At 53.2% G+C, this 69046-nt stretch overlaps 3 protein-coding genes and 1 pseudogene across 16 annotated transcripts in view; 1 reads left to right on the forward strand and 3 right to left on the reverse strand.

Annotated features, from left to right (window-relative positions):
* TNNT2 (troponin T2, cardiac type) overlaps window positions 1-15350 on the reverse strand; it is an 18711-nt gene extending 3361 nt beyond the window's left edge. For 2 of the 14 annotated variants that reach the window (XM_030929954.1, XM_030929939.1), the window contains exons 1-12: window positions 10844-10894; window positions 9732-9742; window positions 9614-9628; window positions 7399-7428; window positions 5744-5821; window positions 5358-5393; window positions 4420-4453; window positions 3208-3268; window positions 2790-2906; window positions 1891-1968; window positions 906-1016; window positions 5-10 (exon numbers count right to left, since the gene is read on the reverse strand). In XM_030929954.1, the coding sequence (XP_030785814.1) occupies window positions 5-10; window positions 906-1016; window positions 1891-1968; window positions 2790-2906; window positions 3208-3268; window positions 4420-4453; window positions 5358-5393; window positions 5744-5821; window positions 7399-7428; window positions 9614-9628; window positions 9732-9742; window positions 10844-10884 (618 nt within the window). In that variant the 5' untranslated portion in view covers window positions 10885-10894. Of the gene's footprint in view, window positions 1-4; window positions 14-905; window positions 1017-1890; window positions 1969-2789; window positions 2907-3207; window positions 3269-4419; window positions 4454-5357; window positions 5394-5743; window positions 5822-7398; window positions 7429-9613; window positions 9629-9731; window positions 9743-10843; window positions 10899-13347; window positions 13651-15234 lie in introns of those variants that run through there. The other 12 variants (XM_030929967.1, XM_030929960.1, XM_030929947.1 and 9 more) reach the window with 12 other exon arrangements.
* A 3489-nt stretch (window positions 15351-18839) lies between these two features.
* LAD1 (ladinin 1) lies at window positions 18840-37267 on the reverse strand. The gene is made up of 10 exons (XM_010378872.2): window positions 36939-37267; window positions 26841-26984; window positions 23937-24777; window positions 23303-23407; window positions 22391-22434; window positions 20893-20965; window positions 20652-20789; window positions 20228-20314; window positions 19868-19942; window positions 18840-19513 (listed from the first exon to the last, which is right to left on the reverse strand). Exons 1-10 carry the CDS (start codon window positions 36974-36976, stop codon window positions 19508-19510), a joined length of 1551 nt encoding a protein of 516 aa, XP_010377174.1. The 5' UTR covers window positions 36977-37267; the 3' UTR covers window positions 18840-19507.
* Window positions 37268-47096: 9829 nt separating this feature from the next.
* Window positions 47097-60040, reverse strand: TNNI1 (troponin I1, slow skeletal type). The gene is made up of 9 exons (XM_010378871.1): window positions 59936-60040; window positions 56043-56072; window positions 55376-55379; window positions 53464-53505; window positions 52765-52896; window positions 51255-51344; window positions 49584-49760; window positions 48557-48666; window positions 47097-47486 (listed from the first exon to the last, which is right to left on the reverse strand). Exons 2-8 carry the CDS (start codon window positions 56051-56053, stop codon window positions 48559-48561), a joined length of 564 nt encoding a protein of 187 aa, XP_010377173.1. The 5' UTR covers window positions 56054-56072; window positions 59936-60040; the 3' UTR covers window positions 47097-47486; window positions 48557-48558.
* A 6768-nt stretch (window positions 60041-66808) lies between these two features.
* LOC115900497 lies at window positions 66809-67213 on the forward strand (annotated as a pseudogene).
* The last annotated feature ends 1833 nt before the right edge of the window (window positions 67214-69046 follow it).

Consider the following 69046-nt stretch of genomic DNA (forward strand, 5'->3'; position numbering starts at 1 on the left):
CCACCTGGGCCTGCTAAACCGGGAAACCATGAGAGAGAGGCCCAGAGAAAAAGACCAAGACGGCAACAGAGACACAGAGAAGGCGGGAAGACAAAGGCAAGGAGAGACACGGAAGAGAAGATTCAGACACTCGCTGTAGGCAGCCGGGTTTACTAGGACGTGGGTCTGGGCGTTACAGCAGGGGCTGTTTGATAGACTTTGATGCCAAAGTCTTGGCTGGTGTGGTCACCATGGGAGCAGAGGCAGGGGGTGGCCTAGTTCTGAGCTGGGGACTAAGCTGGAAATCTAAGAAAATGTTTTGATTCCTTCCCTACCTGGAGAAAATAAATTTCACATACCCCTCCTCCCTTGAGAATGGAGGATCTAGGAGGAATGGGGCACAAAAGTTAGGGATTGAGAGTCAGTTTCCAGGAACAAACAACCTCACATCTGTGTGGCACATAGACACTTTCCATGGTAGCTCATCTGAGCTTCTCAAAGCATCAAGGCAGGCAATATGAGTGCCAGTTAAGGAAACCGAGGCTCAGAGGTTGCAAAAGCTCACACAACTGTATGTGGCAGAGTTGGGTCTCCAACTAGAGCTCTGACTGTAGGCACAAGCCTCTTCCAGCTGCACCCAGCCTCCTTGAGGGCTCCTGAGCACTGCTGGGGCCAGGCATGGGGAGCACCATTGGTGCCCCAGGCTCTGCCTGTAGCCCCTATCCCAGCAGGCCCCTCCTAGTGCAAACCACGGTCAGGCTGAAAACCAGCTCAGGGGCTGGGCATGAGGAGACCTCAGTCTCCCACCCACAACAGCTGGGAATCTCTTCCTGGGATCTGACCTAAAGTCTACCTGCTGCAGTGGACACCTCATTCCTCAGGGCTATACCAGGACCTCCTGGCGACCCCTGCTGCTCCCCACCTACCTTCTGGATGTAACCCCCAAAATGCATCATGTTGGACAAAGCCTTCTTCTTCCGGGCCTCATCCTCAGCCTTCCTCCGGTTCTCCTCCTCCTCTCGTCGAGCCCTCTCTTCCTGATTTACAGCCGGGGGAAGAAAGCAAATTAGGGGAAAGGATGGGAAACCCTGATTCTGGGCTGAAGCTTATGGTCTTTATGGGTGAGTTCAGCTTTCTGTCCGCTGGGCAAGGAGCTTTCTGAGGGGGTAGCTCCCAGCACAGGGCTGGCCCACAGGAGTCCACTGACTGAGAAATGACTGCATGAATGAATAAGGTCCTGATCCCCAAATGTGAGGTCTTGTCACCCCCTCAAGCTGGGAGTGCCTCTGGAAGACCTGTTGCTCCGGAAATGCCTTCAGCAGCTGCATGGAAGAAAGCTATGGGGCCTTCAGTTCCCACGAAGTCTGCACAGGGGAAGGGATGAGGGCTGGAGAGTGTTTTAAAATAACACGTTCATAAGGACCCAGGTGTTTCTCTCTTGTTTGCTGATATATTGTCAGGACCAAGACAATGTCCAGCACTTCCTAGGTTGATACTGATTTTTTTTTTTTTTTTCTGAGATGGAGTTTCACTCTTGTTGCCCAGGCTGGAGTGCAGTGGCATGACCTCGGCTCACCGCAACCCCTGCCTCCTGGGTTCAAGTGATTCTCGTGCCTCAGCCTCCCAGGTAGTTGGGAGTACAGGCATGTGCCACCACGGTCAGTAAGTTTGTATTTTTAGTAGAGACGGGGTTTCTCCATTTGGTCAGGCCAGCATCAAACTCCCAACCTCAGGTGATCCACCCACCTTGGCTTCCCCAAGTGCTGGGATTGCAGGCGTGAGCCACCGCACCTGGCCAATATTGTCTCTTGACTGATTTCATTCATGTTGATGAATAGAGAGGGGTCTGGGGGCCCAGGAGGAGCTGGGAGCATGGGGGGACTCCATGAGCCTGGGCTGGGGGTCACTCACAGCCAGGCGGTTCTGCCGCTCCTTCTCCCGCTCATTCCGGATGCGCTGCTGCTCGGCCCGCTCTGCCCGACGTCTCTCCTAAGGTGAAGAGGCAAAGCCCACCCAGGTGTGCATAGGGAGAAGGTGACATTGCAGGTACAGAAACCTGCATGGTGTGGCAAGGGAATTCCTGGTTGCGGGGGGGTTCCTCCCAGAGTCTTGAAGCAGTGGTGCCTGGCCTCCAAGGGCCTCCACTTTCAACCAGCTCCACGGACATGCACAGCAGGGTACCTGCGGTGACCCATTTCCAACATTCCTCATGGTGAGACTGCCCTCCACAATTGGGAAACATCAGGCAGGCTCCTCCTGAGCTCTGCCCCCACCTGCATCCCACCCTGCCCTGGCAGCTGCTCTGTGCCATATGCTTGGATAGATGGCCAAGTCATTGCTCCAGCCAGAGCAGCATGTCTGTGGGAAGGCAAGTTTGATGGGGAGAAACAAAAGCAATCAAAGCAGCCTCCATGATCTGCAGGAGAAGGATGTGGGATTCTGCAGGTCACACTCAAGTTCCCTTCATCTGTGGGGGAAGAGGAGGCAAGGGCAGGGGTGGGGCAGCAGGCCTGTGACCAACCAGTCCACAGCCTGGGCCTGAATTAGGCCCTGGGGAGGCCTGAAACAGATCAGACTCAGCTCTGGCGGTCAAGGAGCATCCAGTCGGGTGGGGAGAGCAGGCAGGGACCAAGACACCAGTTAGGGCTGCAGGAGCTGTGCAGAGTGCCAGAGAGCCCCTGAAGGAGAGCTCACACCTAGCTGGGTTTGAGGCACCAGGGAAGGCTGTCTGGAGGAGGTGGGGCCTCACGAAAAGGAAGGAGGACAGACTGGCCATCAGAGAACATTAGGTGAGCAGACTGGACACCTACGATCCTGTCCTTCAGAGAAACGAGCTCCTCCTCCTCCTTCTTCCTGTTCTCAAAGTGAGCCTCGATCAGCGCCTGCAACTCATTCAGGTCCTTCTCCATGCGCTTCCGGTGGATGTCCTGTGGGTGGACCACTGCGGTTCAGAGGCTGCCCCTCCAAAGAGGCCAGGGGAGAGATGGGTGGGCTAGACACACCCCACCACAATGCAGAAGACCTCTGGCAGGGTCTGGCGCCTGGCCAGGGAAGGGGCAACTGTGGCCTGAACCCAGGACCACACTCATGGACGGGCACCCACCCTGGCCGGTGCTGCACCCATCCCACCTGTGCTCTACCCCAGCCCAAGGTCACAAAATCTCTGTCACTGGGGGCCCTTGGGACTATCCCCAGCCCAGGCCTGCTCAACCCACAGCCACCACTCACATCAAAGTCCACTCTCTCTCCATCGGGGATCTTGGGAGGCACCAAGTTGGGCATGAATGACCTGTTGGAGAGAGGAATAGTCAGTGAGCATCAGCCCCATTCTGGACCCAGGGACTAAGAGTGTCCAGGACAGGGTCCTACTCCTTCCTAGAGAATCTTCCAGCACTGCCCCGACCAACCACAGCAATGACATTAACACTGATGTCAACAATGGCAGTCCTCAGCCTTGCTCAGCACCTGGGAAAGCACAAAGCTCTTTCACATATGCCATTTCACTTCATGCTCATGATATGCCCATGAAGTAGGTATTGTTAATCTCACTTCGGAGAACTGAGGCTCAGGGACGTTGAGTGACTTGCTCAAAGCTACACAACTTGGAATCAAAGAATCTGTGACAAGATGGCATGCTGTCGGCTCCAAATCCCCTGGTGGACCCCGCAGAAACTCGCATGGACCTGGGAGTCTTGCAGTTTGGTCCTGGTCCCAACACATACTGAGACCCAGGGGGTTCTCTGATTCTTCGTATCTCCACCTTCCCCCAGCTGTGTGGAGCTGAAATGAGATACCGCAGTGCACAAGAGGCCAGGAAAGGGAAAGGCACTGGACAAATGAACGGATCTAGGATGTCTTGGGCTGGTTTCAGAAGCCCCCACTGAAATGGGAAGAGCCTGTGAGTGGGGAGAGGTGCCGTCTGCTGGTAGGGTTGGCATCATCAAAAGGGAAATGTTCCCTATATCCCAGCCCCCCAGCAGACACCACCTTCAGGTGGGCTTCACGTGTGTGGCACCAAGCCACCCTGCCCTGCCCCCTCTCAGCTCTCTGAAGCCACCATGCCTAGGCTGACATGGTTTCATTGTTTAGCTCCCCACAATTTGCTTCCCTTTATCCCCAGGTCCCACCTCGGCCATGGAGGAAGGTGTTCTGGCCATACTGTGAGAGAGGAGAGTGTCTGTTCAGGGCTCTTCGTCTAGAAGAACATAGCGTCATCCCTGCCAGGGTGCACGATCAGTGATGGAGTGTTGGGTGGAATTCAGCCCTCACTCCCTTAGGAAGAGATCCTTGTGCAGTACACAACTTGTACAACTGTATGTGGTGGTCTGTGCCCACCAAACCCCCAGCCCATGCCCACTGCCCCTACTGCACCCCTGTTCCATCATTATCCTCTCTCCCTGAGCCTCTGCTCCTGGCTCTACCCAGGTGCAACCCACTCACCTGGGCTTGGGTTTGGACTCCTCCATTGGGCCATCTGGAGGAGACAGAAGCACACAGCCATGGGTCAGGGGGCCCCAGATGTGGTCCCAACTCCACCCTCGATGAGCTAGACCCCTGTGGATTTCCATTGCCCCAGCTGCACAGAGAGTCCCTCCTGGCACGGGGAGCCCTGCTTCCAGGAGCATCCAGGAGAATAAAGGCAGCAGGGGCTGCAGATGCCACACTCCCTCTCCCATAGAGTTCTGCAGAGCACACACTCACGCAGTGTGGAATTTCACACAAAGCCTTCTCTCACTCACCAGTTTTGGGCAAAGCAATTTTGCTTATTTTGGGCTTCACAGTGGGGAGGATTCCTTTGGAAAGGTCCCCAGGGGTCCTGGCCTTAGAATCCCTTCCCAGGTCTTTGCCTCCTTTGTTACCCCCTGGACTTCCTGGTAGCCACAGGGCAGAAGCTGATGACATGATTCCAAGCCCCAGCTGGTTGTCCCCTCCTCTCTGGAGAAGTGACTGGGACCACCTAGAACCCTGGTGAAGGCTGCAGCATGACGATGACTGCAGCAATGGCCCACCATGACCATCTATGCTTTGGGATTTCATCCTACGGATGCCACATCCTACAAGTGACTTCACCTAAGCTCTAGGAGCTTCATATGTAGATATGACTTCTGGGTCCCATTGCTCTGTCCAGACCAGGGGGCTGGACAATGGTCCCCTCTCCCACTGGGTGCCACCAAGGCAGCTTCTCTGGGAGGAGAAGGGGCAAAGTTTAAAGCTCAACATCTAAAACTTTGGAAGTGCCACCAAGTTCTGTCCTCTCCTCTCCCAAACCCTCTCAGTGCACACCCACTTCCCTGGAAGGAGCACGGTGGGCATTCTCCTCCAAAGCTGCGGTGAGGGGTTCCTTTGCCTCCCTTGTACCTCTCTCCTGATATCCTTACCTTCAGCTTCCTTTGCTTCCTCTTCTTCTCCATCTTCTAAATGAAACACGAGAAATCAATCAAGGTCCTTGTTCTGAGCTCAAGTCCCCCCATCCCACCAAGAGCCTCCCCCACAAATAAGTCCTAGCCAAGATGCACTCTGTTGGTTTTTGGGGTCACAGAGCTCTGTCTTGCATGCACATTCCCCTGGACCCAAGACTCTGCCCGACACAAGAGAAGGACTGGGTCAACGTTTGTTGATTGGGCAATCAATGGTTGAATCTTAGCCAATAGGAGAATCAGGTGCACATGGGAGAGCCTGTTCTGGGGTTTCTTACTGCTTCAGGAATGGCTCCGGGGGCTCTCACCACCCCCTGAGGTCCCTGCACCCTCATCCAGAGACTTACCTTCTGCCCTGGTCTCCTCGGTCTCAGCCTCTGCTTCAGCCCCATCCTCAGCATCCTCTTCTGCTGCCTCCTCCTGCTCTAGAGAAGTGAAGCAGACAGAGTGAAGAAGCAGGCCCCACTCGTGCTATCAGGCAGAACCCAGAGGAGAGAACAGGCAGTGGGGAGTGGGGATGGGGGTCAAGACATCTAGGTCCAGACGAATTTGGGGACAACCAACGTGAATGCCAGGGGGCTGCCATTCTTGGTTTTGACTGTCAGCTGCCTCCTCCCACCCAGCTTAGCCCCACTCATCCCAGAGACCTCCCTGATGACAGGACTCCACCTCCTTCCCCAACTTTCCAGCCCAGAAGTTCCACCCCATGTCTGGCACCACAGAACATGCCCTGCTTAAGCTGAGGTGTCTGGAAGCTCCTGTTCTGAACCTAGTGACTCTAGACACCCTCAATCCACATCTCAAAGAAACCAAAAGAGTATGACTGTGTGGCTGGATGGTGCACCCAACATCTGGATCTTCATACTATCCAGAAAGTGGACAGGATTTTTCTATTTTCATCCATTTGTTTGGCAGGATGTGGCCCCCATCTCAATCAGGCACTTGGAGTAGACAGACAGACACAGATAAGGGAGACAGGATGCTGCCTGGCCTGGGCTCTGCCTGTAGGAAGTGTTCTGTGATGCCTGTTCACTGATGCACTGGGAAGTGGGTGCCTCTTGGCAGAGGGAGAAGAAAAAGCCTCAGGCAGGAGGAAGACACCATCATGGGAGAAGGGTCAGCCTTCATCCTCTCTGTCCTCCCTTCCCAGGTCTGAGTCCTCTCTGAAGCCTGGAAATGCCTTTTCTTTGATCCCTGCAGGAGTCTTGCCTCAAAATGATCCTTCTAGAAGGTGTGAAAGTAGAGCGCTAGCGAGGAAGGACATGGCCATTGTGGGGTTCACCTTTAGGCCATCCTGTTCACACCTCTGCCACCTCATCTGACATGTCACTTCTCTGTACAATATACCCCACCCCACCCAGTGGCCAGGCCACATCCCAAGGATGGGGAGCTTACTGTCTCCCCAGCCCAACTACTGCATCTTGAGATATCGCTGTCAAGACGCACTTTCTAAAATTATGCCCTGGTCTCACTCCCTTGTCTTGGTCCTGTGCTCCCCATCAGCAGGGCGCATCTGAAGGCTGCCATCATGTCCTTCCTGCTCTGGCTATTTCCAGTCTCCCTGGCTGTTCTCCAGAGAACTTTGTCCCCAGACCCCCCAGTCAACACCCTGGCCACCCTGCCTGGTGCTGTCCAGCTCCTAAGGAGGGCCAAGCACAGAACACTGGGATGTGCGCGGGGGCAGAGTGACGCTGCTGGCTTCCAGATGCCAGGCCCCCTCTATGGCCACATTTGGAGCAGCTTGGGAGACCAGCCAACCTGCGTCCCTCTCACCGCCCAGCCCAGGGAAAGGATCAGGAACCAGGAAGAGGAGTCAGTGGCCCTGAAGGTCAGGCATGATGAGCAACTTGGAACTGTGATCCTGGTCCCTGGGACGACTGACCCACTCCATCCCTGACCCCAACTCACACCCCCCAGCCCCCAGAGCAGGGTCACTGGACAAGCAGGCTGCACTCGGGACAGCAGGCAGCAGAAAGCACCACAGAAGGAAAGACTGTACTACCGTCTTCGTCCTCTCTCCAGTCCTCCTCTTCTGAGGTTCAGGGAGTGGCCGCAGCGGAGGGGAAAAGCGAGACAGGTTAGTCTAGGAGCAGAGAGCCCAGGGCAGGAGCAGCCACCCAGCGCAGTGGTTTTAAGAGTGTGGGCTTTGGAGTTAGGCCGGCGTTCCAATTCCCAAGCCACTACTTTCCAGCAACAGGGGCAACTCTCTTCTCAGTTGCTTCCCTGAGCCTCAGGTGCCTCATCAGTAAAATGGGGATCATTCTACTCACTTCTCAGCCCTGGTGAGGACTGAATGACCTAGCAAGCATAGAGTGCCCAGCAGGTGCCTGGCATAGGAGGAGCACGCTATCTGTGGTAACTGCACTGCCTCTAGACGACAGAGCCTCGGCTTCCTTCTTATGAAGACAGAGGCCCCTCAAGAGGAGATAGTGGGGGATAATTCACTCCCATCAAATTTCCTGCTCTCAACGAGCATGCCTATGTTCCTGCTCTGAATGAGGCTCTTGGGTATTCTGCAAACCATGTCCAATTTCCAGAAGCCACACTTTAGAAAGGCTCACTGGAGAGCCTGGCCCCAGGGGAGATTTTCCCGGCCTTTTGGGAGGAGGCTGCCCCATCTGAGAAGGGTCCAGCATTATAACCCTAAGGAAAGAGACTGCATCTACAACAGTTGTTCTATGTACAAATATCTGCCCAAAAAAAACAGTTCCAGCAAGTGGAACAATTCCTCTCCTGGAAGAAGGACACTTGGCACTATCTATCCTGCAGGCTTAGTGGACACCCATCTAGATGTTGCTCTCTCTTCATCATTTGCAGCCAGATCCTCAGCTGTGTGGGAGGCGGGTCTCATCTATTCATGGCAAGCAAGGCAGATGCTACATGGCTCAGACCCCAGTGCAGTGGAGAATGACTCTGTTAACTCACAGCCAAATTCTACTGTGTGTGGCAGGCAGATTGGTCCCAAATCCAGAGATCTATGTCTCAAACTCCACCACCCCAAACCTGTTACAAGGAAGTGGAAAATCCTCCAAAACAAAGGAAGGGCTACCATATCAAGAGTCTGTTCAGGCAACACAGCAGAATTTGGAACCAGCTAGATTTTTGATTCAAATATGTATTTCCAACAGCTTCTGAAGTATCTGGTGTTCTTTGAAAACCAAAAAGGATACCTGTGGCCTCTTTCAGTTTCTCCTGTGACTTTCTCTTTTGTCTCTTCTTTGGCCAGACACCCCTGGAACAGCCCTAAATGTGCAGGAGGTTCCCCATTTTCCCTAGGAGCCATGGGGAGCAAGGGAGGGGCCATCTGAGCTCCCCCCTTGGACCTTCATAGAGACCCTTCTCCTAATGTCTACACGCCACATGCTGAAGTGATACCTGAGCACTAAAAGGCAGGGTCCACCTGCCTGGGGTGTAGGGGGAGGACTGGCATGAAGCCTCTGAATCACTTCCATGCGCCAAGCTCTCAGGAAGAAGGAAAAGTGAGGGCATTCTTTCAGAGAGATGTGGGACCCACAGCTGAGGAGGGCAATGGGTTAACTGATCAGAACAGGAGCAGCAAGAGGGGCTTCTGCAAGCTCAGAGTCATAACAAAGCTTCATGCCGAGATAAGACTTCTCAGATCACTGAGCAATTTCATACTCACAATCGCATTTGAGAAATTACCAAATGGAATCTTTTGGGGCGTATCATGGCATTGTGGTTATGTTTTTTAAGTAGTACTTATCTCTTAGAGATACAGTGTAGCGAAATCTTGAAGCATGAAATGACATGGTGCCTGGGAACAATTTTGGACGTCTGCTCCAAAATAACTGGGGGAAGGTGGGGTATAGAGGAAAGAAGATTGGCCCTAAGATGATGATTGTTGAAGCTGGTAATGGGTACATTGGGCAGGGGGAGCATTATTATTATTATTGCTACCTTTATATGCATTTAAAATTTCCCATGATAAAAGGGAAAAGAAGCAAAAATAATTGGGAAAAGTGGTCACTGGGTTTGAAGCAAATGACAGACAGAAGATACAGGTTTAAATTGTTTGCCTCAAGACCCGAGCAACCCAGATAGGACTGATTCCCATTTTAGAAGGCACTGCTGTTGGAGGATCTTGCTGAGCTGAGAGTGAGGAGCAGGGACAGATGAGCTGCTTTCCCAGGGCTCCCAGGATTTCCACATTCCTGAGCCTGCCCCTTTCTGGCTCTCCATCTGCCTGAGGTACATACCTTCAACAGCTGCTTCTGCTCAGAAGAAAAGTCCAGGCAGCAAGAGAAGAGAGAAGAGGTGGGTCAGTTTCAAACCAGGCTGTCTTTGATCCAAATGAGTACACACGTTTACGCTTACCTTCCTGCTCCCTGAGAGCAACAGGAAACACTGTTAGTAGCTCGCACACATGCACATGCAAACACACATGCCTGCACACATATGTACACATGCATGCATGCACACACATGCATGCACAGGCTTGCACACACTGGCCTTTCCCCAAAGATAATCCCCCTTTTTTTCCCCTTGTTGGCTAGTGGAGTCCACGCTGCCCTGCCCACCTTGCGATGACACCTACTAGTCTGGCCTGCCCTTCTCATGCAGGGCTGCCTCCTACCATCCTTGGCAAGCCTCCGTCCCGGCCAGCTTGGTCTCACCAGCTTTCTGCTCACTTACTTTTTCCATCTTTGCCCAGGCTGTATCCCTTTCTAGAAAGTCCTGCCCTCTCCCAAATCTCTTATCTCTCCAAATTCTACACAGGTAGGACCTGCCTTCTCCACACAGCCCCCGACTATTCCAGCCCCTGATCTCCCTCTCCTCAGAACTCCTGCACTACCAACAGCCCGCCTTCCACACCGGGTCCCATTTGCTAATTTCTTCCCCCAGTTTATGTCTTCATATCTCAACAAGATAGTAAGTTCTGTGAGGGCAGGAGCTGTGCCTATACCTCTGTCTCCTCCCTGGTAACCACTATCCTCCATAGTTATTGGATTGGCTGTGTCCCATCCCCTGGCTTCCCTCTGGGACAGGACTGTGGGCAGGGCACTGTCAGGGAGAGTAGGGATCCAAGACGGGGTGATAACACTGGGTTCTGAGCTGGGTTTTGGGGAGCACAATCAGTTCTGTGGCCTCTAGAGAGTCATTGAAACTTCCTCAGTCAGTTTCAGGAAACCCAATGTCTCAGCTTCTCTGTTCATGGCCAGTCCCCTAGCCAGGACTGGCCAAGAACCCCAAAGACCCTGGAGCTGAACCTCTGTGCTTCCCAAAGTCCCTCGGCCTGTGCTCTGCCTGGGATCTATAACCCAGGGGTAAGGAGTGGAAAGGAAATGGCTATATCTCTCCCCAGGGTGCCCAAAACACACATAGCTACTTCTACCCAGAATCCTAGGACAGCTGGGAGGCTCCTGGACCAGGCGTCAGGGCAGCGGGGGGAGGGAACCCCACTCAGGCAGGATGCTCCAGATACTCACTCCTCCTCGTACTCTTCCACCACCTCTTCCATGTCAGACATGGTCTCTGCTCTGCCTCCAAAAAGAGAAAAAAGTCAGTGCAGGTGCAAAGGGAAGCCTGCCTTCCTCAGAAGAGCTCTGGCCCCTGTTTTACAGAGATCAGAGAGGCCTGGGCTGAATCTAGTTCCACCCCTTATGAGCTGTATGACCTGCAACAAAAAGCCTCTTTCATCCCCTGCCAGGGGAGATAGTGACACCCATATGGCACCAAGGCCACCTGCTGACGTCCACTTCATTCCTTGCCCCTGAACAGGCAACACTGCCTGGGATGCTGCGTTTCCATCTGTGACACTCAAGACAATGTCTGCAGTTTCTCAACCTTTCCGTCCACTCTGCCCACCCCCACTCCACAGGATCTGTTTAGCACTGCACAAATCTTCACTGCACAAAGGCTCACTGCAGCCTCAATCTTCTGGGCTCAAGCGATTCTCCCACCTCAGCCTCCTGAGTTGCTGGGACTATAGTTGTGCACCACCATGCCCAGCTAATTTTTATATTTTTAGTAGAGCTGGGATTTCGCCACATTGCCCAGGCTGTTTCGAGCTCCTGGGCTCAAGGGATCCTCCTGCCTCAGCCTCTCGAAGTGCTGAGATTACAGGCGTGAGCCACCACACCCATTTCATCTGTGCTGGACAAAAGTGAGACCTGGACAAAAGGTATTTGGGCCGCCCAAGAGACCGGCCTGGACAAAATTTATTTAGTGACCCTGTCTCTAAATAAATAAATAAAAGCACACAGAAGGGATCCTTGTGGTTTGGGATCTTTTCAGTATGTCAACTATGGTGATGGATACATGAACCTACACAGGTTAAAGTTGTTTAGTTTCTCACACACAAGGTGCAATTGTGGGCAAATCTGAATAAGATCATAGATTGTATTGATGTCCAATATTGGTTTTGATATTGTACTAGTTTTGCAAATGTTGCCCTTGGGAGAAACTGGGCACAGTGTGTAAGGGCTCGCTATTAAAGACAACTGCATATTAGTCTTTAATTATCTCAATGAAATTCTGATTTAAAAAATGTTCCCCCAGGGAACTCATTCTGAGATCATCTTCTCACTGCACTGGGAACAGATAATCTAGATTCAGATCCTCTTCCATTAGCTTGCTGAGGGTGTTTAGGCAAGTCTTTTTAACATCTCCAAACCTCAGCCCTTTCTCTGTCTCATGGAGATAAAGTGTACACATCCTGGCTACTCAGGGTCTTTATGAGGCTCCAGTTGACATTAACAAAAGGGGAAGGCATTAGGCAATGTCAGGTGTTACAGTGCGGGTGTAGTCACAGGGAGGGGGCAGACAGCAAGCGCTTGAGTGTGAGACTAATCTCATTTTGAATGCTGGCTCCAGCATGCATTTGCCTGCGACCTTGGCAAGGTCACTTAACCTCCCTACATCTCAGCTCCCTTTGCTGTGAAATTGCTGCTCTTCTTGGGTAGGTGTGAGGAACAGAGCTGGTGTGAAGTGTAGGCATTTAGCTAATAACTGCTATGACCCAACCCTCCTGGGCCATGACGGTGCACTGCTCCAGGGACACAATCACGTTGTTTGAAACGTGAACAGCAGCTTCTGTTGTAGTGCAATATACCAGCCCCACAGCCTCCCTGATGTTGGCTTCCAAGGGAGAGAATGGATGGGGTGATGTGACAGTGAGGCTGAAGTGAGGTGGGAGAAGAATGAGAATGATGGCAGGACCACCCTCCAATGCTCCTCCTCTGCTGCCCGCCTCCTGCCCCACTCACGCCTGCCAGCGCTGCAGCACCAATTTCAGACCCAAGCCTCAGGATGAGGCCAGAGGCACATAGATAGCCCTGCTCACTCCCTCTCCACCTCTCCCTGCACACCCCCGCAGAGTGGCTGAGACCAACCCCAGGCATTCATCTGTGGACATCCAGCAAGAGCCAGGGCTCTGGTTGGGTGGGGTGATGACCGCCGTAAGGCAGCCTCTTTGAGGCTGAGCCATTCCAAGGGAGCTGCCACTGCCCAGCTGCCCCTCTAGGTGGAGACTTCCCCAGACTCATCACCCACTGCAGCCCTGGATTGACTGCCTTCAGACCCTGCTCCCATTATGTCCAGTCCTGCTAGGTTAGAAACAAGCACAGCTGCAGCAGAGTGGTCCCTCCCCTGCTCCCTCTGCTGGAGCAGGATGAGGACAGTGAGGGAGGAGCCTTGTTTACAAGGAGCTCTGGACCGCAGCTCTGAGCCACTTTTTTGCCCCAACCCCCAGGGTAGGGTGGGCGGGTGAGCAAAAAAGACATCAAGTGTGCGAGGTGCTATAATGGGGGATCAAGCCTCATTCTGCTGAAAAAAGACTCAAACCCCAGAGAGTCTCCAAATGGGTCTTAGGATGAGCGTGGCCAAAGAGAATAGCCTTCCTAACCCCAGCATGGGTGGGGGTGACAAGTGTTACCCAAAGCCCCAGAGGAGTGGCCAGAACTAGTGACTTGAAAACTTGAGGAGCTCCTACCTGAGCCCCAGAAGGAGCCTGTCCCTCAGTGGGAGGAAGAAAATTCTCAGAGGAACCGTGCATGTCCAGCCTGGGTGCATAGCTTCTAGCTTTCTCTCTCCTCTCCTATTGTGCCCTTCCACCAGTTCAGAGCCACTGGGCATGGTGCTGGGGGCTCACAGGAGGACAGAGCAGCTTGGACTCCTCTCCCTGTTCCTGGGAGCACCATCCAGCTCCCAAAAATAGCATGCAGACATGGAGGATGGAGGAGGGCCTTCAGCCAGCCCAGGGGACACCACCACGCCAGTGGCTCAAAGACAGGACCTGATGCAGGGGAAAGAGGTGGGCTGAGACTGGAGGCTGCAGAATGGGAGAGGGTCAAGAACCTGGCAGGGCAAGGGTCCCAGAATGTCTTGAAATACCTGTGTCCTCACACCCAAGTCCCACCCCCTTCCACAGGCAGCTTTCTAGCCTAACACATTCACAGCCAAGAGATCAGGGTCACCTTTCTTGGAGAGTAAAGCAAAGACAACAGAAGGCATAAAGCATACTGACCTTGGGGTCAAAAAATCTGGGCTTAAAACCCAGATTTTGCTGTGTGGCTTTATTTAAGTCACCTAGCCTCTCTGACTTCAGTTAACCAACTATAAAACAGAAGAGCCTTGAGTCCTGTCCTTGTAGAAACAGTCTCCGAGATTCTGAGAAACACAGGCCCCACCCCTCAGTCCTCATCCCCAGCATTCAACCGGGATTTTCCTGAGCCAACAGCTGTTAGCACACCAGGAGAGCGGGGGATAAGGGGATGGGGAGAGAGCAGGGGGAGTGGAAGTGGCGGGCAGAAAGTAGGAGGCAGCAGGCAACCTGATCCTCTCAGATTCCACTTTTGTAGAGAGAAGGAAGATTCGCCCTCTAAGACATGGGTCAGAAAAGGAATTTGGGAGGGCAGGTATCTTCCTGGCTACAGCAGGCCAGGAATGTGCTCTGAAATTCCTTACACACCAGGCAACCCCCTCCCCGAGTAGTCTTCAGCCTGCCCAGGAGAAACTAGAAACCAAGGGAATCTTTCTCTACCACTCCTGGGCACAGAGCAAGGCCTGTCCCAAGATGGGGTGTTGGGGTGGGATGGAACAAGGGTTACACTTACAGGGACCCAGGTTAAAACCTTTAATGCCAACCAGCTGGGCTCACACACAAGGAGAGGTTCTCCCAGTGAGGACTTTCCCCATCTGCCCCTCAAGTGCAGCTCAGTTCAGGGTCCTCTCTGGGAGGGAATGGCACTGAGTCAGTGGCATCAAATGGAATTCCTGCGTCGGCCTGGAGAGGCGCTGCAGTGGACCCTGCACATCTGGTGGTTCTCAGCGCTTCCAGAACAGTTTCTGAGTTCCTGGCCTTGAGAATATGACCAGGGGACTCACCTGACTGACTGACAGGGCTGCAGTCTCACTCTGCTCTCTGGGACTCAAGAAGGACCTGCCTGGAAAGGTATAGGTGACCCTCGGCCTGGAACAAGCAATTTGGGGGAGTCCCTGTTGGTTAGAACCTCATTGTATTTAGAGCAGGCAGAGGCCTAGCAAATATTTAGCCCACTCTACAGATGAGAAAACTGAGGCCTGGGGAGGGAAAGTGCCTCACCCAATAGTTTACAACTCTACATCTTTAGTGGCAGGTCCAGGACTCCAACCCTAGTCTCCAATGGCTACCATGGGATTCTCTCTCTCTGCTTTATTGTACCAATCTTGGAGCCCAGTCCTGGCAACCCCTCCTCTGAAGTGTGACTTCCACCAGGAGGGGCCATGGACTTCTGTGGACACAGGTGGACTCTGGGTAAAGATGCCAGGGCCCAAGACCCTCACATCTCCCCGTCCATTCTCTGTTCTCCTCTTCCCCAGAGCCCTACCCGAGCCTTACCTCAGAACAGCAGCTGCCGACAGATCCTGGAGGCGTCTGCTCAGCCTCGGCAGGGACTGGGTGAGGCAGAGGATGGAGAGGGCTTTAAGCAGGCAAGTGGGCTGGGGCCTGGTGAGCCAGCCCTGCGGAGGGAGGAATGCACGACAGGGGATGGGTGGGGCAGGGGGATGGTGGTGGGGGTGGGGGGTGTTGGCTGCTATTTTGGCAGGTGCCAGGGACAAGGCTACAGGAACATGTACCCCACGCCATATAAGCCCATGTGGTCCTCCAGCTGCTCAGATAAGCTATTTAAAACCAGAGCAGATATGCAGGGAACAGTCATGCAACATAAACCAGCTGTCCCTCTTGAGAATCCTGATAAAGCAGAGGCCAGAAACCCAGGCCTGGGAGGGCCGGCTGGGAACAGGGTTGGGGGGCAGAAGGTAACCTCCAAGACACTCCGTAAGTCTCAGCACCAGAATCTTGGAAGGCAGAGGGCAAAAGCTATGTGCTGCTCCACTTGAACTGATGCTGGGGGTGAAGACACCTTCCAGGCTACCAGCTCCTAATGGGCTGAGCAGCCTTGGGCAGGTGGCTGGCTCTGCCAGCCTCCGTGAGGGCATCTGCAAGGTGGGTCTTCTCCATGACCCCCAAAGTCATGTGGCACACCCTCCTCACAGGGAATGGACTTAAACCACTACAGGCGGCCAGATACAAGGTAGAACTTCCAGTCAAGAACCTTGAACAGGCAGCTCGCTGTGCGAGAGGGGTGATGCGGACTCTCGAAGGTCATCCCCTAACGGCTTTAAAATCAAACAGTGCCGGACCATGACCTGCTAAACCTGCTAGAGTGCAGATGCATGTGTCAGGCCCTGGGCTTTCGCTTGCTTGCCTGTGTCTGACCATGTACATGCACTTGTACGTTCAGGGCTGGCCCATTGCAGGGTTCAGTAGATTATGAAAAAGAAAGAGACAGGAGGAAAGCAAGCCAGTGGGCAGCTGAGCTGACTCTCCCCTCCATCTCACTCTGAATCTTCACAGCCTAGGTCCTGCTTGACTCTGAAGCAGGAATGGTCCTCCTCTGGACCAGGCCCTCCCCTCCCCCATGACCCCCCTGGCACTTAAAGATCTTGCCCATTCATGATCCACACTCCTCTGTTTCTCTGTGGGCGAAGAAAGCAATCTCGCTATTCTCTGCTCTCTTCTCCCATCACCCAGTCATGTGTCCCGCCTTCCCAGTCCTCAAACTCTTCTCTCAAACCCTCTATCTTGGGAGTTACTATGCTGCCTCTACCACTAATGTCCTTGAAAAGGTCCTCTGCACAGGGGACTTGCATTTGCTCCATACCCATGCTGCTGTTAGACTCTTGTCCCATCACTCAGCTGACTCCGTCCCCTCCATAGTTCCCTGTGGCCTCTGAGTCCAGTGGCCTTGATTGCCCAGCTCCAGGCTTATCCCCTGCCACGTGGGTCTCCACACTGCCAGCAGATCTGTGGCAGGGCAAGCTGAAGCCAACCGCCTGCTGGCCAGCATCATGGGACTGAGGAGGACCACAGGGAAGCAGGGAGACTTTGTAGAGAGACAGGCAGATGGAGGGGAGAGATTCCCGAGGGATAGTGAGGAAGGAGCCAGGCCGTCCAGAAGAAAGTAGGGGGAGCCCATCATCTCTCTCTCCCAGTCTAGCCCATGAAGCAGGGCCCAGTCTTCCCTTGGGTCCTGGCCTGTAATAACGTAGAATTTGGAATTACTTTTCCCAAACCCTTTTTTAACTTGAGGGTGGGTTACTGTTCCTTGTAAGCCCAATAAACTTTCAAACAGGCCACAGTTTATTTGCATGGATGCCTAGAAGAGGGGTCTGGGCACCTAGATCACTACAGAGCCCCATGGGAAAAGCCCAGTAGATCCTTAGTGTCGTAGGCCACACCTGTACGGCTTCGAATTGTTCTAAGGCAGGAGCTTCGTTCAGAGCGCTGTGAGACAACTACTCAGACGAGGAAATCCAGCCCCCATGCAGCAGCCACTCCTGGGCATAGCAGGGTTACTCTCAGCCCTTTTTTTATATCCCTGTCCTTGCAAAGGGATGTAAAGTGAAAACAAAGCCAGAGTGGAATGGGAAGCTTATGCTGAAATAGTGCATGTAAATTTGAGGATCCACAACAGGACGGGCCACTTGTGGGGTCACAGGGCCCCTACGGCACGAGAGCAGGAGGGTGCAGCCAGGAGTGGTGAGTGGGAGCCCTGTTCTGTCTCCAGAGGGTGCCCAATGTCACCCGTCCAGAGGCCTCCCCACCTGCCTGGACATCTAGTCGCTACCACTCATCTATCCCCAGCTGAGGTCATCTTGGGCACACGCTGGTCTCCTTGTTTACTGGCTGCGTCCCCAATAGGAACAAGGGCAGGGCCCTCCCGTATTGGATTCACAGGGGAGGGGGCTGTGCTGTGGCACCCCCTGACATTTCCCCTAGCAGCCAGCCCTCACTGGGCACTCCAGGGGAAGGGGGTGCAGGCATGAAGGGCCCTGCTGAGGCTGCAGCTGCAGGAACAGGCCCCTCAGTGTCCTCCTAGGCTCTTACTCCAGGGTAGGGCCCTGCCTGGGGAAGGCTTTCAGGAGGCTCTCCTGACTCTGGGTGGGGACAGTTTTGTTTACTGGAAAAGTTCACCTATCATGGCATGAACATGTGAAAGTCCTCTGAGGTCATCTGCTTGAGATTCAGAGAAGGGAAATGGCTCAGGGTCACACCTGAGGTCTGGGCAGAGCCAGAGCCGTTTAGATGTCCCGAGGCTCCAGGCAGGACTCACTCCATTCCTCGGCCCTGCCCACCCTTATCCTCCAACTCTTAGCTGTGAAGTTGGAACACTCACAAAGCCCCAGCACTAGCAGCGGGTGGGGGGTGCTCAGGACAGGGCCCCCAGGTCCCTATATCCCTTACTCAGGCACAGGAGACTCACTGGCCAGAGGTGGGCCAGCCTGGGGCACTGGGACCTCTGCACAGATGGCACTTTGAGGGCCTGTCCCCTGGGGCAGATCTGCGGAGCCCTCACCCAGAGTCACAGAGCAGGGGTAGGGCTGATACCCCACACACCTGGGGAACTGGACTGATGATACCCTTAGGAGCCGTGTTAAGGGTCGTGTTCCAAAAAGACCTGGAGCTTCCCCAGGCATGCAAAGGGGGAGTGGGCAGGCGGCTCTGCACCTGGCCGCATCCCCAGCTGATTCTGGGTAAAACTACAGCAGTCAATCAAGACAGAGAGTTCTAATGATTTAAATTTTTGAAAAGTTGTAAACCACAGCTTTAAGGGGTTAACAGGGCACCAGGCTGATGTTCCTAACTTGGTTGGTTCTAGATTCTCTGATGGTTCCTTCACCAAGCTCATAGGGGCCATGATGTCGGAGCATGGGGGTGGGGGCTGGAGGGGGCTTGTTGGGGAGGAGGGTAGGCCTGGCCCTGTATGTGGCAGTTCCCCAGTCACCAAGCTAGGACTGCTGAGTGGCAAGCCACCACCTTAATGTGAGAAGAGGGGAGATGAGGAAAATGATGATCCTCCTCACACACTTCAGATGACCTCTGCTAGAAAGCAAGGCCTCTGGAGAGGAATTCGCTTTTCAGGTCTCATCAGTCACTTACACCTGAGAGTGAATGAGTTTATCAGATCCTTCCTGAGAATAGGATTTTCAGAGAAAGGGGAAGTGGTTGCACACAAAAAGGCACTTAGCTCCTGGCCAGGGCAGCAGGCCAGGGAAGGGAGGGGAGAACCAAGCAGGGAGATGGGCCACGGGGAAGACGCATGGCAGCTCCTTCTGGCCAGAGTGGGCCTCGGTGGCTGGGAGCAGGCCCCAGGGACAAAGATGGGTGGGTCCAGGCCTCAGTGAAGGGGACATCACAGACACAGAGGCACTTGCTGGGAGCAGATGAGACAGGTGACTCTGGAGTTCTTGAGGGATGCCATGCCCTGACCCTGGATGTGAGCAGGAAGGAGCAGAGGTCTCTGGGTAGGACGTAGGCCCCATAGTGCTGATGTGTGCCTGTGCTGTGCCCTGGGCAGAGGCTGGGTCCCAGCATCTGTTGCGCCTGCCGCGTGGTGAGAAGTTCCCAGCCCCAAGAGGCTGGGCTGGGCAGGAACTGGCTGAGTCTTGCAAATATTCCTGACCCCAGGGGCCCTGGCCAAACAGATCCAGAGGCAAAAAGGGAACAGAGGCAATGAGAGGAAGGGGTGCTGCTGTGAGAGGCAGGGGCCTGGCATGAGGGAGGCCCCTTGAGATGAAGACTTGCAGGTCTGTCTTGGCAGGGCTTGTCACACCTGTGGGGCAAAGAGCTGTTAGCACAAGGCAATGGGGTGCTCAGGGATGGAAGGGGAAGGGGGCCACTGCATAGGAAGGCATCTCTTTGCCCAAGCCCCACACCCACAATGAGTCAGAGCCCTGCAATCTGCCAGCTGAAGGGACAGAGGCTCTGAGAGCTGCAGGCAGCAAAACCAGCTGAGGGCTCAACCTTGTTCTCAAGGTTGGCTCAGACCAATCTGCATGAGCAGGGATGGGGGGCTTCTGGGTAGACTGTGCGATCGCAGGCCAGTGTGTGCACACGGGGGCGATGGGGTCTCCCACAGTGCACTGTGGCCCTCTGCTGTGGGGCCAGGCCCCTCCCCACCATTCACCTCAGCGTCCAGCGAGGAGTCAGATTTCTGTCCCCACTGAGTCCTCTTGGTAGCAGATGACACTTTCTGTGCCTCCTGATTGAGGGTATCAGGGTGGAGACCAGGGACTAAGACCAGGCTCCAAAGGGCTCGGGATCCCCCAGGCCCAGCTCCCAGCCCAGGATGTCCTTTCTCTTCCCATAAGAGAAAAGGAACCCAGACCTACCCCTCCTCTCTGCTAGAGTCTGACCCACATACCCATCCATCCCCCACTGTTTCTACTACTGAAATGACTCCTCATCTCCCGCTGTCCCTCCTCTGTCCCCAATCATCCCACCACAATGGCCCCACAGTAAGAGACATCAGAGAGGGCCAGGGTACCTGGGGGTCCTGATCTCCAGACTCTTGGGTCCTGCTGATCCACAGGTTGAGTCTTGATGTCACAACCCCTGAGAGCCTCAAGTTCTCCTAAAAAGAGAACCTTCCATCTCAGGGTTTGGGGACCTTGGCAGCAGCGAGGCATGTTCAGAGGCCCTGGAATGGGATAGGACTCTCCCTCACTCCCATATGCATCCAGCATGTGCCACATATACCTGGGACAGCCCCCTCCCCTTCTCCCAGGGAGCTGTGTGCCCAGCTAAGGAGATGGGCTCAGGAACGTGAATGGGAACTCAAGTGAAGGTTCTGCCAACATTAAGCGACACATGAAAACACAGTTTTCTAGCACTGCCACAGCCAAGATTTGGGTTTTGGAGATGTCAGGGCTAATCACCCTAAGGACCCTAGTGGGGCCTGAGCCCCTCACCTTCCGGCTGGAGGCTGGTTCTGCGCGGCTCTGGCCCACCAGTTCCTTCTCAAAGAGGTGACGCTTGCTGGCTACACCCACAGGAGCCACGAATAACTCAGTGCGAGGGGAACCCGGAGACTTGACAGATTCTGATCTCTGGGAACCAAGAACACCAACAGTTGACGCATGCTGAGGAGGGGCAAGGGCGATGCCCACCACTCATCCTGCCCTCCACCCCTTGGGAGAAGCCCCCACCCACCCGTATGGCTGTGTGGTATCTCTCCAGCTTCTCTCCCAACTTCACTGTGTTGGCTGGGAGCTTCATACTGGCACTGCAGGATGGAAGATGGAACAGGCGAGCCAAGTGAGACACGCAGGGATACCAGGCCTGCCCCCATGGCCTGAGAAGCAGAGCAGCCCCATCACACTTTCTCTTTGTGGCCAAGAGAAACGTGGCCCACCATCACACAGCAGGCTGTGTTGACTCGGCCAAGGGGAGGAACTTACAGACTCCAGGGATTTCCCTCCACTCCCAAGAAACGTCCCATTCAACAGGATATCCCCAAGATGTCCCTCCTTCCCTTCTCCTCCACACCTTGTCATTTCCACTGCAAAACACCTCCCGAAGCAGGCCCTTCCTTTCCATCTTCCCCATCACAGCAATCGCCACCTACCTGCTCTCCCGGCCTGCCATCATGAGCTCTCCACATGGCTGCTCCTACCTCAAATCTAATCCTGTCCTTCTAGCTCGGACCCCGCAGGCCTTGGCAGAGCACACAAGGCTCTAGTGATCTGGGCCCTCCCCTTCCCTCCCCCACAGTATGCCTGTGTGCTGGCCAGCTGGACACCATGCTCTTCACTCTGCCTTTTCACAGGCTGTTCCCACTATTTAAAACGCTATTCCTCCAGTTTTATACGTGCAAACTTCCTACTAGTTCATGGAAAATCGATTGCTCCATGACACCTTCCCCAGCTCTCACAGGCTGAGCAGGTGCAGCTACTCCTGAGCTCCTAGCCCTGGGTTCATATTCCTGTGTCCCTGTCCCTCCTTGGTTGGCCAGTATGTAATGGTCTTATGTTTGAGAGAACTGCTATAGGTTCGCCGGGAGGGTGTGAGTTGCTTGAGGACAGCAGCTGTGTCATTTGTCTTTGCATTCCTCCTCCTCTGCCCCAAGCCTAGCCTAGTGTAGTAGGCTCCAGTAAATGTTCATGGGGCAGATGAATACAGCATGAGTGGATGACATTCCTAACACATAAGCACATCTGCTTCTCAGATCCTATTTCAGTTTTGCTTTTTTATTTCAAAGCAAATGCAAGTAGTCCTCAGGCTACTTGCATCAACACCACTGAGCCCAGGAATCCTTGTTAAACCTGCAGACCCACAGCCCCCCAACCAGGCCTGCTGGAGCAGGGGCTTCCCCTTCCTTACACTGTCCGTGGTCTCCCTCCCAGAAAGCCCCCTTTCCGTCTCCTAACCTCAAGGCTAAACGCTTAAACCCCTTTTGGGGCCCCACCCAAGCCCTGCCTCTTCCGAGCAGCTCTCCCTGATCCCTCCCCCTTCTTGTTCCATCTCATCCCGACTGAGTCCATCCTGTTAATCCCATCCCCCTGCCAGATCTGGAGCCCTGGGCAAGGACTGCACCTTCCTCTCATGTACCCTACCACACAGCCTGGCACAAGGAGGGCAGGTGCAGGTACTAAGAAAATAGCCTGAATATGGCCAAATAGGAAAGAACCAGAGCCTCCAGGCCGCCCACCTGCGAGTTAGGGTCGTTTCTGAGTTGTCTTTCTTGGGGTTCATCTGAAATGAGAAGGAAAGGCATTGGTGTATGGGAGTCCCCGGGAAATTGGTGGCCCCCTCGAGGGAGGAGCCCCGCTCTCCAGACATGTCCTCCTCCTCTTCAGACCTCCCACCCCTTCTACCAGGGGTCAACCCCCACCAAAGAAATATGTGGACAAGCCTTCATTAAAGATCATTGTTTGTATCTGGAAGACACAGGTTCCCACCTACTAATATGGGTCAGAAGTCTTTCTTCAGGCTTCCTTCTCAGGACACCTGTAACCACCTATTTCCCATCTGCCTCCCACTGCCCATGAGCTCTGTGGGGGCACCAGTCACTATCAGGCCACCTCTCCAGGGCCTGGCACACATTAGAGGCGCGATACAAAATGACTGAGTGAATGACCCAGTGAACAGAAGAAGTAAGAATAAACACCAGGGCAAAGCAAGATGAGATTTCCCCAATCCACATAGTTTGTACTATTGGGACACTGGCAGAGCAGGGAGCACTAGGAGACCCTTGCTGCTGCTCTCTGTTCCTCCCTCCGCTCCTAGACAAGTCTCCTAGGTGAGGCCAGGAACTGATGAAGGCAGGTGTGGACCTCCCTGCAGCCCAGGACCTGCCCTGCCTGTCCAGTCTTCATGCAGCCCTGGCCTTGCCCACTAGGTGGGGCTACTCATGCTTATTGGCAGCTACCTCCCAGGTCACTAACCTGCTCTTCTCTGCTGAACACAGCCTTGTCTGTTCAGGGCCACCCATGGGAATCCAAAGCCCCTCTCTATCCAGAGGACCTTCCTAACTAACCTATGGCTCCTATGTTGTAATGGATGTGGGCTTCCTCCGCTTGCCCTCCACAGGCTCGCAGACCAAGGTGCCCAGCATTCTCACCCGAAAGGAGATGGTCCTGGGGCTGGAGCGTTTGAGGGAGCTGCTGTAGGTTCGCTGTGTGGGTGAGGACATATCTGCCTCTTCCTCCTTGCTGGGGATTTTCACCTGGATGGAGCAGGGGGAGTGTCACACAAGAGGTCTAGGGCCCACCAGGCCAGGGCAGCCATAGACCCCATGGCTCACCCCAGGAGCTACAGGAAGAGGGGAGAGTGAGACAGCCCTGTGCCTTCTCTCCTGCCTCCTTCATCTGCTGTGGGAGTAGCTCAGGGACAAAGTCCCTTGGGGCTAGGGCACCAAGCAGAGCTTTCTAAGGGAGCTTCTAGAAGGATCTGAGGCTTCCCATTAGTCTGCCAGGGTCCTGGAGCCCAGGCCCTGGATGAGGATATGCTGGAGGGCACCAGGTGCTCCCTGCCCCATAGCTGGTGCCCCTTTAAGCTCCAGCAGCCTGCCCCATCTCAGCCTCCCTGCTCTGACCGTGGCTAGAAACAGGCAGGGAAAGAAGAGACTTCCAAGGCCAGCCTGCAGGTGGGAGGATGGAGGGAGCCAGGGAACCAGGGACTACCTGGGTGGGACTGGCTGGCAGGGCCAGCCAGGTGGCAGAGTAGAAGGGTGGGAGGGACGGGACACTGCCAACCTGGAGTGTGACGGGTGGAAGACGGGAGGCCACAGTCGGAGGGTCTGAAGCCCCCTGCTCTGTCAAGGAGGGCAGGTTCTTCCCAGGGAGGGCCCTTCCTCTTTGCTCCTTGGTGGTGGCTGGGCTTCCTCCAGAGGCTGGCAGCTCCTGCGCCAGGGGCTGCTCTGAGGCTGTGGCCCTCTTTGGGGCCGGTTTGGCATCTGCAGTTGGGCTCTTCTCTGAGGCCAGTGCCTTCTCGAAGATGGATGCTTTCTCAGACACCAGCCTCCTTCCTGAGCCCAGTGCCATCCCTGGGGCTGGCGACTTCTCAGAGACACTGGTTTTTTCTAGAACAGCCTTCTTCTCTGAGCTGTTTCTTTTCTCTGACACTATCTTCTCTGATAGGGATGTCTTCTCTGAGGCCAGCACCTTCTCGGAGATGGAGATTTTCTCGGAGACCAGACTCTTTTCAGGCGCCGTCTTCTCTGGCATGGATGATTTCTCCAAGACTGGGGACTTCTCTGGAACCCCTTTCTTCCTGCCTCCTGGCTCCCTGCCCATCAAGCTCTCCTCCTCCAGGGCCCAAGGGCCCCGCTGTTCCCGACTCAGTCTCCGGCGAGGTGGGATTTCCAGTTCCTTCTTGGGGACTAGGGGTTGCTGTGTGGCCTGCCCAGGGCTCAAGCTGTCCCTCCCCTCCTCTGCCTCCAGCCTCTCCCGGATGGGGGCCTGTGCAGCCTCCACCACCTGCCGCCTCTGCCTCCGCTCCTGCCGTGTTCTGAGGATGCTCTGGATGTCCTCACCCTCATCTTTGGAGGCTGGGGGCAGTGGCTTGGGCACTTCTGCTTCTTCCACGCTCGGTAGTCTGAGTCAGAAGATGGGAGACAGAATCAGAGGATAGAGGTGGAAGAGACCCTAAGTATACCTAATCCAATGGAGATGCTGCCAGGGCTACCAAGGAGGAGGTGAGGAAGTCAGGCCCTGGCCTCCCCGGTTCACCACCACGTTTATCCACTCGATATATTGCACTTCCAAGGTATCATCTGAACAAAGCACTCTATGTTTTTTAAAAAGTTTATAAATTCCTATGAAGTCCAATGACTATGTTCAGACATAGTCAACAGACCCTGAATAACTACTTTAATATGGGCCAGAGCCTGTGCAGGGCATTGGGGATCAAAAGGAATAAGCACAGTCGTGCCCCTTAGATCTTAGATCAAGACTAAAGATGTCCACGGATTTGTTCAAGGTCACACAGCTAATTGGTGGGGGAGCTGGGAGCAGAACCTAAGGCTTCTGATGCACCGTTCCACACTCCTGTCAGTCTTGTGGGTGCAGCCGAGACTAGGTGACAGCCACAGGTACTTGTGCAGCCAAGCTCTGGACATCCTCCAGAGTCTGGGGCTAGGCAAGGCTAGGGGCTGGGGGAGGGAAGGGGAGAGGGAAAGGGGGAGGGGGGAGGGGAGGGGAGGGGAGGAGAGATCAACACAGACCTGTTCTCCCTTCTAGGGGGACCCAAAGAAACAAAAGCAACATGAGAGGACTGTCCAAAACCCTTAGCACCTGGCCTCCAGCAAAAGGAGATTCTTTTCCTTCCTTACCACCCTGCTCTCCATGTGCTTTCAGGCAAGTTAGCTTCCTGCCTGAGCCTCAGTTTTCAAATCTGCAAATTGGGCTTGTTAGGAAGCCAAATGAGACTCATGAGGGTGCCCAGCACAGTCCTGGCATATAGGTGGCATTCAGTAAACCCCAGGCTCTTCCCCGCCTCATAAGCCCAAAATCTAGATGGCAAAACTAGCCCCAGGGGTCTTCTCCTCAGAAGTAAATTATAGGCCGGGAGCAGTGGCTCACACCTGTAATCCCAGCACTTTGGGAGGCTGAGGCAGGTGGATCATCTGAGGTCAGGAGTTCAAGACCAGCCTGGTCAACATGGTGAAACCCCATCTCTACTAAAAATACAAAAATTAGCCAGGCGTGGTGGCAGGTGCCTTTAATCCCAGCTACTGGGGAGGCTGAGGCAGGATAATAGCTTGAACCTGGAAGGTGGAGGTTGCAGTGAGCCAAGATTGTGCCACTGCACTCCAGCCTGGGTGACAGAGCAAGACTCCATCTCAAAAAAAAAAAAAAAAAAAAAACAAGGCAGCCAGGTATGGTGGCTCATGCCTGTAATCCCAACACTTTGGGAGGCCAACGTGGGCGGATCATGAGGTCAAGAGATCGAGACCATCCTGGCCAACATGGTGAAACCCCATTTCTACTAAAAATACAAAAATTAGCTGGGCATGGTGGTGCACACCTGTAGTCCCAGCTACTGGGGAGGCTGAGCCAGGATAATTGCTTGAACCAGGGAGGCAGAGGTTGCAGTGAGCCGAGATCACACCACTGCACTCCAGCCTAGCAACAGAGCAAGACTTACTCTCAAAAAAAAAAAAAAAAAAAAAAATTTAAATTAAAAAAAAGAATTAGTAAATTAAATTATAGAGGGTCAGGGTTAGAGGGAGGCAGCCTGGATAATGGAAGGAGGTGGGAGCTTGACAGATCTGGATGGACATTCTGGCCCTGCCCCTCTTAAGGTACATGATCTCAGCAAGTCACCTAAGTACTCTTCAACCCTGTTTCTCCACCTGTAAAATGGGATAACAATACCTCTCTCCCAGGGATATTGTGAGAATGACGTGAGCTATGGCCATAAAATGTCCAGCACAGTATTGGTTCATGGATGGTCAACAAAAAGTAGCAAGCATTGTTATGAAGAGGACAGAAGCTGGCAGGACTGAGCCTGGGGAAGGTGGGGAACTTGAAGTTCATCATCACACCCTTCAGCCTCATTTCCTGGACCCCAACTCCCTGAGCAGACTGAACATGCTGCACTTAGTCTGAGGCAGCCAGTCCATCCCCATCAGTCAGGATAGAAACCTGAGCACCTACCTCTCAGAAGCAGAGGTCTGCCGGTCTCCATTCTGGCTGAGCCTGGGAGCCTCATCATCCGCCGTGGAGCTCAGGTTGCGGTGCCGCCGCCTGCGCTCGCGCTCCTGCTCCTCCTCATCCTCCAGAGTCCACTGTCGGGCAAGGCTGGGGGAGGGGAGGAGAGGGTCAGCACAGCTGGGGAAACCCAGGACCCTCCCGAGGCAGGCTCCTGTAGGGCTGGGAGAAGAGATCAAATGCCCTCTAGGCCTGCACTGGCTACAAGTGGCTCAGAAGCGCTTGAAATATGGCTGGTATGAACGGAGGCATGCTGTGTGAAATGCACGCTGAGTCTTGAAGACCAGAGAAAGGTCTCATTAAGAACTGTATACATTGGCCAGGCGCGGTGGCTCATGCCTGTGATCCTAGCACTTTGAGAGGCTGAGACAGGTGGACTGCCTGCACTCAGGAGTTCGAGATCAGCTTGGGTAACATGGCAAAAACTCATCTCTACTAAAAATACAAAAAAAAAAAAAAAAAAAAAAATTAGCCAGGCATGGTGGCGCACACCTGTAGTCCTAGCTACTGAGGAGGTTGAGGCATGAGAATCACTTGAACCCAGAAGGCAGAGGTTGCAGTGAGCTGAGATTGTGTCACTGCACTCCAGCCTGGGTGACACAAGAAGACTGTCTCAAAAAAGGGGGGAAAAAAAAAAAGAAAAAATTGTGTATATTGATTGTGTGTTGAAATGGCAATATTGTGGATATATTGGGGTAAATGAGCTGTAGTATTAAAATTAATTTTGTTTTTTCCTTTTTTTGAAACAGGGTCTCACTCTGTTGCTCAGATTGGAGTGCAGCGGCGTGATCACAGCTCACTGCAGCCCCGACCTCCTAGGCTCAAGTGATCCTCCCACCTCAGCTGGGGACTACAGGTGTGCATCACTACACCTGGTTAATTTTTAAATTTTTTGTAGAAATGAGGTCTCACAATGTTGCTCAGGCTGGTCCTAGACTCCTGGGCTCAAGCAATCCTCCCACCTTGGCCTCCCAAAGTGCTGGGATTACAGGCGTGAGCCACTGTGCTGGGCTCCTTTTTACTTTTTTTTAATGTGACTACTCAAAAACTTAACATTTTAGACCGGGCGTGGTGGCTCACACCTGTAATCTCAGCACTTTGGGAGGCTGAGGAGGGTGGGTCACCCAAGATCAAGACTTGGTGAAACTCTGTCTCTACTAAAAATACAAAAAAAAAAAAAAAAATTAGCGGGTGTTGTGGCGCATGCCTGTAATCCCAGCTATTCGGGAGGCTGAGGCCAGAGAATCGCTTGAACCTGGGAGGTAGAGGTTGCAGTGAGCCGAGATAGTGCCATTGCACTCCAGCCTGGGCAAGAGTGAAACTCCGTCTTAAAAGAAAACTTAACATTTTAAATGTAGTTCAAATTATACATCTATTAAATTCCTACTAAAGCTGCAGGGCTTTGGATTAGACCGGGGTTTCTCCAGCTCAGCACTGTTGACACTTTGGCCAGACAATTCCATGTTGGGGGCTGTTCTGGATCACAGGATGTTTAGCAGCATCCCTAGCCTCTACCTGCTGGGTGCCAGTAGTACATTCCCCAGCTGGAACAACCAACGTGTTTCCTGACATTGCCAAATGTCCCCTGGGGGGCAAAGTCACGCCAGATAGGAACCACTGGGTTGACCTGTACTCTGGACCCAAGGATGGGAATGGGGGGCCTCCGTCCCTGGGGGTGACCAGGAACGTGGAAGGGCGGGCCTGGTCCTGCCTGAAGGAAACAGATGGACTTGCCAAGTGCCTTTCTCTTTTTGATCCTGGGATTCTTAGGTAATACCCATCAGTGGACAGTCATGGAGGTATTTCCTCAGTTATTCAATTCCCCATGGAATTTCTTAGCTTTTGGGAAGGGAAGACTTACAAACAAAACCACTTACACCTGGAAAAAACTCCAGTATTGCCTTCCTTTCACTTTCCCAGGGGCTCCTGGAGCCTTCCTCACCTATCAGATGGAAAGAGCTTCATGGAAAGAGTTGAGCCACGGAGCTCCACAGAGTTGGATGAAAATCCAGACAACTTTCACTTCTCCGGGGAGCAAGAGGACACCACACCCTACTTTTGGTTCCTGCCCCAGTCATCCTTCATTCATGGGGCCAAGCAGGCATTCTATAATCAGTCAGCCAACCCCACCAGTCTATCCATCTACTACTGGCCCACACACCCATGTACTCAGCCACCCACCTGTTTCCACCATCTTTATCCACCTGCCCTACCTACCACCTCCCACCAGCCCATCTTCCATCCAACCCACCCCTTCCAATCCAACCAAAGAGCAAATGAAAACTGAGTGACTGTGACAGGAGAGTACCATGTCAGGAACTGTGTGGGGGTCACAGAACATGGCAGGGTCTCTGCCGTGGAGATATTGACAATCCAGTGAAAAAGAGAAGTGTGTCCACCACTAACTCCCCCAACCAAAGTGCAGAAGTTGTTCTGCACAGTGAGAGAACAAATGCTATAGGCCAAGATTATCAGAAAAGGCTCATGGAAGAGATGAACCTGGGCTGCATCTCAGTGAGGCTGGCAGTCCAGGCAGAGGGAAGGTACCGGGGTTCAGGGTTTGCTGGGGGTGGGAAGCTGAGCTTCATTCTGGGAGACAGGAGGGGGTGTGAGCAGGGAAGTACCAGGCTGTGAAAGTCAGATGGAGGAGCCCTTCCGGGCACCTCCCTGTGGCTCCCCCTGCATTGTCTGCAAATCAGGTTAAAAGGTTCTAGAAACGGCCTCTGTCTTCCCTCCCAGAGTTATAGCAATGACTGCAAGGCCTCCCCTTGCCACTGCCAGATGCCAAACTCTCTACCCTTTGCTGTCCCAGCCTCTCCTGCTGCCCAGCCCTAGTTCCCACTGAGCCTCTCTCCTCTGCAGGGAGACTTTGGTAAGGCAAGGTCAGGTGATCTGGTTTCTAGTCCTCCTGCCCTTGGGCAAGTCACTTCCTTCTCTCTTCCTCTGTTTTCCCTCCTAAAATGAGAAAATGAACCACATGACTGCTCCAATTTTTTTCTAGGTCCAGCATCCCCCGGATTGAGCCAATATTCATGAAAAAAATTACTTTTGAGGACCTATTATGTGCCAGGCATGACTCCAGGGGCTGGGAGCAGCCGGGAATGAGACCGCCAGTCTTCCCCTTGACGGAGCACATTTCCAGCATGGGGGAGTCAGACCATGAACAAGGAAATGAGCCCATAAACAAAATGACACCAGCTAAGTGTCACTAGGACAAGGGAACAAAGTAAGTGACATGAGAGAAGGTGGCTGGGTGGGGAAGCCCCCTCGGAGAGACCTGGTTCATGAGAAGTAGGCAGCAGAGCTGGATCTGGCAGCCAGTGTTCCGGAAGGAGGATCCAGCCAGTGCAGAGCCCGCATGTGAGGAGCTGGGTATTCAGGGGAAGACGGGAAGCCAGGGCCAGAGTGGCCCTCAGGGAAGTTGGAGAGGGAGGCAAGGCCAGAGCAGAGGGCCTTGAAGACCAGGGAAAGGACTTGGGTTTTATTCCAGGTGTGCTGGAGAGCCCTGGAGAGTGGTACACAAAGAAAGAACATGATGGGATCACTGTATTTTTAATCTCTCTGGCTGCTGTATGAAAAAAGAAAAAATTGAAAAGGCTAGGGGAGAGGGGAAACGGGTCAGAAGGCACCGGCAATCCCATAGGCAAGAACTAGAACTATGGTGGCTTGAACTGGGGTGATGACAGAAAATATGGGGGAAAAGTGACAGATTTGGGACATGTTCTGAAGATATAGCCACCAGAGTTGGCGTTGGATTGGATGTTGGGTGGGAGGAGGAGCAGGAAAAGAGAAAAATCAAGAACTGCTAGATTTTGGGCCTGAGTTATTTCTGGAGCTGCCATTAATAACATGAGAAAGACTAGGGGAGGAAGGAGTGTGGTGGGCTGTTGGGTGGTAGTCGGGAGGGACAAGGAGGAGATGAAGAGCTGTGCTTCTGGTTTGCTCCAAGGGAGAAGACACCAGTGAAAAAGCAAAGATGAAGACGCTGCAGCCAGGGAGCTCAAAGGAAACCAAAGGAGGGTGCTGGCATGAACAGGGGAGTAAAGGCCTCAGTCAGATGCTGCTGCGAGGGGAACGAGACCAGGACGGAATTGTGAGCACAGAGGCGCCAGGTACCGCAGGAATAGCAGATGCCAGGACTGTGCCAGAGCCTGAGCAGGCTGGCAGGGGTAAATGGAAACCAAAAAAGGAATTAGTGAGTAGCAACAACTCTTTTGAGAAGCAAATAGCATGGGACAGTAGTGGCCGAGCACAGTGGCTCACGCCTGCAATCCTAGCACTTTGAGAGGCTGAGGCAGGTGGATCACCTGAGGTCAGGAGTTCGAGACCTGCCTGGCCAATATGGCGAAACCCTGTCTCTACTAAAAATACAAAATTAGCATGGTGGTAGGCGCCTGTAATCCCAGCTTCTCAGGAGGCTGAGGCAGGAAAATGGCTAGAACCCAGGAGGTAGAGGTTGCAGTGAGCTAAGATCATGCTGCTGCACTCCAGCCTGGACAACACAGCAAGATTCCATCCAAAAAAAAAGAGGGGGGGTGGACAGTAGCTAGAGGAGGATGTGGGCTCAAAGAATACTTTAAGGTATAAGTTACATAAATGTACAGATCTTAAGTTTTGCTTCTTTTTTTTTTTTTTTTTTTTTTTGGATGAGCAAACAAAGGAGAGAGTGGAGAAGGTCTTAGAGGGTTGAAAAGAGTGTGACTGGCTGGGCATGGTGGCTCACACCTGTAATCCCAGCATTTCGGGAGGCCAAGGTGGGAGGATTACTTGAACCTAGGAGTTTGAGACCACCTTGGGCAACGAAGCGAGACCCCTGTCTCTATATAAGAAAAGAGCGATTGAGTTGTCCTGCAGTGAGAGAAACAACCGCAGGATAGGGTGTCTTTCATGTCTAGTGCCCAGCACTGCGCCTGGCACCAGCAGGTGCTGACAAATGTGGAAGAGCAAGTAAGTGTCAATTTCAGGAGTGCTGGGCTCTCCTCCTCCCTACAAATTACAAAACCTCTGCCTGGATGCCAAGGCACACAAAGAGGGAACAAAGCCCACTCCTCCCCCAAAGGCAATCTGCCCGGCTGTCTGCCCAGGAAAGGTGAGTGCCTGCCCATCACCCCAAAGGGAAAGGAGGTGCCTTTGGAGGAGAACCTTCCAGACCCTCCCAATTCTGCCAGCAGCGCAGCTCTTCCTGGTGAGAACCTCAACCCCTCCTCTGGCAGTCACACCTCTACTTCCTCAGGGGAGAAGGAGAGGAGCCCAAATCAAACTTTCCTTCTATGACCTTGGCCACGGAACTTAAACAAGATTCCCCTGGGCCTCTGCATGACTCCTGTGAGCTCTGGGTATTTGTAGATTGAACATTCATCATTCCTTCATCCTTCATTCACTACACACAAACAGATGCTCTCTTATGAGGCAGGTTCCAAAGTCCCACCTCTCCTCAGTTTTCTTATTCAGACTTAGAAACGCCAATTTCTGCTGGCTTACATGTGAGGCCACATCTCCAGCTCCCTCCTCTGGATGCACCCCGTCCCTTATCCACAGCCTGGAAACAGCTCTTGCCCTCCAAAGCTGAGGGATCCAAACACTGGGGAAAGTGACCCACAAAGCCCAGAATGCCTCTCCCCTGACCACACCCACAGTTGGCTGAGCTGGAGCCTCCAGGATTCCTAGGTCTTGAGCCACCCAGCTCCCACATGCCACCCTCAGCCCTTGGGGAAGTGGCCAATTTGTTTATCCTCCTGTGGGGCCCTGGAGGGTGCATGAGCACTCAGGTCCTGGTCTCCTGGTGGGTCTCCATGGCTGAGCTGCAGGACTCAGAACCCAGGGATCTTTGAGTGTCCCCAAGCTTTACACTAAGACCCCACAGCTCACCCAAGGTGACATGGCCACCATCCCTGCTGCTTGGCAATCATGGGGCTGCCTTCAACCCTGACATCTGGCAAAACAGGAATCCCTACAGCAGCACCACCCCACCGTGGGGAGAAATGTTATATCGGATAAGCACAAATCATGAGGGAGGAAGGGAAGGGCAAAGGCCAGTCCCCAGGAGGGGACTCAGTGGGTACAGTTGTTGAAACCCCAGTAATAAATAAAAAATTGAGGGCTCAAAACAGTGTTGGGCACTTGTTGAACATGGTGAATACGAATAAATCCATAACTAAAGGAATAAGGGTGGAAGTGAGCACACTCGTGGAAGTGCTTACTCTAACACCAGTCACTGTTCTAATACCCCTGGCATTCATCTTTACAACAGCCACTGGGTGTGGTGGCTCACGCCTGTAATCCCAGCACTTCAGGAGGCCAAGGCGGGCAGATCACTTGAGGCCAGGAGTTCAAGACCAGCCTGGCCAACATGGTGAAACCCCATCACTACTAAAAATAGAAAAAAAAAAAATAGCTGGGTATGGTGGCGCACACCTGTAATCCCAGCCATTCAGAAGACTAAGGCATGAGAATCACTTAGAACTCAGGAAGCAGAGGTTGTAGTGAGCCGAGAACATGCCACTGCACCCCAGCCTGGGTGATAGAGCGAGACTCTGTCCATCTCGTATATAAAGAAACTGAGGCTCAAAAGAGTTAACAACTGTCCCAGGATTGCACAGCTAATAAAAACAAGAAGCCAAGATTTAAACATAGGTCAGCCTCTCAAAAGCACCTACCCTTAACCACCATACCAAGTGCCAGAAAAGGATGTCCAGGGAGGGCCGGCCCTAACCCAGAGTGAGCTTAACAGCTGAACCCTCAGGGGAGGGAACAGAGGCCCAAGAGGGCATCTAAAGGTGTGGTATTCCCCACCCCAGGACAGGTTGGGGCCCAGGGCAAAGCCTGGGAGGGCAGAGGTTTGGGGAAACCCCATGGCCCATGCAACATTGATCTTCAAACCCCAGAGCAAGGCCCAGGGTGAAACCTGCAGGCCCCAACAGCTGGGGAGGCTCAGCTGCTCCTACTAGCTGAGGCCACAGCACCAGCCAGCTGCCCACCACTCCTTCCCTCTCGACAACCCTTTCCCCAACCTCCTGGCCTTCATTTGGGGACACACATCCCTCTCGGTGTCTCCACGTAATGCTAATGCTGCTATCCTCCTCCCCACTCCAGACTTCAACTCCATCCTTTGGAGATGGGGTCCTCTTTTTCTCTTAAATAATTCTAAAGGACATTCTGCCCTGTTGCTCACTAGGGAGTTTGTTTTGACCTCTCACCAATTTTCTTCCTGAAGTCTAACTTCCAGCTATTCTGCAGCAACTGATGGCAGGGATTTAAGTGAAGTGGTTAAAAGTCATGTTTAGCAGTAGAACCCATTTTCCCAAATTGAATCAGACAGAAGCCCATTATACAATAGATCAAGGCTCAGTTGCTCTGCTTAAAGCTGGGAGAGGGTGAGAAGGCTGCCCCAGATGCATTTTGTGGAACCCTGGGGCTCAAGGAGCATAATTTGCAAATCTTGGGGGCTGGGGATAGGGAAGGGAGGACAGAGGAGGGATGGGAGAGCATGCCCATGACCTTGGCCAGTCTCCTGAACCTGAGCAGGGCAGGCCTTAAGCTCCCCTTCTGCATGGTCACTGTAGGGGGTAACTCAGGTCTCTTCCAGCCCCAAAGGTCTAGAGAGAGGTGTCAGGAGAACCCAGGGCAGCAACTGGAAGTAGGAGGGTGGCTCAAGGCCCAGGCAGGGAAATGATTAACCACTGGCTGTTCAGTCCCAGGCATTCTCAGACCAACCCCTCACCCCCTGCAGACAGGCCTGGCCCAGCCTCACTGGTCACCAGGCCAGTCCAGGGAGAAAAGGACAAGGCCTCTGACCAGGGCACCCAGCCAGCCAGCTCACCACTGCCCCCCCATCCCATCCCAGGGCTGGAGGACTTGAATTTCTGCTCTATGCCAAGGATGGGCTGCAGGCTGGCCCCCAGCTACCCACCCACCTCTCCATCCACCTCCCCACCTGGGACCATGCTGTCACACCCTAGCACGGTCCTCCTCAGCCCAGGAGGCTCCATTGACAGTGACTCAGAGCCCTTTCCTGCCTGCCCGCTGAGGCTTGTTCACCCAGGGAGCGGAGCGGGAGCGGTCCTCTGTTCCAGGTGCCTCATCAGGGTGACTGTTGGCAGCAGCTGCATCTGCCCACAGGGCTCTATGAGGGCTGGGACCAGGCAGGGAGGGCAGGCCAGGGGCCCCTGTGGCAGGACTGGTTCCCCAGAGCTTCCCTGGCACTTACCCTGGACATCTTGTGGGAACCTGGCTGTACCCACACGAGTCCGTGTCCATCTGAGCAGTGGACAAGCTTAGGCCAGACCTTGCTCCCATTTTCAAAGTTCCAGTGCCCCAGCTGCCTCCCCACACACACCCCCATGCATATCCAGGCATGCTTTCAGACACAAAATCACATATATCCCACCAGACTATGAACTTCTGAAGGAGTGTCTGGTTTGTATTTTTAACCCAATGCACAGTACTGAGGTCTTCAATAAACAGTTCAACTGAACATATGCAGACTGACAAGCTCAAGACTCAGCAACCTTAAGAACCAACTCCACACGCAGATGTCTCATCTCTTCATAGGCCATAAACACACTTGTCCACAAGTACGCCACACACACACACACACACAAAGCATACATTCATAGGCACAGGTAGGCCCACATCTAGAAGCAAAGACACTCCCACATCAACCCCCAGGCACACTGACCCACATGCAAAGTCCAAGCCCTTGACTCCTCAGCCGCACCCTCAGCACAGACCTTCCTCTGTAGCAGCCTGGGTTTCTTTTCCAGAGCACTGAGTTCCCTCCATTCGTGGGGCTTACCTTTTCCCCTCTCTAGAGCCCATGGGCTGCCCACAGTGCTTCAGAGCACTGTGAGGTCTTGAGGGTCTGGGGAGGTGGCCCCCCACTCCCAGTCCCAGGCGATGAGCTGCTATGGAGAGGCTAAGCCTGAGACAATGAGGTAGTTCTGGAGCCCTTAAGGGAGGGCGGGAGCAGGGTAGAGGACATACTAGAGCACCGGAAAAACCTGTGAAAGATGCCTTGATGGGGAAAGCCTGCAGGACCCAAATGGCTGGAGGGTGCTGGTCTGCACCTGGCAGAAATAGCCCTGGCTCAGGAAAGGCCAAAACCCAAATGCCCACCTGGGAGGAGCCAAGATGCTAATGTCTACCTGGCTAGAAAGGGATCAAAAGAGCAGGCTCCAGCTCTGGGCTATTCAGGAGCCTCAGTTTCCTTAGGGACAAGATGCCGGAGGCGGGTGCCCAGTGGAGGAATGAGGTGAAAATGCTCACAGGGGGCCTTCTTGGGAGAGGTGCAGGGTTGCTCCAAGAGAAGTCAGTAGAGGTCACCAGTCTCCATGAGGGGTGCCACCTTCTGAACACCCACCTTCCCCAGGCCTCTGGGACCCTGATAGGATGTCCAGTAGGCAGGGAAAGGATGCCTCATCCCCTGACCCTTTAGGAGACCAATGTACAAATATTGCAGCAGCACAGATGAGGATGGACACTATCTTAAGGTTCCCAGCCCAGATGCCACCCCAAAATGCCATGCTGAGATTTTGAGCCTCCTTAGTGGGAGATGGGTCTGCTTCCCTCCAGTCCTCTTCACTGACCCCTCCAAGACGGCTCTCCCTGCTCCTCCACCTCCCAAGAGGGGCTGTGGGACACCTCCCAGGGGTCCTCTCCCCCGGAGACACACGGGGGCAGTGAGGGAGACTTCTCTCAGGAATGAGGCTTGGAGGTTACTCCTGAACACCTCCACAATCCCCCAAAACGTTCCTTCCCGCTTCCACCTTCCACAGGGAGGCCATACCCCAGGGGGCGTCCAGGCTGGGGACCAGCCTTCCCCCAAGTACCCTGTGTGGGACCTCAGGCCCCGATGGGAGAAGACCTACCCTGTAACCTCAGGGTCCCCGAGTTTGGCCCCAATCCTGTCTCCCGCGAGTCGCAGCAAGACCAGGGTCCAGCCTTGGTGTCAGGGTCCCAGGCGGGGAGGAGGCCGGTTCCCGGGGAGAGAAGACCCAAAATCTCCCCGCCGACCCCGCGCCCCTCCTGGCTCTCTCGGGCGCTCACCTGGACAGCGCGGACCAGTCCTTCCTGCTGACAGCCATGCTGCAGGAGCCCCGCGTGGCCGCCCGCGCCCGGCCGGCCGCCGCCTCACCTGGCGCCCCTCCCCCGCCCGCCCAGGTGGGGTCACATGGCCGCTTATCTCACCCCCGCGCGCCCCGGCCGCGCTCCGATTTGCCGACCCGGGAGCGGCCTCTGGGGTGTGGGCGTCCCAGACAAAGCCGCATTGATCGCAGCCCAGGCCGGCCGGGCCGCGAGGCCGCAAGCGCTGGGTGGACCGTCGGACGGATCGCGGGACCGACCGACGGACGCCCGGGGCCGGCGTGGGGCTGGTCGGCTGCCCGGGGCGAGGGCGGGAGACTTCCTGCTCAGAACCAGTCCGACCAGCTTGGCGCTGGGCCGCCTCCCCGCGCTGTGTCGCGGCCCGGGTGCCGGGGAGCTGGGCTGGGGGCGGGGACCCCTGCCGGGAACCCGACTTAGCCCGGAGAAGCTCAAGAGCAAGAAGCCGAGCGGAAAAGTTAGCGCAGGTACTGTAATCTCGGAGCGCCCGCGCCTTCTGGGCCCCTTTCCAGAGAACGCCCTCCCCACTCCCAGGCTTCAGAACCCACCCGGGCCCACCGCCCCAGTAGGCCTGGCTGAGATGAATGGGGCTTTGCTTTCTGAGCTGCACATAAAACAAGCCCCTGGTAGAGCCAGCCCCACCCAAAGGGAGAATCTTAGACTCAATTCAGCAAACATTTGTGTGCCCACAGCCTGAAAGCACAAATATGTCAAAGGCACTGTCCTTGCTCTCTGATACTGGACTTTGGCAGGGTGTATAATAGGGGCAGAGGAAGCTCAGTTTTTCTTCCCGGAGGAAAGATTAAGCACAGATATCTAGGACTCGAATTTTGGAGCACCGTGAGACAGCTCAGGCACCCCGGCACCACCTGGCTCCCTTTATGTGCCCATCTGGGCTGGTGCGGGGCCAGGTGCTTTCTTTCCAGGAAGCAGCGTCAGGTGGGCTAAGAGAAGGTCAGGTGCTGAGCACGGGGAATCTTATCTTCCCTGATGGGTCTGAAACACAGGGTCAAGGCACAGCTGCAGTTCCTGCCCTGAGAGGAAGGAAGCACAGCCGCCAGCGCCAGGATGAGAAGACAGAAAAGGAGCCGAAGTAGGAACTGCCCTCATGCTCCCGGGCCTCACTGCCCAGCCTCAGCCTCTCTCTGGTGCTCATCTCAGGCCCTCCAGCCCTGAGATTCATGGTGAAGGGCAAGCTGGCTGCCGGGCAGAAGCCTGGAAACACACACAGCCAGCCTGGTGAGATTCCCCCTCCCAAAGTACCCCCTCCTCCAGGGAGCCTTCCTTCTTGGCATAGGAGGGGCAGGATGAGGTCCAGGACATGAGAACTGGACTGGTAACTTGCACACTTGAGATCTGATTCTGACATTTGTGAACTATGTGACTTGAAACAAACTCCCTCAGTTTCCTCATCTGTGGAGTGGATGTTAGGATAACTTGCTCTGCTTCCTTCCAGGTTGTGGAAATCGCATGAGTTCCCTGCTAGTGACATTGGAGTGAGCAGATGAACGTCAACAAGGCCCCAGGGAGCTCTGAACAGAGGCTAAGGCAGGCCCTGGAGCTGTTTGCTGTTTACAGGAAAAGAGAAAGAGGGGACCCCAATAGTCTAGGTCCCTGGATCCTCTGACCTGGGGCCTGACACTGTCAGGGAAGCTGCTGTCTCCCTGGGGACCTACTGAATGTTCTTCCCATGGCTGGTCAGTGGTGACACCTCAACACAGGAAGAAAAATACTCCTATGAAGTCATCTGAAGCCTGGTCATGCCATGGACACTTCATAAAGCCAGGGAACAGTGGGGTTTCTAAAAGCCCAAAATCGAATAGCCTCCCTACAGATATAAAAGCCCAAAGACATGGAAAGTTTGTATGCAGACAACCCTAGAAGTAAGGAAAAGTGAATGCCATATATGTTAGTGCCCAGAAAGTTCCTTGAGGGCAGACATTGTACATTTACGGGATACTTTCTAAGTGCCAGCTACTGCACTTGGTGCTGGATCAGTGCATTCATTTCCTAGGGCTCCTGTGATGAAGTGCCACAAACTGGGTGGCTTTAAACAACAGAAATTTACTCTCTCACAGCTCTGAAGGTTGGAAGTCTGCCATCAAGATGTGAGCAGAGGCCGGGCGTGGTGGCTCAAGCCTGTAATCCCAGCACTTTGGGAGGCCGAGGTGGGCGGACCACAAGGTCAGGAGATCAAGAGTATCCTGGCTAACACGGTGAAACCCCGTCTCTATTAAAAATACAAAAAAGTAGCCGGGCGCGGTGGCTCAAGCCTGTAATCCCAGCACTTTGGGAGGCTGAGACGGGCGGATCACGAGGTCAGGAGATCGAGACCATCCTGGCTAACACGGTGAAACCCCGTCTCTACTAAAAATACAAAAAACTAGCCGGGCAAGGTGGCGGGCGCCTGTAGTCCCAGCTACTCTGGAGGCTGAGGCAGGAGAATGGCGTAAACCTGGGAGGCGGAGCTTGCAGTGAGCTGAGATCCAGCCACTGCACTCCAGCCCGGGCGACAGAGCAAGACTCCGTCTCAACAAAAAAAAATAAAAATACAAAAAAAAATTAGCCGGGCATGGTGGTGGACGCCTGTAGTTCCAGCTACTCAGGAGGCTGAGGCAGGAGAATGGCGTGAACCCGGGAGGCAGAGCTTGCAGTGAGCAGAGATCCCACCACTGCACTCCAGCCTGGGTGACAAAGCGAGACTCTGTCTCAAAAAAAAAAAAAAAAAAAAAAAAGATGTGAGCAGAGCCAGGCTCTCTCCAAAGGCTTCAAAGGAGAATCCTTCCTTGCTTCTTCCTAGAGCTCCTTGGCATACAACTGCATTACTCCAAGCTTTGCCTCTCTCAAGTATCCCTCCACTCTAATTTAGTATGACCTCATTTTAGCTTGATTATGCCTGCAAAGACCCTATTTCCAAATAAGGTCACATTCACAGGTACCAGAGGTTATAAATTGAACACATCTTTTCTGGGATGTGTTCTATCCACTATAATCAATAAGTGGCTTTGACATTCAGTGACACAAAGATGATAAGGACTCAGTTCCAGACCTCAGGACATTCTCAGTCTATCAGTGAAGACACACACACGCTGGTGAACACACACATACACAAGCACACATATACCCCAAGCCTCATTCAAGTCAGACTGTGATTAAAAATGAAAATTGTGTCATTAGGAGGGACTGGGGATGTCTTCACACAAGAAAGAACATCTAAGTTGGGCCTTGAAGGGTAAGTGGAATTCAATTGTCAGGGCGTAAGGGCATCCAGCTATAGGATACAGCATAAACAAAGACATTGGGACATAAACATGAAAGGTGTGTGTGGAACAGAGAGAAGACTAGTTTGCTTGAAGCACTGAGCCCCTTCCAAGGCTGAAAGGAAAGGTTAGAGACAGATAGTAAGAACTTTGTGTGTTGTGCTAAAGAGTGAGTCAGCCTTAGCTGGGTATCGTGACTCACGCCTGTAATCCCAGCATTTTGGGAGGCTGAGGTGGGCGGATCACTTGAGGTCAGGAGTTCAAGACCAGCCTGGGCAACATGGCGAAACCCTGTCTCTACTAAAAATACAAAAAATTAGCTGGGCATGGTGGCACACATCTGTAATCCCAGCTACTTGGGAGGCTGAGGCAAAAGAATCACTTGAACCCAGGAGGCAGAGGTTGCAGTGTGTCGAGATCACACCACTGAACCGCACTGCACTCCAGCCTTGGCAACAGAGCAAGACTCCATCTCAAAAAACAAAACAAAACAAAACAAAACAAAACAGGCTTTATCCTGTAGAATAAAGTTGAATATAGAAAATGAGAAGGGTTTGGAGGCAGTGTGGCGAGAGATCACACTGGAAGGGAGACTGCTTCAGGGGCTATTTTTTATAGTCGACAAAAGAAGGCCCTGAGCAAGGACACCAGGAGGATGCGGAGGAAAAGGTATTGGCAGGAGTTTTGGAAGGCTGGGTGGCCAGGACTGAGTTGATTGACTATGGCTTGTGAGGGAGGAGAAATCTAGGTGACTCCCATCTCCCTGCTGGAGGGACTGGGTGAATGAGGTGCCATTGATGAGACAGGGATGTGAGAGCAGGGGACCTGGGGAGGGGTGACTTTGGACCACCGAGGGTTTCTCAGCCTCAGCATTATGGTCATTTCAGCCTGATAATTCCTTGTTGTTGGGGGCTGTCTGTGTATTGCAAGATGGTTAGCAGCATCCTTGGCCTCTATTCATTCGAATTTAAGGTTCCTGAAGACAGCTAGATGGAGCTGCCCAATAGATGGTTGGTTGTTGGAGTCGGGGGCTCAGGAGACAGCTTCACACTGTGTTTTCCGTAGTCCCGAAGGGCCCATACTGAGTAGGAAGGAGGAGGGAATGACTCCTTGTGAGCAGAGAGGTTGGAGTTCAAGTTATCTGTGCCCATGTCCTGGCTCCCCAAGCATCTTGTAGGTGCCTTGAGAAGAAAAAGAATGTCTTATTTGCCTCAGTATCCCCTCAACCCTATGCCTGGCAGAGTTGGTGCTTAATAAAGGTTTAGAGAATTGCACTAACTTGATTTGGGAAGAACAGGAAAACCCAAATAGCCTGAGAGCCCCTGCCCAGAGTAACATTAGGAGGCTGGGTCGGGAAGAAGCTGAGATCAGGTGGGGTTAAGTATCCAGCATCCTTTGTCTTCAGAATCTGCCAAAACCAACTATGAGCGTCAGCTCATAGTTGCTGATGCGAGTGTAAGTGGTACAACTAGCAAAGGTGGGGATGTCATTCTTGTCGACCCAACAGTTACACTCCTGGGTAGAGAAGCTCTTGAACATGAGCACCAGAAGTGAGACTCATGAATACTCAAATCAGCACAATTGGCAGTGGCAAAAATCTAAATGTCTATCAGCAGGAAAGGGAATGAATGGTGTTTTCATCATTTCATCATTTCATGGCAGTGAAAATGAATGAACTACAATTATCAACAGGGATGAATTTACCACCTTAACATTGAAGGGGAAAAAGCAAAATGCATGCACTTGAGTAAGGTTTACAAAAAGATTCCAAACTCAATGATGTATTAGGAATTCATAAATATATAGTAACATTATGAAGAGAACCAAAAGAATAACAAACACAAAATTGAGGATTGTATTTACCTTTGTGGAGAGGAAGGGATTGTAATGGGGGAGAGACACATGAGGGCTTCAAAAGTATGTACAATATCCTAGTTCTTAAAATGAGTCGTTGGCAGATAGGTGTTCACTTTACGATTCTTTATACGTACATTAAAAACGTATGTGTGTGCTGATTACTTCCTCCAGGGAGAATCCACCAGGCAGGGCTTAGCACAACTGGGAATTTCTTGGTCAAAGTCAGGGAATTTCAAGATTTTTCAGCCAGTGGTTGGGCAAGGGGTCATCACTCTCGTCCCCTCCCTTGAGGTTCTGAGGAGCCTCAGAACAGACGTTCAACCTCTGGAATCCCCCAGAAAAAAAGGCTCATAGGGCAGCTTCTCCTTTCTCAGAGAGGACAGAGTGGAGATCTAGGGGGATCCCCAGCCCCAACCAGCTGGCTCGAGGTCACATCCTGACATTTCAGTTCTGTTCCCATTCATGTGTCTCAGCTGAGCAACTGTCATGCTTGTGGCACTCTTGGGGGAAGGGAAGAATTGAATGAAGTGATAAGACCCACACCCTAAAGAATCCAGGACGGTAAGCTCCCTGGCTTTCGGTTTTTACAAACTAACAATATTGTTTAATATAAACACTGACATTGTGCTACCACCATTTTATTTTGTGAACTAAGAGAGTTAGAAAACAATTGCCACCTACTGTCCTCCTATTCCATAAGTAAGGGCTAATTTAATACTCCAGTAATGAAATAAAGGCATGCATGCTTTTAGATCAGAGGAATTTCCACTGAATACATTTAGCTTTATGAAAATCTCACTACATTTGTGGCCCTGGTTTCCTCAATGTGAGGTGAAGCAGTTGAAATTTGGGTCACAAAGAGCCAGTCAGGAGAAGAGCATCTGGGAGGCACTAATACAGGGGACACCCAGGTGTCTGTGACACTCAGGGCAGGCAGGCAGACAGGTCATCACCCTGCATTCAGCATGCCCACACACACACACCACGCTCACCCTTTCTGATGAGTGGCCACAAGCAGTCACACACACGCTTCTCCCCCAGGGGCTCCCAGGTTGGAACACCTCCCCTGACTTGGGCCAGGCAAGGCCATACCTCTCTCCTGAACCCAGGGCAAAGGGCCAGGCTTACCCAGCCTGTGCCAACCAGTGAGAGAGGCACTGGAGCCAGTTGGAGTGCTGACTTGAGGCCAGAGATGGGCAGCCTGTTCAGGTCCCTGGGCCTTTGCCTCTGGCCAGGAACCAAAGCCCTGTCAATGTCCAATTTTCTCAGACTGGGAGTCTAGGGACCTACTTCCTAGTTCCAGTTAGGTTTGTGACCTTAAGCAAGTCACTCTCCCTCTCTGGTCCTTCAGACATTGACCACAGTGCTCTAGGCCAGAGCTGTGGGGTTTTCGAGGCTCACCCTGCTCAGCCTTGATCTCAGGGGACCCACAGGCCAGCCTAGAAGTATGTCTTGGAAGAAAGAGAAAACCCTTGTCCCTCATCTTTAATGAAGGACCCGCAGGCAGACAAGCTTTGGGGATGTCTGAGGAAAGAGACCTGATGGGGGTCAGGAGAAGAGGCTACCATTAGCACTGGTCCCAGCGAACTGTCCCGGGCTTCCGCAGCTTGGTCACCCACCTGGAACGAAGCTCCCCGCCCCCGGCTGCCCAGCCCAGAGCCTTGTGGGGAGTATGACTCACTTCGTGGGGGGCCATTGTGGCTAATGTTTAACTCTGCCCCTCCTTCAGCAAGGCACTTTAGCCCCAGCAGCCCTGAGCACTGGGCCCTGCCCTGATCATGCCTGCTGCTGAGTGGGCTCAGACACACAGCTGAGCTTGGCCTCCTTGCCCCGTGGGGACTGGCCACCTTGTGGGGAAAGGTGGGGGCAACAGCTGGTCCCCCAAGGGCTCTGGGACAGGCAAGGGTGTAGCAGGTGGCATCCTGCCCTGGTCATTCCTACCAAGCAGAGAGGAGCACTAGGCCCATCTCCACCAGCTGCAGAGAGGGGGGATGCCCACCCAGCTGTTGTGTGCTGATTAATAACAGATATCCCCCAAGTAGCACCCATCCCTCTACCCTCAGCCTGGGCCCCATGTTGGAAGAAGGCCTCACCTTAGCCCATTTGGATGTCACTTGCACCTCCTTTGAATGTTTCCCCTTCACTAGGGATGTGGGGACTCTCCGGGTGCATATGCAGGACCCTTGACCCCCAGCTGTGTCCTTCCAAGAAAGTGGCTGGTTGGGCTTTGTTAAGGCCAGTCTGTTCTCAGAAAAGGGCAACCTCAAGGCAGAGTGACCTGGGATCCGGTCTCCAGTCTGCAGCTAGCAAACCCTGTAACTTGGAGTGAGCTACTTGAACGCTCCAGGCCTCCATTTCCTCATCTGTAAATTTGAGCTAACAAATGTACCATTTTTGTGAGAACGCAATCATTTAACATCACATATTACTATTATTGAAATGCTGTTATTAAAATAGTCAGTAACACTATGGATTCTAACAGACTTCTTGGGTTGAATCCTGGGCCCACCACTTATTAGCTGTGTGATCATGAAAAGTCCCTAACCTCTCTGTGCCTCAGTTTTCCCACCATGAGAATAGTAGCCGTACCTTTCTTCTAGGGTTATTGTGAAGGTTAAATGAATTAAGGTGCACACGCTGGTGCCGGACACATAAGTGTGCTACATGTGTGAGCTGTTACTCAGTGGCAGGCCCCAGCTCCCAGCTCTACTGGCGTTGTGTCCAGGCTGGGTGGTGTCGACCCTCCATGGTGAGAGAGGACTGGAGTAGAATCAGGGCTCTCTGGAGGCCAGGCCTCTCACCCCCAGGCCGCATTCTTGGCTACAACAGACACTTCCTTAGATCCCTCTCCCACCCCCAAGCTCTCCTTCCCCTTGTCCACAGGGCCTCTCAATCCTTGCGCTCTGGATGTGTCTATGCCTATATTTGCTCTTGCTCCATCCTCACAGGAGATGAATTAGGTCTGTTCCTGCCTGGAAGCAGAAGGAGGAACCCGCTGACCTCCAGGAACCCTCTGGTTGGCTCTTCTGCCCCTCCTAGAGGGCCACAGGCTTAGGTGTGTTGAGTGGGCCCCACCTCCTCCTCCCACGGGCCTTCTGCACCCACGTGTTTGCTTTGAGTCAGGCCCAGAGCAGGTCTCCTGCCTTTACATGACTGGGTGGATACCCCAATCTGCCAGGGCCCCAGGTTAATAGTTGACTGCAAAACTGGGATTTGACTCTGGAACTTGGGGCCAGGCTCTAGGGAAGGGCTGGAAAGAGGTGAAACAAGGAGACTGCTTTGGACCCAGGCCAACCAAAGGAGCCTTGTGAGGCAGAGAAGAGTGGGTTTCTGTGGCTGCCTGGGCATGAAGGCATGAAGCCTAACCCCATCCTCTGTGGCCTGGACCAGCCCTGTCAGGTTCTCCAACTTCGTGCATTGAGACTGGGTGTGTCTGTGCCTACAGGTTTGTGTGTGTGATTGGGGTTGTGCTTTTTGCACACATCTGCCTCTCTGCCCACTGACCTATTTATAGCAAGAACCCTGGGCAGAGTGCTGCTTCCCCTAAGGTAGCCCAAGTTGCTGGTTCCCACTGCCATGTTTTCTGAAAGGGGCTGGCAGGCCAGCAGCCCAGGGAGCCAGACCATGCCCCACGGAGTAGCTGGCACTGCACTTTGTACCAATTCCTGGCATTTATGGCAGATAATACATGGGATTTGAGGGCAGAATGGGGACTTAGTAGGGTGGGTGGAAGGATTGCTGCTCTGATAACTCAGCCCCTCCTGGGGCCAGTGCTGCAGTGGTCAAAAAGCCAAGGGACCCCAGATCTGGGGCCAGCCATTTCCCTTGCAAGCTTAGCTCAGAAGTCACTATCCCACTGCCCTGAAAAGTGAGAACTTGACCGGACGCGGTCGCTTATGCCTGTAATCCCAGCACTTTGGGAGGCCAAGGTGGGCGGATCACAAGTTCAGGAGTTCGAGACCAGCCTGACCAACATGGTGAAACCCTGTCTCTATTAAAAATACAAAAATTAGCCGGGTGTGGTGGCACACACCTGTAATCCCAGCTACTCAGGAGGTTGAGGCAGGAGAATCGCTTGAACCTGGGAGGCGGAGGTTGCAGTGAGTCGAGATCGTGTCACTGCACTCCAGTCTGGGTGACAGAGCGAGACTCCATCTCAAGAAAAGGAAAAAGAAAAAAAGGAAAGTCAGAACTTTGGTCTCTGCTTCACAGGAGCCTCTCTCACGAGTATGTTGGGGGAAGAGGGGCTGCCCCAGACCCCCACTCCACCCCAGCACGCCCTATGCCCTCACCAGGGTTTGGACCCAGAAGTGAGTGGGATGGAGAAAGGACCTGAGCCAGAGGACAGATAAGTGGCCGCCCCACCTCCGGGAAAGAATCAGTCCTGGGGGACAGGACCAGTACAGGAGTGTGAAGGGGAAACAATTGGGAGGAGGGTGAATGAAAGTGGGGAGAGCAGAGGCAGGACGGACAGGAGTGCCGAGGACAGAAGGAAGGAGTCACCTGGTGGCCAGGCCTGGAACTGCAAGTATCTCTTCTGCGAGGCCTCCTGCCCTGTGCAGCAGGACTAGGTGAGGGATTGAAAGTGCCCTGACCTCTCAGCCCGGAGCAGTCAGGTACACCCAGCAGACATCAGGGAGAGTTAATCTAGGTTTGCAGAGGAAGGAGAGTATGAAACCCGGCAGGAGAAGCGGCTCTGAATGGAGAGGCCTCTTCTGATGGCCAGAGTCAGGGGCAGGACGGGGTCAGTTCTCGGAGGTCAGGGCTCTGGTGAGCTGAGCATCCTGGGTGGTGAGTGTGTGCTGTGTGACATCACAGGGACTCGGCAGAAGGGGCCCCAGGGGACCCTGGCAAGCAGCCACCAATTCCTTAGCCCTCCCTTCAGATCCTGAGCTCTGGACTGCAGACAGGGTGACTGGAGCCCAGCACAGCCCTCTCTTCACAAGCCCCAAGTCTTCCCTTTCTTCTCAGTGCTCACAGTCAGAGCTGCAGAAATGACCAGGAAACTGGGTTTTTAATGAAGATGGCTGTGGACACTGTACACACATAGAAGGGGTGTGGCACAGGGCTAGAGGAAAGGTGCTCTCACTCCCTCCTCCTCCTCCACCTGTTACACCACAGGGTAGCTGGGAAGCCCCAAGTGCCTCATGGATGGGTGGGAGCCCACCCTGCCGGGGTGATGTCTTCAGACACTCGAGTTTGTCCTGCCTCTTGGATATCTGTTTAATCCCAGTTCCAGAGGAGGGAATGCAGGCTGGAGGGAAGAAGTGAGGGGGGAAGTGGGAAGGGATGCTCCAGACACGGGCAGAGAAGTGAGTGAGCTGGGCTGGAGAAGAAGCATGAAGCAGGAGCTCAGAGCGCAGCACAGCAAGCTGGCCTGTAGGGGCAAAGAGGCAAAGCCATCAGTTCCCAGGGACCTGTGTGCAGTGCATGAATCCCTGACTTACCTACAGCACATGCAGTCTCCAGGGCTTCTCACCCCTAGTGCACCCCTGGCTGGATCTTCATTCATAGGGGCTCCTACAAGACCTCAGCTTCTCGGCCCACGGGCACAGTTCCTCCCCTTTTGGGACCCCTCACACCGCTCCTCCGCACTGCCGCCCTCAGCTCTTACCTGGCCTTGCCATGCTACTCTGTGGGTGGTTAATTCCCACCTCCATGCTTCTGTTGCACCATCAGCCCTTCAACGTGCCCTTCCCTTTATCAGCTAACACTTGCCCATCACGTCCTCAGAGAGCTCCTCCTCTCCAGAAAGCCTGCTCCGACCAGTGCTATCTGGTGGATGCCTGCCCTGTTGCACATTCTCTCAGCACTTCCATAGAGGGTTTTATGTGGCCTGATTTCCTTGCTTTGCCCAGTTTCTCCAGCTATTTCCTCAGAGAGTGGGAAGTCTTAGCTTCTCTGAGCGGTAGCTCCTTGGGAACAGGTACTGTGAGTGCTGGGTACTTCGCAGGGAGCACAAATAAAGGACATCACCAGGAGGTATTTAAAAGAGCACAGATTCTCAGAAAGTCGGAGATGAAGGGACCCCAGGGATCCTCTAACCTAGTGGTTCTGAAACTCTCATGTGCATCAGGATCACTTGGAAGGCTGGTCTCACCCCAGAGTTTCCAATTTAGTGGACCTGGGGTTGGGGGGGTGATCATTTGCATCCCAGGTGATGTAGATGCTGCTGGTCCTGGGACCACACTTGGAGAACCACTGATTTGATACAGCCCCCAATTTCATAAAGGAGGGGAACAAAAAGGGCCCCCAAATAGAAATGACATGCCCAAGGTATCACGGTGCTGGAGGCAGGACTGAGCCCAGGAGAGCCGACTCAAATCAGTCTCATCAGTGCCTTTGTCTCTGCACCACACTGAGTACAACCTGCCTGCCCATTGTGGACTCCCTCATTATCCTCTAGACTCTGATGGACCCCAGAGAAGGGAGCTGATCTCTAGGTACCTCTATTGTGAGGTCGGAGACTTGGCAGCATCAAACATCTTCTTCCGGCCTTCCATACCAGACATGGCCTCCACATTCTTCCTCCAGTCACCCACCTCCACAGGCCGCTCCTGTGGACAAGTGGCACACACATCAGGGACTTACCAGGCTGGATGCCCCCCCAGCTTAAGAGAAGCTGGGTGATAGAAAACCGGTCTCCTCAGACGATGAGAAATCCCGATGCCCCTCCCCAGCTGTTAAGGTCCTAGGACTCAGCCAGGCAGGTGGACATGGGCCAAGCCGAGGCCCCACAGGAAGCTGTGTGGCTTGGGAGCACTGGGTGATAGTGGCAGCTACGGGGCTAGTTCCCACCTCAATGCACCTCAGCAAAACCTCCTCCAAGGCCCCATGCCACGCTCCTGGTCTAGCACTCTGCAGGCTCAAGGCCACCTCTTCCAAGAAGCCTTCCCCTGCGAATGTGACTGCTTTTCCATTTCCTCAGTATACTGCCTGGCTTATCTCTTCTCCTCTGAAGCTTCTTGGGCCAGAGACTCTGTTCCTGTCATCCCTGTTCCTTACAGAGCCTATCAATTTGGGGCACATATACTGTGAGTTCAACCAACTTTGAATAATTTGTTGCTGGGTGGTTGAACTCAGTTCTCTAATGTCTGTGCTCATGTGTGGCTATCACCAAGATGAGCTGCTGTCTCCTTTCCCTGTGGTGACCAGGCAGTCACCTCCAACATTACCCTAAATCTCCACATTCTCTTCACACTGGAAACAAGATTTTTACTTCATGTCTCAGTCTGGGGTCTAGCTTTCTTTATGTCTTAGTTTCTTCATCAGACTGGGAACAGCCTGAAGGAAGGGAGCAAGTCTTCTTTCTTTCTTCCCACACTGGTCTTCCAAAACATTCTAGAACATTCTCTCTGTCAAGCTGACTGATCTCCAACAGGAGCTCCTGGGCCTGCCTGAGGCCATGTGAGGGGTTGACAAGGGGAAAGCTGGTAGGGCAGAGGGTGGAAGGTTCTGAGGAAAGGGACCTCACCTTCTCTGTGTCTTCCTTCTTCACAGACTTGAGGTTGGCCCGCAGATCCATGGACACCTTGTGCTTGGAACCCAGCAGGGCCCGGAGCATGGCATCAGCTGAGACACGGACCCGACGCAGGGGCGGGCGCTTGAACTTCCCACGGAGGTCCATCACCTTCAGCTTCAGGTCCTTAATCTGCAGGTGAGAAGCGCCCGGGGCTCACTGGAGAGGGAGCTAGCCACAGGGCACCCTTCCTAAGGACTTCAGACTGCTAGGGTTCCAGCCAGAGATACACCTTAAATTGTCCACCCTTGAAGCCAGACCTATCAGGAGTCACCAACCTTTTCGTCACCAGGGACCAGTTTTGCGGAAGACGCTTTTTCCGTGGAGAGGTGGTGGGGTGGTTTCAGGATGAAACTGTTCCACCTCAGACCATCAGGCATGAGTTCGATTCTCATAAGGAGTGCACAACCTAGATGCCTCGCATGCACAGTTCACAATAGGGTTCACACTCCTGTGAGAATCTAATGCCACCGCTGATCTGACAGGAGGCGGAGCTCAGGCAGGAATGCTCACTCACCCACTGCTCACCTCCTGCTGTGCGGCCCAGTTCCTAACAGGCCACAGATTAGTACTGGTCCACAGCCCAAGAGTTGGAGATCCCTGCTCTAGGACAGTCAGACCCACCCATCCCTTTGCAAATAGCCACTGCACATTTGCTGATAAACGGATGGTTAAGCAGACAGATAAAGCCTATTAGCCATTGCTAATACTGTAACCTTGAATAAAAGGGGTAGCTCCACCAGACTGAGACTTGTCTGGTTTGGAAGCCCTATTTGGAGTGCAGGGTTGCTTCCTTTTGTTCCTGTAGCCTCATCCCTGTTTCTAACTTATTCCTCCCCAGTGAGCCTTCAAAGCAGCTCACAGCCTTGGTCCAGCAGGGTGATAAACTTCCAGGTCCTAGACTCCTGGAGGAATTTCCAGGGTGTGATCTCTAGAGGGAATTCTTAGGAGCTTGGTGACCCCACATGTCATTCCTGGTGGGCAGAAGTGGGAAGGAGGGAAGTGACTTGTTCTCCCTCCCTGCCCCCTCCTCACTGCTTGGACAAATGACCCAAAGGAGCCCTGTCCTTCCCTGTTCTGCCCCACCCCACTGGAGCAGGGTCTGGATGGAGTTAATCCTCCCACACTCCATGCTAAGGGAGCACAGAGCACCAAAGTGGGAGCCAGAGACCAGCACTGGTCCCAGGACCACCACTGTGCAACCTAGGACAAGTCCTTGGCCTCTCTGATCCTGAGTGTTCTCCTCTGCAAGGTGCAAATAGCCCCTACTTCATCCACAGGCCTATAGGGAGGATCAAAGGCTACAACGCACATGAAAGCACTTCACAAAGGTAAGACGTTATTAACAGGCATATGATTATTTGTGTGGGTGGATAAAGAGAGCGGCTTCTGTTAGGCTGATGAGCCCACATGGCAGGTAGGGAGGAAGTTTATACTTTTCATGTGTGATTATCCACTCTGCCCATCTCCAGCCCTATGGGGCTAGGGCGGAGAAACCAAAGCTTCCTGCTTAAGTGGCCCCCTCCAGGCCCTGTGGAAGGAGGGGACCTCCCATGGCTGCTGCATCCGTGCCCATGCCCCTGCCTAGCCCATCCTGGCCATGCCCCTTCCCTTCCTTAGACTCACCTCCCTGGTGTTGTGGAGACATTTGGCCTCAATGTCGTATCGCTCCTCATCCACCACCTCTACCTTGGCATGCAGCTCCCGGCACAGGTCCTGGGGGCGGCAGATGGATCAGGCAGGCGTGAAGAAGAGCGGAACAGAGCCATCAGTTTCCAGCCCTTGACCCTCTCCCCAGCCCCTTTGCAAGACCTGGGATCCAGAAAGGAGCTGACAGTTTCTTCCACTCTGAGGCTCATGACAGGCAATAGCTCAAAGGGTATACCCTCTGTTCTCCTGTCTATATGTCGTGCTTTCTTAACAACAGTATTCCTTTGCTTGAACCCAGGAGGCAGAGGTTGCAATGAGCTAAGATCACACCACTGCACTCCAGCCTGGCAACAGAGTGAGACTCCATCTCAAAAACAACAACAACAACAACAACAACAAAACAGTATTCTTGGCTGGGCATGGTGGCTCATCCCTGTAATCCCAGCACTTTGGAAGGCCAAGGCGGGTGGATCACCTGAGGTCAGGAGTTCAAGACCAGCCTGACCAATATGGTGAAACCCCGTCTCTACTAAAACTACAAAAATTAGCCAGGCATGGTGGCACGCACCTGTAGTCCCAGCTACTCAGGAGTCTGAGACAGGAGAATGGCTTGAACATGGGAAGTGGAGGTTGCAGTGAGCAGAGATTATGCCACTGTACTCCAGCCTGGGCAACAGAGTAAGACTCTGTCTCAAAAAAAAAAAGAAAAAAAAAGTATTCTTTCATCACGGCTTATTGCAGTCTCAACCTCCTGGGCTCAAGTGGTCCTCCCATCTCATTGTTTTAATTTTTTATAGAGCAAGGTCTCACTTTCACTATGTTGCCCAGGCTGGTCTCGAACTCCGGGGTTCAAGTGATTCTCCTGCCTCGGCCTCTCAAAATGCTGGGATCACAGGCATGAGCCACTGTGTCCAGCAAAATAAAATAGTTTTCTTATGATTAAAGTAATGTTTTAATTTTAGACATTTTGAAAACTATGTATTAAACAAAAATAATAAAAATTAAAATACCTAGTGATGCCACCACCCAGGGATACTTAGTAACATTGTGATGTATTTCCTTCCAGTCTCTTTTCTCTGTAATCCCTGGCATTTAAATAATTTACCAGTGTTCTGAAAATGTTAAAGACCAAGCTCTAAGAAACGACAGACAAGTGCTTGGAGAAGTGGGGCTTCTCCAAACCCTGGCCGCCTCCCCATTCCACGCCACCACCCTGACTGATTGTGAAACTGGGCCCCTGGCTCCGCTCAGCCCAGGCAAGTCACGCCTCCCCTCTGAGTCTCAGTTCAGTGCCTGTAAAATGGAATCTAATGTTCCTACCTCACAGGTGGTTGTGAAGATTAAATGAGACCATGGAAGTGAGGAGTGCCCTGTAAATTATGGAACCTTGAGCTGGTGTTAGTTTAGGCTCTTGCCGCCTGCTCCCTGGAGGCACCCACACAGTGCCTCCAGCCCCATCCTGCCCTGCCCCACCTGCCGGGCTCACCTGCAGGGCACTGAGGGACAGGCCACGTGTCTGCAGTGTGGGGATGCGCTCTGCCAGGTAGCGCACCTTCTCAGCCTCGCGCTCCTCGTGCTCCTGCTCCCAGCATTCCTTGGCCTTGGCCAGCATCAGGCTCTGGACAGGACAAACCTGCTGAGCTGGGGGCCTTGCATCTCCCACCCGGCATCAGGGAATGAGGGGAGGGTGGCCCCAGGCTGAGTCAACTCTGAGACCACCGTCCAGTGTAGAAGTGTATGCAGCAGCCACGGACAGGCCGTGCATGAGGGTATACCAAGTGGCCACATACAATGTTCCTGGAGTCCTGGAACTTGTTTTCCCCTGACAGTCTTCCTCTTACCCACTTACTGTCTGTTTTGACTCACAAAGCTCCAAAGAGAAAAACACATACGAGAATAAAGGAAGTCTCTCTGCCTGCACGAGAAGCTTCTCACTCTGAAGCTGGTCACCACCTACTCTAGGGACCCCAGGCGGGTGCCAGGATCCATACTTGAGGATCCCACCCACTGACTACCTGAGCATGGCACTGGTTCCAGCAATGCTGGACTCCTTCTGCCCCTCATCATCCTCACTCTGGCCTCCTTTCTTTCTCCTTTCCATAACCCTCCACATCCCTTCAGAGTCGGCTCTCCTGCCCCTCTGCCTCCCACTGGGCATCCCCCTGCAGCCAGCCCCCAGCCTCACCTTCAGCAAGAGTTTGCGGGAGGCAGTAATCTTGGGTTTTCTCTGTGAGCAAGAAGAGAGAGAGACAGGTGGTGAAGCAGAGGCTGCAGAACTGGAATTCTGGTCTAGGCCAAGACAAGTGCCAGCCAGCGTTCTCTGTCTTTATCCAGAATCCTCTGCTCACCCTGTGGTGCCTTAAAAGCTCATCTTTGTGATTTAACCCCTGTAGTTCAGACAAGGCTGCAGTCAGCTACCTTGACCTAGGGGCTGAAGCCTTAACTTCCCACTCTGATTCTGCTGCTGCTGAAATCTTGTAAGATACTATGAGGGTCACATGGCTTCTACAGGCACCTCTTTCCTCATCTGTAAATAAGGATGTTATGACCCCCCCTTGCTTAGTTCACAGAGTTATTGCAGATGAAATGAGATCATGGATGTGCAAATCCTTTGAAAAGCATAAAAGCTATGTATGTTTTCACACTTCAGGTAGTAATACAGCAATACCTTGATGGTCTATCATGCTGCATAAATAAGCTGTGAATTTCCCAAATAAATGAAATGTATCTATGTAGACCTCAAAACTTTAAAAAATGTTAACATCACCCATACAAATCTTTCTAAGATATAAAACCACTGTTTTATCTTCTTATCAAAAATCCTAAACATGTTGCTTACTAGTCCTAGCCCTGTGACAGTGGTCCCTCAGGGTTGGCAAAGGTGAGTAGGGCTGCTTGGCTCCCAACTAATGAGACTGTGATGCCTTTCGAGCACTAGTATCTCTTCCGGGCCATAGGCGGTCGCTTCTCATTGCCAGCAGGAAGCATCCTACCTAGACTTAATGTGCTGCAAGCTGGGAGAGTATGGCTCTCAAATGTAATTCCAGGGTGTAAAGTAGAAGTGATTAGGCTTTGAGAGGGAAGTTCTCATGAGAGACAATGGATGAGTTTCAGCAAATGGAATGTGTAACTTCTATTCTGACTGTTCAGAGTGGTTTGTTTGTCTTTTCCTCTCCTAAAGATTTTTGTTACATTTCAGATAAGTGTGATTTCAAAAGAAAGAGCCTATGCCTCTAAGCATTACTACCACAGTTTACACACTGTAATGTGCACCTGGCAAACGTTTTACTGCTATCTTGTTTCCCCACCACTTGGTGAGTGAGCTGATGGTCACCTCATCTGACCATCAGTCAGTGAGGACTCACTTTAATACGAGCCTCAGCAAAACTTCAACATTCATATGAATGTTCAAAAGTAACATTTTCAATTCTTTCCGAGAATTTCTGTGCCAAATGTCCCCTCCATCAATACCGCTAATTCGCACTGTTGCCATCCCTGAGTCCCCATCCCTATCCCTGCCATCCCCATCCTTGGGCTGTATATAGGCTGTGATCTCAGCAGCCTGTTAAGTCTGGAGTGTATGGAATGGCCAGTGTCAGGGTTATCTAACACCTGAGGGATTTAAGGACATCTCTTTGCTCCTCACTCAATATTCAGCCATTGGGCAAGGGTGGAATAACCCAATGACTATCCCTTACCCCTCAAATATAGCTTTGCACAGGATCAGCTCTGCATGGAATAGGATGGTCCCCCCAGGACTGGACCAGCTCTCAAGAGTGGGTGAGGAAGAGCTTGTGCTCAGCAAAGATGCAGAGTCACACCCAGCCCTGCTGCAGCGCCAGTCCCAGGACAACCTTCCAGTGACATTGTACACTGGCACAGCAAATCCCTGGACACTAGGAAGCCCGACATCCAGAATCTTCACCTGATGTTTCCATCTCCTGGGAATTTGTTCAGCCACTAAATACCCTACACCTCCCAGACTCCCACCAGGGCTTAACACAAGCTCTCCCCTCTCCTCAGATGCCAACCCCACCTTCCCACCTTTACCAGTCGGAAGAGTTAACCAGGACAGAGATACCCCAAATATCACTTACCTCGCTTCAGGCATCCATCACAGGAAGAACAGGGAAAGAGCAGAACACAGAGTGAGTATGAACAATGAGGATTACATGTGCAGCCGCAGAACCTCGCAGACCAGCTTGGGGAAGGAGGGGGCCGGTGACAACAGTGAGCCAGAGAGGCATCAGGCATCAGGCAGGGGGAGCAGTTCGAGGTTCCGGCAGAACAGAATAAAAACTCAACAGCCCTTTGAACTACCGGGCATTCTTATTGGGAGGTACTGGGCATCATAAGTTGGGGAGAAGTCGTGGAAGGGGAGGGAAGCCTTAGGGTAGGGTTCCAGTAACGTGAAAGCATCCATCCGTGGGCGTGTGGGTAAATTCCCAAAGCTTGGTTCACCTACTGCATCAGTGTTAAGTGGTGGCCTGGTACACGCAATTCATGTGTTAGATCAAGACAGGAAAACTCTGAGGCACAGGCCAAAAAGGCACTCCCAGGGCAACCTGGGGGTGAGTTCTGCTCAATGGCTGGGAGGACACAGGCAGCACGGGGAAAACCATCAAGTGCTGTCCCTGTTTGAGGACCTGGTCTCTTAGGGGAAAGCTTTGAGGATTGAAAACATGGTGCCTCCACTGTGGGGCTGAAGTCTGTGGCAAAGGGACTTGCCTTCCTGGGGCCCCAGATGGCAGTGAGACTACTTACACTTCCGGCATGGTGGTAGTGGGACAGCACCTAGGGGGCACAGAGGAATAGTTCACGAGGGAAAGTAGAAACGCCTGCCCCCCACCCAGCTGGGCCTTGGGAGCCCAGCCTAGGAGACAGAGTCGGAATACAAAAGGATGAAATCGGACACACTGGATTCCAGCAGGTCAAGATGGGACAGGGTTGCAGGGCAGGGCATAAGCCTACCCTCGCCCCCCGTCTGTTTTTACTTAAAGAGTTGTAAGATTTTTTTTTTTTTTTTTTAAGAATTTGCAACAGAAATCTTATGTGAGCTACAAAGCTATCTGGCCCTTTCCAGATAAAGCTTGCTAAGCCCGGTGGAGAACAGAATGGAGTCCATAGGAAATATGCTTGGAAAGTGAGAGCAGTCAGGCGCAGTGGCTCATGCCTGTAATCCCAGCACTTTGGGAGTCCGAAGTGGGCAGATCATGAGATCAGGAGTTCAAGACCAGCCTGGCCAACATGGTGAAACCCCATCTCTACTAATAATACAAAAATTAGCCAGCGTGGTGGCACACGCCACCAGCTACTCAGGAGGCTGAGGCAGAAGAATTGCTTGAACCCAGGAGGCAGAGGTTGCAGTGAGCCGAGATCACGCCACTGCACTCCAGCCTGGGTGACAGAATGAGTCTCCTTCTCAAAAAAAAAAAAAAAAAAAAAATTGAGATTGTAGCTCACTCATGAAGGCCTTGAAGGACAGGCTGAGTTTAGACTTTATCCTGTGGATTAAGAGTGGTCATTGAAAGGCTCAGGGAGAGGAAGGCCTGAAAAGTGAATGAGCAGAGTGGATGCTGGAATACGGGTAGCTGCCATGTGGCACAACTCCATCCACAGATGGCAATGCAACTGGCACCCCCAGGGTGGGGCAGTGAGAGGCCCTGAGTCGGGGAGGATAAGCCTCGAGGCAGGGCAAATCCTGTGTTCATCCAAGTCTGTCTTTCCCCATTCTGGGTTGGTTTTCCTCTCGGCAAAATTAGGGGTTAAATCAGTGGGTTTCCACTTGATGTTTATTATTAATTAATATTAATTAATTAAAATAATATTTAATTAATATTATTTGGTTGAATCCTTTGTTCTAACCAAATCTTACTTGGAAGTAAAATAAATCCAATCAGTATAAGCAACATGGCATTTTGCCTATCAGAAGGTGGCGGGTGGAGGAGGGAGAGGCTCAGGAAAAATAACTAATGGGTACGTCTCTCATATCTGAGTGATGAAATAATTGATACAACAAACCTCCATGACACATGTTTACCTGTGTAACAAACCTGCACATCCTGCACATGTACTTCTGAACTTAAAATAAAAATCAAACAAACAAAAAGAGCCAAATGGTACTGGTTGAAGGGGGTTACCATAGCAGCCCTGTGGTCTTCTGTGAGGATACTTGGCCATGGAGCACAATTTGAAGCCCCCTGACCAGGTGATCCTGGGGCCCAGGCCAAAGAGGGGGTCCATGAGGCTGCAGAGGGAGATGTTCCAAAGCCAGACATAATTCACCGTCTTGCCTGGGCCTGGACACAGAGCATTCCAATGCCAGAGGAGGGAGGGACTGTGCAAATGCTCAGGGAAAGGAAGGGGACAGCTGAGGTGGGGAGCAGGTGCGCAGGGGCGCACAGGAGCTTTGAGCCAGGCTGTGAGGTGAAGGGTGGGAGAGCCCAGTGTGTGTGTGGAGGGGAGGGCAGGCATGGAGCTCAGGGTCAGGAGTTTGGACTTGGTTCAAGAACCTGGTTGCGGGGTCTGGGAGGTGGGGAATTAAAGTACACTTGCAAAGTGCCTGCCAATAATTTCATCCCAGAGCCGCCCCTTCCTCTGCCCTAATTCTCTCCTTTTACTTTGTGCCCATGAAGCACTGTCTCAACCCCAGTGAACACAGCTTTGGCCACCTCCCCTGAATCTACCAATGGATCAGAAAGCCTTCTGGGCCTCCCTCCACCTCTGCCTCCACCACCAGGGGAGGGGAAGGCTGGGGTGGAGATGGAGGGGTAGTGTGACCCCAGAGTCTCAGCTGTCATGCTGGGGTACAGAGGGAGGGGTATGGAGACAATCCATGAATTCCTGAGATGCTTGGCTGGAATTAGATTTTATAGGCAGCTGCTTATTCTGAGGGCTCTGCTTCTCCAAAGACGCTGAGGAAATCCAAAGGAAACGCCAGCTGGCGAAGAGCCACCTCCAGGCCCATCTGTCCATCATCAGCCTCCAGGAATGCCAGTGTCCAGAGGGCACCAGGTCTGTGTCTGTCTCCCTGGGATGTGCCTTGTCCTTGGTGGGCATTTGGCAGTGATCATGCCTCCCTCTCTCCCTCAGAGAGCCAAATGTCCCCAGTGTGGGGCCCTACCTGCCAAGGCCAATTTGCACCTCATGCCAAGCTCTGGGACCTGCCCCCAGCCTGCCTCACTGACAAATGCCAGACCAAGGGGTCCCACGTCAGGCAAGAGGCCTCAGTCTGTGCTCTGACACCCACCAGACGGGGGCCCTTGCCAGGCTCTGTGGAAGTCAAGCAAGGACTGATAAGTCAGGATGTAGATAGCACGGGAAGGCTTGGAGAGCCAGGATTCCATCTCCTCCACAAGTAGCAAGCAAGGAGATAATGAGAAAATCCTCTACCCGAGGGAGGGAGCAAAGAGTCTCTGGTGGTTGCCTCAGAGCTGGGCTTTCCCTTTCTTGAGGCTCTGCAGCATGGCAGGGACTATCAACTAGACTATGAGATTAAGTCTGTGTGTGTAAATGTGTGTAAGTGACTGTGTGTGAGAGGTTGTATGTGTGTGTGTGAGAGAGAGAAAGAGAGTGTGTATATATAGGGGAAAGAACTGATCTCTGCACACCCAATGATCACGTCCACAAGTATCTAGTTAGGCTCATGTGCTTCCCCCTGCTCCCCGCCCCCTGACCTTGGAACCCCATTCAAGGGCATCCCTGTCTTCCTTGATTGACGGTTAACACTCCCAAGCCCATGGTGCTGGGCTGCCTACCACACACCACACCCCCATCTTGAGCTCTGAACAGCAAAGCCTAATCTCAGAGTTGCTGTGGGACTGTGACTCCCAAACCCGGTGGTAGGTGCTGCCTTCAGCCCTCACCCAAGTCAGGGACCGCCACATGGCCCCCTGCCCCAAGCCTTGGGTGGCCCTGTGGATACTGCCCTGGCTTATATGTTCACTGGCTCTTGTGCCTCAACCCAAAATGCTGCCACCATTGCCTTCCTCCAAGAGGGCCGCCAGTATCTACTGCTGCTCCTCAGAGCCAGGAGCTCTGAGCAGGAGCGGTCAAGAGGGTTTGCCGGTCTGCCCTCCCCTGCTCTTGTGCTGCAGTACAGGGATGGGCAAAGGGAGCTAACAGCGTCGCTCAAAGACAAAGAACCCAGAAGCAAGATAGTTTCCTTGGTCAGCAGGGGGCTCTGGCCCTGCCTTCTAGGCTCCCTGGGAGTCCTGCACGCCAGGCACCCTCCTTCTCTTCTGCTGCAGGTATTGCTGACTTTGAGCGCTCACCCAGCTCTCTGGTCCCAGGACCACCCCTTCCCCTGGGTGCACTATCCCTCCCACACCCTGCTGGGCATCCTGTGTGAAAACATCATCCCTTAGGCTCAGCCTTGGGGCTCCTAAGAAACCTCACGGAAGATTCTTCTCCTCACTCCCAGCTTCCAAATGGCCAGGAAAAGTTTTCACCTCTCACAACAGTTTTGCAGGAGATAGGCCATTCTGTGGGACAAAACGCTGTGGGAATATTTTAGGAATGTTCTACCAACAAACCAACTGTACAGGGAAGAAACGGTTTTCTCCAGCTCCAGGACCTCACTTTCTCCTTAAACAAAAGCCCCAGGTTCTCTGCCTGGGATCAACCTAGATCTGAAGTCTTGGGCTGCAGACGCTTACCTTATTCAGTCCTCGTGGAGCTGGGCTGGCCTGTGCCTCGCCGTAGACTGCAGACTGTGAGGGGCAGAGCCGAGGGGAGGCTATGAAAACTGGCCAGCAGCAACTGGCCGGTAAAAATAGAACAGACCCACTCCCCCTCCTGCTGCCCTTCCTCCTTTCCACCCCTCCCACCACACACACACACACACACACACACACCCCTACCTCACAGGGCAGATGCGTGCTGCAATGCACACAACAGGCACACAGGCCGAAAGCCACTCGAGTCTGTGGCTCAGGAGCAGAGGCAAATTCTGTGCACATAGGTGCCACCGACTGAGTGAAACCAGCACCCACCTGGGGAGACTCGAGCTGCAGAAAGGGAAAGAACGAACAGCCAGACCAGGTGTGGGGACTGAACAGAGATGGGACCGGGAGGGGGAATGAGGGAGAGCAAGGGGCCACAGGAAGGCCCAGAAGGGCAAGTAGCAGCTGGGGGAAGAGGACCACTGGGCTAACCCTGCATCTCTTATAAGGCATTATGGAAATGAGGCCCCCAAACCCATGCTCCAAAAGCCCAAGAGGGCTAAAGACTCAACTTTCAGGGATTTTTCGGTGGCTCTGGTGCACGTGGGATAGGAGAGTGCCTGGCTGTGGGGAGTGATGTGAGCAGTGTTGCAGGCTGACCCCGGTGAGTGTTTCCAGGGCTGAGCAGAATGGCAGTGGCAGCAGGGCCCACCTTTCCGCTCAGGGAGGTCTGAGGGTCTGCAGACACTCTGCATGCCACTCCAGGTGGGTTTCCTGGAATCTAGATTTCCCGGGTTCCAAAAGACACCCAAGTTTCATGCCAGGAACTCAGTGAGACTAAGTTTCATGCCAGGAACTCAGTGAGACTAATTCACCTCTCCCCTGCCCTAATCTTCATCTCTAGCCAGAAGCCAACAGATCCCAGGGGACTGGAGCCACAGGGGTTGCACCTGTTTACTGGGTATTTTTAGGACAGTTGATGAACACATAATACCCACCCTATAGTCAGAGAAAGACAATGCCTGCTATGTTAATCCTGTGGCTATTATAGTGTGTCATCTCATGGGTTGGGGCAGGACACTGACCCTCTCGGAGGTCAGAGAGAGGCCTCACAAGCAGGAGGTTAGGGAGTCCCAGCTGTGCTCCCCATTTGGAAGGGAGAGAGTAATGGGCAGGGGTGTCCTAAGGAGACACAACCCAGTGCCCACAGAGGTAAAGGCCCTGCCCTCTCTACACCGACATTCTGCTGCCTAATAGAGGTTGCTCTAATTCTGTTCTGGTCAGGTCAACTTTGAGAAGCCTCTATACGAGAAGGCTGCCAGGAAGAAAGGACAGGGTCTGGGGAGACATGGGGGTTTGGGGCATAGGATTCCAAGTGGGGAGGCTGGGATGGATAATGGAGGTGGACTCCAGCCAAGAGGATCAGCCGGAGGGAGCAGGAATTCAGGGCCTTTGCAGATGAGCCTACTGGAGTTTATTGCCTTGGTTTATTATAATTTACACAATAACTTTCCTTTTATTTATTTACTTTTTTTTTTTTTTTTTTTGAGACAGAGTCTCACTCTGTCACCCAGGCTGGAGTACAGGGGCGTGATCTTGGCTCACTGCAACCTCTACGTAGTGGGTTCAAGTGATTCTCCTGCCTCAGCCTCCTGAGTAGCTGGGACTACAGGTGCACCACCATGCTTGGCTATTTTTTGTATTTTTAGTAGAGACAAGGTTTCACCATGTTGGCCAGGCTGGTCTCAAACTCCTGGCCTTGAGCGATGCACCTGCCTCGGGCTCCCAAAGTGCTGGGATTATAGACGTGAGCTACCATGACCAGCCTATACAATAACTTTCTTAAAAGACCTTGATATTCTCAAAAACTGAATTATCTGCATGAATTATCCTGCTTTTTGAAAAGGAAAAACAAAGAGCACAGGTCGATAAATAAAAGAACAAAGCACGGTGAACACAAGCCAAGAAAGTAGGTGGCCAGATGTCCACAGCAAGACGTAGAGAACATAGCACAGCCAGGGGCCCTCCCTGGGCAGGAGCCACGGGGAATCTCAGACTCAGAGTTATTCATCCTCACACTCCGTTGGGCAGCATGGGGCCAGGACCCCTCACCCCAGTGTCCCAATTCCATCCCCACCATCCCTGCACACCACATGGAATCCAGCCTCCAGCTCCCGCTCTGAGATCCACCAGGACCTTCGGCCCCCGTTCACACACCGACTTCTCCAGCGTCTCTCTCCTGTTGCTCAAAGGTGGCCTTCAAAAGCAAGAATGCCATGCCCTGTTGACCTTGCTCCGGAGCCCCATCTTCCTTCATGTATGGAGTGGGTGCAAAGCAGGCCACAATGATCCAGGCCGCCCACACCCAGCTGAGGGGCCGCCACTGGAGGTCTCAGCCCTGCAGCCCACTCACTGCCCCAACCAAGTACGCCTCCACAGCCGTTCTCCTCCCGCCCTTGCCTACAGAAAAGGTCACCCCTTCTCCGTGCACATCTGCCCTGGGGCCAGGTTTCCTATTCTCCCTGCAGAGCAGGCACAGCTGTCCCAGAGCTGAGGTTCTGTCTGACACAGATGCTCACTGGTCAGGGAGGACCCTTCCCAGACACAGAGCCAGAAAGAGTGCTCCTGGCCCTGGCACCAGGAAGCACCATTTGTGCTATGCTGAATAGTGGCCCCCATAGGTGCCCCGGCCCTAATGCAAATGTGAATCTGTTACCTTAGATGGCAAAGGGTCTTTGCAGATGTGATTACATTAAGACACTTGAGACAGGGAGATTATCCTGGATTATCTTGGTGGGCCCAATCTAATCGCAAGTGTCCTTCTCAACTGAGTGAGTCATGAGAAGCAGAGTTGAGAGAAGAAAATGTGATGAAGGAAGCAGACGTCAGAAAAGATGCTATGCCGCTGGCCTTGACCATGGAGGGAGGTCATGAGCCAAGGAATGCAGGCAGCCTCTAAAAGCCAAAAAAAGGACAGGGAACGGCTTCTCCCCTAGAGCCTGCAGGGGGAAGCAGGCCTCCCAACACCTTGACTTGCAGCCCAGGGAGACTGACTTCAGACTTCTGCCCTCCAGAACTGTAAGATAATAAACTTGGGTTATTTGTGCTGACTTGTTACAGCAGCAATGAGAAACTAACACATTCTTCAGTGCCTTGCTGGGCCCTGGACTTCATGGTTCCGGATGTGCTTGGGACTAGCCAGGAAAACAGTGAGCCTGGGAGGGTCAGTGAAACAAACCAGCCCAGGTTTCAGAACAAGGCAGCCCTGAGGAAGAGTGGGCCAGAATCCAGCCCCATCAGGGCCTGCCTGGCCTTCCAGAAAGCCAGCTCTGATCTTGCCGAGAGCATCGCAGGGCACCAGAGCAGGAAGACTGTCCAGTCCAATCTGTGTGCCCATGAGGAAACCCAGGACCCCAGAGGAGAGGCCACAGGGTGAGGGGTCAGGTCTCCTAACTCCCAGCCCAGTGCTCTGTCACGCTGCCCACAAAGCAGAGACACTTCCCTAACCTTAACTTTAGCCCAGTTCTAATCCTAACACTAACCCTCTTTTAACCCCAATATAATCTCTGTCCCCGTCTTTATCCCTAACCTACTAGAACCTTCACCTTCTTGCTCTCTACTCTCTTGCTTGGTTTACTGAGGTGGCCGCTTGCCCTCTCAATCCATTCTGCACACAGCATGCAAAATGCTAAAATTGACCTTGTTCTAATTCCTAATCCAGCTTCATCTGCAAGCCCTACCCTAGACCACAGGAGTTTCCCCTCCTGGCGTTGGCCCTAGCCTTAATGCAGGCCTTCTAGACACTAAGCTGAATTTAGGTTCACTGCAGAATTGACCCAGCTATGCAGTATCCTCTCTGAACCTTGGCTTCCTCATTTGTAAAATGGGTTAAGAGTGTGCAGGGACCTGAGGCTGAGCCTGACTTCCATGGGGTCCTCCTCCCTGGGACAAGGCTGGAGGCTTTTCCTTAGCCTCTTTTTCAAAATATTTTTTAGTTTTTTACGGAGGTGGGGTCTCCTTATATCGCCCAGGTTGGTCTTGAACACCTGGGCACAAGCAAACCTCCTGTCTTGGTCTCCCAAAGTGCTGGGATTACAGGCGTGAGCCACCATGTCTGAACCCCCTTAGCCTCTTTTAAAGTCCAGGAAGAGGCTGAGGCAAACTTGACAAGAATCCAGGCCTCAGGAGAATGGCCTCTGTGGTCAGTACCCTCTCAGATCTTCTGTGACTGCCCAGCTCAATGGAAATGGATGGAAGAATTGCCAGAAGGAGTGAGAACCAGAGCTGGCCAGATCGTGGGAGGAAGGGGCAAGTCCAAGAAAGAGGGACGGTGAGATGGGTGTCAGTGAGAGAAGGCCTGGAGGGATTTTCAGCCTCTAGTGCCACTGGCTTCCAGTGTCATCCTTGTCCCTCCCAGGGCTGGGGAGGCCACAGGGAAAGGGAAGGAAGTATTTGGCCAGAGGAGCTAAGCCTTGTAAGCCCGTGGGTTGTGGAGTCAGGTCCCGCCACCTCAGAGGCTGACCTGTCAACCCTGGCTGCCCTGGCTTGGTTTGGGAAGCACAGAAGCCCAAATTAGCAAGTGACAAAGCCCAGACCATCTGTCTTCCCAGCGGCCCCTCCTGACACGGGCTCTCCCCCAACTACTCAGGGGCCTTCGCCTCAGTGACAGCCAACCCCACGCCCCTCCCCACCTTCTCCACCCACCCTCTCTTAAGCCCGTCGTGGTTCCAGGGCCAGCTTTCTGTGACTGAGTTCTGAGAGAGGGCAGGGCTGGGGCCTGAGGAGACTAGAGCAGAAGGAACAAAGAAATCAAAAGGCTGTCACCCTCAATTTTTCACCACAGATCAGCCCCACATGAAAGTCTGTGGCATTAGAGACATAGCATAGTGAGGTGAGTCCAACACACTTTGGAAGCAGACAGCTCTGCCACTCACCAGGAACACTCACTAGTGAAGCTTAGCAGTGTATCCCTCCAAGCCACTACTTCCTCATCTGTAAAATGGGGATAATAATGGTGCCCACCTGGGGGGTGGCTGTGAGGCTCCAATGAGGTATGTGCATAAAGGGCATTGCAAAGGCCTGGCCAAATGCTGAACAAATGTTGGTTCTTGGCATATAGCCCTCACCACCCAGCAAGGACAAGACAGAGCTGAGAGCTGCACCCAGGTCTCTGTGCCAAAGTCCATGCTCTTGCACATAGTAAGTGTTCAGTAAACAGGGGCTGTCGCTATGACTTTAATGTCCTCATCTTCAGCCAACACCATGGTTCCCACAGGGAACTTGGAATGGACTAGTGTTGTGACTCCAAAGCTCCGTATAATTCATCCCAACATTAAAAACAGTAAATGGGCTGAGCATAGTGGCTCGGGCCTGTAATCCCAGCACTTTGGGAGGCTGAGCCAAGCAGATGGCTTGGGCTCAGGAGTTTGAGACCAGACTGGGTAACGTGGCAAAAGCCCCGTCTCTACAAAGAATACAGAAATTAGCCGGGTGTGGTGGCACAAGCCTGTGCTCCTGGCTACTTGGGAGGCTGAGGTGGGATGATTGCTTGAGCCAAGAGGAGGTCAAGGCTACTATGAGCCGAGATCACATGCCACTGTACGCCAGCCTGGGCGACAGAGTGAGACCCTGTCTCAAAGCAGAAAAAAAGCGTAAGTGATGGTTTGAATGATTTTGACTCTTGATGCACCTAATTATAAGAGGTTTGGTTGTGTAGTAACAGATAATATTAGCCACTTTTTTTAGCACTGAGACACCATGAGAGGAGGCTCCTCCCCTCCAGGGAGGCCTGGGTGGGGTTAGAGGTGGGGCAAGTGGAGGTGAAGGAGAGGCAGGGCAGAGGGAAGAGGGTAAGGGTCTTGTGAGTCCCTGCAGGTCCCTGGGGACCTGGGCAGGTGGCGGTGCATCTCTCACACTCTGCACCCTCCGCACACCTCCCCATGCCCCTGATCCCCTCCCACACCCACCACCCTCTGCCAAACCTGTTGCTTCACTTGTCTCTTGAACTACCTGCTCCTTGAGCTCAGCATTGCCTCACCCTGAATTCTCTTCTGGCCCATCTAGTTTCCCGCATCAGCCCTGTGCTAGGATGATGGAGGAAGGCCCAAAGACCACCCCCCTCCCACCCCAGGTTCCCGCTTTCTGTGCTGCCACTGAGCCTCCACACCCTGAGCATGGACTGGCAGTGCCTTGACAGGTCCCCGCAACACAGGCTGCCTCTCCAGGAATCCCCATAATAAGTAGGTGGGGTTTGGGGCTAACTCTGTATGTCCAGGGATGGGGGGATGTGGAGGACAGTGATGGAGAGTGAGCTAGCAAATTGGGTGTAGACCCCTCCCTAGAAACCCATTATTTTCAAGCTGGCATGTGAGCAGTTAGCAACCCTGGGAACTGAGACACCAGGTCACTGTGTCTCCCTCCCAATTCCACCCCATGCTACCCACTCACCAGGTTCCACCCAGCTCTGCTGCACAGGACTTTCTATCTCCGATGCTCACTTGGTTCTAAGCATTGCATCCCCTGTGTTTTTGGGTGCCCAGTTCTACCTTCCCTCTGAAAAGGCTGTCCCCGAGGCAGCGGATGGGGCGTCCCCCCTCCATCTGTTCGCTCCAGACCCAGCATGGTATGTAGCGGAACAGGCCCCTGCCCACTCCTCCACCCACCCCCAGTAGTTTTCAAACCCTTATAGGGCATCTGAATTTTGAGGAGGGCTTGTTAAAACACAGATTCTGGGCCTCACCTCCCAAGGTTTCTGATTCAGCAGGTCTGGGGTAAAGCCCAGAAATTTGCATTTCTAACAATTTCTCAGGTGATGCTGATGCTGCTGGCCTGGGGACCTCCCTTTAAGAACCACTTAGGCAGCTGAGACTTCAACAGCAAGTTTCCACAATGCCACCCAAAGGAACAAGTGGTTCTGGAAAAGGGGAAAGTGGGATCAACCTCTGGGAGTGACAGTGCTGGCAAGAAGGCTCAGCGTCCCAAAGGCGGTGGCAATGTAGCTAAGGTCATACACATTCTGTGTGAAAAACATGGCAAAATCATGGCAGTCATGGAAAAGTTAAAGTCTGGGATAAGATTCAATGAAGTGGCCTCATAATATAGTGAAGCTAAAGCCAGCAAGGGGGTGACTTGGGTTGGATGATGAGGGTCCATGGTGGGGCCATTGCAGGAAGCAGCATTTGTCTTGTCTGTGGGATGGATAAGCCTGTGTAACATCCACCAGTTAAGACAAACTTTGGATATCATATTATTATGGTTGAAGGAAGCAAATAAAATAATATGAAAGACTGAAAAAAAAAAAAAAACTCTAAAACACCCCTTCTAGCCAGACCCAACACTTTAGTCTGTGCTCACTCCTCAGCAGGGCCCCTGAACTGGGCATAGGCAGCCCTGGCCCTGGTCCATCCCCCATGCTGCCCTCCCCACCCTACGCTTCAGACCCAGAGAACTCTGGAGCCCCCCAAACACCCCTTATCAGGCACCAACCCAGGCCCTGGGGTACAATGATGAACCTTGGTTCCTGAATGCACCTCTGTCCTCAAGACGGTACCGGCCTCGTGGATGGTTTGGGCAGCTGGACACAGCCCCTCAACGTTCCTGATCCCCTCATACCGTGCTCACTCCATTCCCATCTTCCCATGCAGCAGATGGCGAGGGACAGAAATTATTTTCTTCTTTGCCAGAGGGACGCACTTAGTGCCAGGGCTAAGAGAGGAGAGTGAGTCCATGCGGATAGCATCCCAGCCTGCCGTCCTTCCCTGGGGCCTGCTGGGGCAGCCTAGCCCACCCCAGCACTAGGCCCGTGTGCCCAGCTGCCTGCACAACACCCTGGCTCAGGCACTGCCAAGCCCTTCCTCACTTGATGGCCCCACCCTGAACCCCATCTGCTCCCTCTCTGTTCCCCCTGTCATGCAAAGGCCCAGCCACAAGCCACTGAGCCAAACCAGAAATCTGAGGGTCACCCCCTCTGCTCCCCTCCCTTCCTCCTCGAAGCCAGAGGAGCAGCAAGTCCTGTCCTGCTCCCCTCGAGGCCTCCTAATCCGCCCTCCTTCACAGGCCCACGCCACTGTCTCTGCTTGAGCCACTGCCTTCTGCTAGCTTCATGGCAGCAAACGCCTCACCGCTCGGGCTGTCTGCTCCAGAAGCCTGTCCATCCCACTGCCGCCTGAACCACCTTCCTTCAATGACAATATGAGGATAAAATGCAAACCTGTGGTCAAGATACATGCGCTTTCATGATCACACCCTTACAGCTTCCCTAGCCCCTGTGCCCCCTGGTCCCAGCCGCACAGAACTATTCAACATCCCCAGATCACCAGAGGCTTCTCCGAAGGCCCTTCACTCCCACTCCACCTATCCTCCTACCTTCCTCCAAGTCTCAGTGGAGCACTGACTCGTCCAGGAAGTCCACCCTGACCACCCAACTGCATTAGGAGCCGCACCTCCAAGCCCCATAGCCCTGTATGTCCCTCTTTCTCTACGTGCCATCCACAATATTGAAGTCATCTATTTACTCATCTGGGAGGAACCTGAGTGTCGACACTATGTCTTACGCAGTTTTGTATCCTCAGTGACCACCACAGTGCCTGATACATAGTAGATGCTCATTGAATAAACAAATGGACAAGTAGCCAACACAGAAAGGCACCTTCTGGCCAGACACAGGGCAGGAAATTGCCTCCCATGGCTCAGGAGGGATCTTTGCTGGTTTCTCAGGGTCCTGAAATAAGGCTGGGGGCTCCTGGCTAAGGGTACAGGGAAAGGGCCGGCTGAGAAGCCATCTCGTTCAAGTTCTTGGCACCTGGAGTGTCTGGGCACCAGCTGCCCCCTCCCCCAGAGAGGAGCAGTCACAGCCACTCACTGACCTTGACATAGGTGATGAACTGCTCGCGCCTCCAACAATGCGCTTGGACACACATAGAAACAACAGCTGGACACTGGACCTTTGTTGATGTTAAACTTAGGCCCTGGGAGGTCACCCTGAACTATGACCACCCCCTCTACCCCATGCCCAGGCTCAGGCCAGGAATGTCAGGGGGAAGCAGGTGCCAACACAGACAAAGAGCCCTGCCCTTGTGTCTGGTGAGCAACCCTGCCTCCCTGGCT

The sequence above is a fragment of the Rhinopithecus roxellana genome, chromosome 1 (genome assembly GCF_007565055.1).
Source record: "Rhinopithecus roxellana isolate Shanxi Qingling chromosome 1, ASM756505v1, whole genome shotgun sequence".
Lineage (NCBI taxonomy): Eukaryota > Metazoa > Chordata > Mammalia > Primates > Cercopithecidae > Rhinopithecus > Rhinopithecus roxellana.

What these genes read in the sequence shown, in the direction of transcription:
- LAD1 (XM_010378872.2), bottom strand. Translation starts at nt 36,976, where the DNA reads ATGGCTGTCAGCAGGAAGGACTGGTCCGCGCTGTCCAG. An exon ending in GACTGGTCCGCGCTGTCCAG is followed by an intron (nt 26,985 to 36,938) that starts GTGAGCGCCCGA and finishes CCCCTCCCCCAG; the next exon opens with CCTTGCCCGACAGTGGACTC. An exon ending in TTCCACCCGTCACACTCCAG is followed by an intron (nt 23,408 to 23,936) that starts GTTGGCAGTGTC and finishes TGCTCCATCCAG; the next exon opens with GTGAAAATCCCCAGCAAGGA.
- TNNI1 (XM_010378871.1), bottom strand. An exon ending in CCCGCAAACTCTTGCTGAAG is followed by an intron (nt 52,897 to 53,463) that starts GTGAGGCTGGGG and finishes TGTCCTGTCCAG; the next exon opens with AGCCTGATGCTGGCCAAGGC. An exon ending in TGTCCCTCAGTGCCCTGCAG is followed by an intron (nt 51,345 to 52,764) that starts GTGAGCCCGGCA and finishes TGCCGCCCCCAG; the next exon opens with GACCTGTGCCGGGAGCTGCA.